At 47.7% G+C, this 63,114-nt stretch overlaps 2 protein-coding genes across 2 annotated transcripts; both read left to right on the top strand.

The window, feature by feature from the left end:
- Positions 1-14,397: 14,397 nt before the first annotated feature.
- Positions 14,398-25,119, top strand: LOC140403797 (protogenin B-like). The gene is made up of 4 exons (XM_072491959.1): positions 14,398-14,498; positions 17,937-17,972; positions 22,572-22,853; positions 24,419-25,119. The coding sequence occupies exons 1-4, from the start codon at positions 14,471-14,473 to the stop codon at positions 24,574-24,576; spliced, it is 504 nt and encodes a 167-aa protein (XP_072348060.1). The 5' UTR covers positions 14,398-14,470; the 3' UTR covers positions 24,577-25,119.
- Positions 25,120-29,381: 4,262 nt separating this feature from the next.
- On the top strand, positions 29,382-62,655 carry wbp11 (WW domain binding protein 11). The gene is made up of 11 exons (XM_072492483.1): positions 29,382-29,583; positions 31,946-31,977; positions 34,101-34,194; positions 34,933-35,129; positions 48,194-48,327; positions 49,412-49,611; positions 49,765-49,971; positions 51,761-51,862; positions 54,085-54,366; positions 55,957-56,139; positions 61,650-62,655. The coding sequence occupies exons 1-11, from the start codon at positions 29,520-29,522 to the stop codon at positions 62,063-62,065; spliced, it is 1,911 nt and encodes a 636-aa protein (XP_072348584.1). The 5' UTR covers positions 29,382-29,519; the 3' UTR covers positions 62,066-62,655.
- The last annotated feature ends 459 nt before the right edge of the window (positions 62,656-63,114 follow it).

Below are 63,114 nucleotides of genomic sequence, written 5' to 3'. Positions count from 1 at the left end.
ACGGGGAGAACGTGCAGACTCCGCACAGACAGTGACACAAGCCGGGAATTGAACTTGAGACCTTGGCGTTGTGAAGCCACAGTGCTAACCAGTGTGTTACCGTGCCGCCCAATGTTTCCAATACTTACTCTTTTTTGTTAGGAAGTTCAGATTTGCATAATTCGCTGTGATTTTACATTGACTGCATCGTGCTCCGGGGAGGAGAATGTCACCAGTGAGTGGATTAAAGTGTGGGTGGGGGATTTTAGGTGAATTGTTGGTATTTGACAGAACTTGAAAACAGGAAAAGGTTTCAGCAGTGGGTCACAGTCAGATCAAGTCAAGGTGAACAATGGTTTCTATGTGGAAGTAAGTGGTTTTGGGGAAAGATCTTGTAATCTAGGTATTAGGAACATGGAAAATTAACAATGACCTTGAAATTAAAACAAAATAACAGACAAGTAACGTGACTAACAGACATCTGGAGGAATAATCCAATGTGATTTGTCCTGTAACAAGAGGCACAAGGAGTCTAGAGACATCGAAGTGCGAATGGCCATATCAGAAACATTTACCAGAGATCAACGGGGCTACACAAATAATAACTTGTAACGGCAATGAATTTGAGAGAGGTAGACAGCAGAATCTACAGAGAGGAATATCAACGAGACTAAACAGTATAACTACTAACACCATCATTGGGAAGTAGGCTAGTTGACAATCCAACAGTCAGACAGTTCCATCACGTCGGATATATTATAATAATCATTATTAATGTCCCAATAGGCTTACATTAACACTGCAATGAGGTTACTGTGAAAATCCCCTAGTCGCCACATTCCGGCGCCTTTCCCAGTACACAGAGGGAGAACTCAGAATGTCCAGTTCACCTAACAGCACGTCTTTCGGGAATTAGAACATAAGAACATAAGAACTAGGAGCAGGAGTAGGCTTTCTGGCCCCTCGAGCCTGCTCCGCCATTCAATGAGATCATGGCTGATCTTTTGTGGACTCCGCTCCACTTTCCGGCCCGAACACCATAACCCTTAATCCCTTTGTTCTTCAAAAAACTATCTATCTTTATCTTAAAAACATTTAATGAATGAGCCTCTATTGCTTCACTGGGCAAGGAATTCCAGAGATTCACAACCCTGTGGGTGAAGAAGTTCCTCCTAAACTCAGTCCTAAATCTACTTCCCCTTATTTTAAGGCTATGCCCCCTAGTTCTGCTTTCACCCGCCAGTGGAAACAACCTGCCCGCATCTATCCTATCTATTCCCTTCATAATCTTATATGTTTCTATAAGATCCCCCCTCATCCTTCTAAATTCCAACGAGTACAGTCCCAGTCTACTCAACCTCTCCTCGTAATCCAACCCCTTCAACTCTGGGATTAACCTAGTGAATCTCCTCTGCACACCCTCCAGTGCCAGTACGTCCTTTCTCAAGTAAGGAGACCAAAACTGAACACAATACTCCAGGTGTGGCCTCACTAACACCTTATACAATTGCAGCAGAACCTCCCTAGTCTTAAACTCCATCCCTCTAGCAATGAAGGACAAAATTCCATTTGCCTTCTTAATCACCTGTTGCACCTGAAAACCAACCTTTTGCGACTCATGCACTAGCACACCCAGGTCTCTCTGCACAACAGCATGTTTTAATATTTTATCATGAAAATAATAATCCCTTTTGCTGTTATTCCTACCAAAATGGATAACCTCACATTTGTCAACGTTGTATTCCATCTGCCAGACCCTAGCCCATTCACTTAGCCTATCCAAATCCCTCTGCAGACTTCCAGTATCCTCTGCACTTTTTGCTTTACCACTTATCTTAGTGTCGTCTGCAAACTTGGACACATTGCCCTTGGTCCCCAACTCCAAATCATCTATGTAAATTGTGAACAGTTGTGGGCCCAACACTGATCCCTGAGGGACACCACTAGCTACTGATTGCCAACCAGAGAAACACCCATTAATCCCACTCTTTGCTTTCTATTAATTAACCAATCCTCTATCCATGCTACTACTTTCCCCTTAATGCCATGCATCTTTATCTTATGCAACAACCTTTTGTGTGGCACCTTGTCAAAGGCTTTCTGGAAATCCAGATATACCACATCCATTGGCTCCCCGTTATCTACCGCACTGTTAATGTCCTCAAAAAATTCCACTAAATTAGTTAGGCACGACCTGCCCTTTATGAACCCATGCTGCGTCTGTCCAATGGGACAATTTCCATCCAGATGCCTCGCTATTTCTTCCTTGATGATAGATTCCAGCATCTTCCCTACTACCGAAGTTAAGCTCACTGGCCTATAATTACCCGCTTTCTGCCTACCTCCTTTTTTAAACAGTGGTGTCACGTTTGCTAATTTCCAATCCGCTGGGACCACCCCGGAGTCTAGTGAATTTTGGTAAATTATCACTAGTGCATTTGCAATTTCCCTAGCCATCTCTTTTAGCACTCTGGGATGCATTCCATCAGGTCCAGGAGACTTGTCTACCTTTAGCCCCATTAGCTTGCCCATCACTACCTCCTTGGTGATAACAATCCTCTCAAGGTCCTCACCTGTCATAGCCTCATTTCCATCAGTCACTGGCATGTTATTTGTGTCTTCCACTGTGAAGACCGACCCAAAAAACCTGTTCAGTTCCTCAGCCATTTCCTCATCTCCCATTACTAAATCTCCCTTCTCATCCTCTAAAGGACCAATATTTACCTTAGCCACTCTTTTTTGTTTTATGTATTTGTAGAAACTTTTACTATCTGTTTTTATATTCTGAGCAAGTTTACTCTCATAATCTATCTTACTCTTCTTTATAGCTTTTTAGTAGCTTTCTGTTGCCCCCTAAAGATTTCCCAGTCCTCTAGTCTCCCACTGATCTTTGCTACTTTGTATGTTTTTTCCTTCAATTTGATACTCTCCCTTATTTCCTTAGATAGCCACGGTCGATTTTCCCTCTTTTTACCACCCTTCCTTTTTGTTGGTATAAACCTTTGCTGAGCACTGTGAAAAATCACTTGGAAGGTTCTCCACTGTTTCTCAACTGTTTCACTATAAAGTCTTTGCTCCCAGTCTACCTTAGCTAGTTCTTCTCTCATCCCATTGTAATCCCCTTTGTTTAAGCACAAAACTCTAGTGCTTGATTTTACCTTCTCACCCTCCATCTGTATTTTAAATTCCACCATATTGTGATCGCTCCTTCCGAGAGGATCCCTAACTATGAGATCCTGAATCAATCCTGTCTCATTACACAGGACCAGATCTAGGACCGCTTGTTCCCTCGTAGGTTCCATTACATACTGTTCTAGGAAACTATCGCGGATACATTCTATAAACTCCTCCTCAAGGCTGCCTTGACCGACCTGGTTAAACCAATCGACATGTAGATTAAAATCCCCCATGATAACTGATGTACCATTTCTACATGCATCTGTTATTTCTTTGTTTATTGCCTGCCCCACCATAATGTTACTATTTGGTGGCCTATAGATTACTCCTATCAGTGACTTTTTTGCCTTACTATTCCTGATTTCCACCCAAATGGATTCAACCTTATCCTCCATAGTACCGATGTCATCCCTTACTGTTGCCCGGATGTCATCCTTAATTAACAGAGCTACACCACCTCCCTTACCATCCACTCTGTCCTTCCGAAAGGTTTGATACCCTTGGATATTTAACTCCCAGTCGTGACCATCCTTTAACCATGTTTCAGTAATGGCCACTAAATCATAGTCATTCACGATGAATTGCGCCATCAACTCATTTACCTTATTCCGAATACTACGAGCATTCAGGTAAAGTACACTTATGTTGGCTTTTTTACCTCTGTTCTGAATCTTAACACCTCGATCAGTAACCTCTCCTAAGTTATATTTCCTCTTAACCTTTCTCCTAATTTTCCTTGTCGTCGAACCCATATCTTCCTGTAACAACCTGCCGCGTCGCTTACCATTAATGTTTTCACTTCCCGTTTTATTTCTTTTAGTATTCCTGGTCCTATTCACTGAACTCCCCTCAGTCACTGTACCTTGTACTGTCGCCCTTTTTGATTTTTGACTATGGCTTCTCTGCCTTACACTTCCCCCCTTACTGCCTTTTAGTTCTGTCCCTGCTTTACTACCTTCCAACTTCCTGCATCGGTTCCCATCCCCCTGCCACATTAGTTTAAACTCTCCCCAACAGCTCTAGCAAACACCCCCCCTAGGACATCGGTTCCAGTCCTGCCCAGGTGCAGACCGTCCAGTTTGTACTGGTCCCACCTCCCCCAGAACCGGTTCCAATGTCCCAGGAATTTGAATCCCTCCCTCTTGCACCATCTCTCGAGCCACGTATTCATCCTCTCTATCCTGACAGTCCTACTCTGACTAGCTCGTGGCACTGGTAGCAATCCTGAGATTACTACCTTTGAGGTCCTACTTTTTAGTTTAACTCCTAGCTCCCTAAATTCAGCTTGTAGGACCTCATCCCGTTTTTTACCTATATCGTTGGTGCCTATGTGCACCATGACAGCTGGCTGTTCACCCTCCCCCCCCCCAGAATGTCCTGCAGCCGCTCCGAGACATCCTTGACCCTTCCAGGGAGGCAACATACCATCCTGGAGTCTTGATTGCGTCCGCCGAACCGCCTGTCTATTCCCCTTACAATTGAGTCCCCTATCACTATAGCCCTGCCATTCTTCTTCCTGCCCAGCTGCGCAGTAGAGCCAGCCACGGTGCCATGAACCTGGCTGCTGCTGCCTTCCCCTGGTGAGCCATCTCCCTCAACAGTATCCAAAGCGGTATATCTGTTTTGCAGGGAGATGACCGCAGAGGACACCTGCACTGCCTTCCTACTCTTGCTCTGTCTTTTGGTCACCCATTTACTATCTCCCTCAGTAACTTTCACCTGCGGTGTGACCAACTCGCTAAACGTGCTATCCACGACGTCCTCAGCATCGCGGACGCTCCAAAGTGAGTCCATCCGCAGCTCCAGAGCCGTCAAGCGGTCTAACAGGAGCTACAACTGGACACACTTCTTGCACGTGAAGGAGCCAGGGACAGTGGACGTGTCCCTTAGCTCCCACATCGCACACGAGGAGCATGACACGGGTCTGAGATCTCCTGCCATGTCTTAAACCTTCGGTTAACTTCAACAATTTCAATTTCCCCCCCCAAAAATTTAAATAAATAAATAAACAATGAAGAAAAAAATCAATAAATATACCAATGAAAAGAAACAGAAAAACAGAAACACTACTTACCAGTCACAAAAAGCACTTCCTCCCCACCCAGCTTCGAATTCCCACCTCGATTCAAATTCCCAAACTCACTCTTAGCTGTGACTCACTCCTGGCTCTGTCTTCTCTCTGGCTCACTGGGAGTGAGTTTACAAGTGGCTCTTTTTAAACTATCCTGAATTGACTCCCCTCCCCCACCTGCTTTTAGATCAAAGTAGAATAAATTGTGGGAGGAAACCGGAGCACCTGGAGGAAACCCACGCAGACAAGGGGAGAACGTGCAGACTCCACACAGACAGTGATCCAAGCCGGGCATCGAGCCTGGGACTCTGGCGCTGTGACACTACAGTGCTAACCACCGTGCTACCATGCCACGGAGGACTGTCCCATTGAGCATTTAGAACACACAGCAGATTGCAGATATTCTCCTCTAAAAAACACAGTTTTGTGCCTTCACTGAACCAGAAATAAATGTTTTCCCCGACTTGGTCACCGAAGCGGTATTGTGTGGTAACTATTAACTGGATTTGACCTATAGAGTTACTAAAATTGGATGTTACTCGGGGAAAAGGGGAAACTCAGAGTTCAGAGAATGTAGGTATATTTTGGGAACAAGAGGTAACTTCAGATAACACAATGTGTTTAGTTATTGTTATACTTAAGTGTCTTAGTGTATAATAGTATTTTGTTATGTGTTTTTCCTTTTCCTTTACTTTAATAAATATTCTTTATTAATTGTTTACACAAAGACTGAACTGGTTCCTCACTGGGTTTACATGGTTCCTCACATTATTCCAAACAAATATACACAACCGTAAGACCATAAGACATAGGAACTGAATTAGGCCACTCGGCCCATCGAGACTGCTCCGCCATTCAATCATGGCTGATATTTTCTCATCCCCATTCTCCTGCCTTCTCCTCATAACCCCTGATCCCCTTATTGATCAAGAACCTATCTATCTCTGTCTTAAAGACACTCAGTGAATTGGCCTCCACAGCCTTCTGCGGCAAAGAGTTCCACAGATTCACCACCCTCTGGCTGAAGAAATTCCTCCTCATCTCTGTTTTAAAGGATCGTCCCTTTAGTCTGAGGCTGTGCCCTCAGGTTCTAGTTTTTCCACTCTATCCCTGGATATCCTGTAAGTTTCAATAAGGTCCCCCCTCATCCTTCTAAACTCCAATGAGTACAGACCCAGAGTCCTCAACCACTCTTCATTTGACAAGCTTTTCATTCCAGGGATCATTCTTGTGAAACTCCTCTGGACCCTTTCCAAGGCCAACACTTCCTTCCTTAGATACAGGGCCCAAAATTGCTCACAATACTCCAAATGGGGTCTGACCAGAACCTTATATAGCCTCAGAAGCACATCCCTGCTCTTGTACTGTAGCCGTCTCAACAGGAGTACGGGCGGAATGGTAACACAGTGGTTAGCATAGTTGCTTCACAGCTCCAGGGTCCCAGGTTCGATTCCCGGCTTGGGTCACTGTCTGTGCGGAGTCTGCACATCCTCCCCGTGTGTGCGTGGGTTTCCCCCGGGTGCTCCAGTTTCCTCCCACAGTCCAAAGATGTGCAGGTTAGCTGGATTGGCCATGATAAATTGCCCTTAGTGTCCAAAAAGGTTAGGTGGGGTTACTGGGTTACAGGGATGGGGTGGAGGCATGGGCTTACGTTGGGTGCTCTTTCCAAGGGCCGGTGCAGACTCGATGGGCCAAATGGTCTCCTTCTGCACTGGAAATTCTATGATTCTATGATGAATGCTAACATTGCATTTGCCTTGTTCACTGCCAACTGGACTTGCAGATTAACCTGAAGAGAATCTTGAACCAGGCCTCCCAAGTCCCTTTGTTCTTCTGATTTCCTCAGTCTTTTCCTATTTAGAAAATAGTCTATGCTAAGAACCACTGAAATCCTTCCGGTTTAGGTACACCCACAGTGCTGTTAAGGAGGGAGTTCCAGGATTTTGACCCAGCGACAGTGAAGGAACGGCCGATATATTTCCAAGTCAGAGCGGTGAGTGACTGGAGGGAACCTCCAGGTGGTGGGGTTCCCAGGTATCTGCTGCTCTTGTCCATCTAGATGGTGGTGGTCGGGATTTGGAAGGTGCTGTCTAAGGAGCCTTGGTGAATTGCTGCTGTGCATCTTGTAGATGTACACACGGCTGCCACTGTGTGTCGGTGGTGGAGGGTTTGAATGTTTGTGGAAGGGGAGCAATCAACAGGCTGCTTTGTCCTGGATGGTGTCGAGCTTCTTGAGTGTTGTTGGAGCTGCGCTCACCCAGGCAAGTGGAGAGTATTCCATCACACTCCTGACTTGTGCCTTGTAGATGGTGAACAGGCTTTGGGGGGTCAGGAGGTGAGTTGCTCGCCATAAGATTCCTAACCTTTAATCTGGTAGCCTCATTATTTTTTTTTAAATTTAGAGTACCCAATTATTTTTTAAGGGGCAATTTAGCGCGGCCAATCTACCTATCCTGCACATCTTTGGGTTGTGGAGGTGAGACCCACGCAGATACAGGGCGAATGTGCAAACTCCACACGGACAGTGACCCGGGGCTGGGATCGAACCCGGGACCTCGGTGTTGTGAGGCAGCAGTGCTAACCACTGCGCCACCGTGCTGCCCAGCACAGTATTAATGTGGCTAGTTCAGTTTCTGATCAATGGTAACCCCCAGGATGTTGATTATGGGGGTTCGGTGATGGGAGTGCCATTGAACGTCAAGGGGCGATGGTTAGATTCTATCTTGTTGGAGTTGGTCATTGCCTGGCACGTGTGTGGTGTGAATGTAACTTGCCACTTGTCAGCCCCGAGCCTGGATATTGTCCGGGTCTTGCTGCATTTGGACACGGACTGCTTCATTATCTGAGGAGTCGTGAATGGTGCTGAACATTGTGCAGTTAATGAGGAAACTTCCTTCTGTGGTTACAAATGGAGAATCGATTCTTAGTCACCCTCCAAGACCAGAAACAGACGCAGCTCTGAGTGAACTTCAGAAGCCTCTCTTGTTCCTTAATCCATTCCGTCATATATTTCCCCTTCCCCTCCGAAAACAAAGAGGGTGGGCTGCTGGAATTTGTGACACTCGTGACAGTGACGTTTGAGTTGAGGGGGAGGATGGAAGGGGTGTACAATTCATGGGCATTGTTTACTCTGCGCTTTCAAGAATTGGATGCCATCGAACATTAGGCGGGGGGAGGGGTATTGTTTACCATGTATGGGATGACTATGGATTCTCTTTTGGTCTTGTTTTATATTTGGAATGTAGGTGGGAGGTTTGGGTGTGTATGTTGAAGGGGATGTTGGTTCCAGGTTCGATCCTGGCCTGGGGTCACTGTCCGTGTGGAGTTTGCACATTCACCCCGTGGGTCTCACCCCCACAACCCAAAGATGTGCAGGGTAGGTGGATTGGCCGCGCTAAATTGCCCCTTAATTGGGAAAAAAATGAATTGGGTACTCTATTTATTTTCAACAGTTAAATACTTGACATTGGGCACAAATCAAGCCACCCTCTCTCCTATCGACAACTGGAAAGGGAAGTGGATGATGCACCCGAATGTATTATTATATATGTATTAGAATATTCATCTTGTCTTTTATTTTGGTGACTCCCCAGATGCTGAATATATCCCCATGTGTCAATCCAGATGTCCCAGAGCACAGAGCCCAGAGCCCAGAGCCCAGTGCTCAGTGCCCAGAGCCCAGAGTCCAGTGCCCAGAGCCCAGAGCCCAGAGCCCAGTGCCCAGAGCCCAGTGCCCAGACCCCAGAGCCCAGTGCCCAGAGCCCAGAGCCCAGTGCTCAGAGCCCAGAGTCCAGAGCCCAGAGCCCAGAGCCCAGTGCCCAGAGCACAGAGCACAGAGCCCAGTGCACAAAGCCCAGTGCCCAGAGCCCAGTGCCCAGAGCCCAGATCCCAGTGCCCAGAGCCCAGAGCCCAGAGCCCAGAGTCCAGTGCCCAGAGCCCAGAGCCCAGAGCCCAGTGCCCAGAGCCCAGTGCCCAGACCCCAGAGCCCAGTGCCCAGAGCCCAGAGCCCAGTGCTCAGAGCCCAGAGTCCAGAGCCCAGAGCCCAGAGCCCAGTGCCCAGAGCACAGAGCACAGAGCCCAGTGCTCAGTGCCCAGAGCCCAGAGTCCAGTGCCCAGAGCCCAGAGCCCAGAGCCCAGTGCCCAGAGCCCAGTGCCCAGACCCCAGAGCCCAGTGCCCAGAGCCCAGAGCCCAGTGCTCAGAGCCCAGAGTCCAGAGCCCAGAGCCCAGAGCCCAGTGCCCAGAGCACAGAGCACAGAGCCCAGTGCACAAAGCCCAGTGCCCAGAGCCCAGTGCCCAGAGCCCAGATCCCAGTGCCCAGAGCCCAGAGCCCAGAGCCCAGTGCCCAGTGCCCAGAGCACAGAGTCCAGTGCCCAGTGCCCAGAGCACAGAGCACAGTGCTCAGTGCCCAGAGCACAGAGCCCAGTGCCCAGAGCCCAGTGCCCAGTGCCCAGAACACAGAGCCCAGTGCCCAGAGCCCAGTGCCCAGTGCCCAGAGCACAGAGCCCAGTGTCCAGTGTCCAGTGCCCAGTGCCCAGTGCCCAGAGCACAGAGCACAGTGCCCAGTGCCCTGAGCCCAGTGCCCAGAGCCAGTGCCCAGAGCACAGAGCCCAGAGCACAGAGGAATTAATCGAGTGAGAATTCCTTGTACTCCTTCTCAGATGCTGTTTGGTGAATTGGACATTTTGAATTCTCCCTCTGTGTATCCGAACAGGCGCCAGAATGTGGCGACTAGGGGATTTTCACAGTAACTTCATTGCAGTGTTAATGTAAGCCTACTTGTGACAATAAAGAGTATTATTATACAAGTAAATCCTTCCTTAGACACAGAAACCAAAACAGTCGACAGAGTTCCAGGTATAATCTCCCCAAAGCTGCAGCCAGACTTATTTCTCTCATAATCTATACTCCCTTGAAATAAAGGTTAACATATCATTTATTTGATTTTCTAATCAATTGCTGTACTTCTATACCAACTGTCTGATTCACATACCAGGATACCGAAATCATTTAGCATACCAACATTAAAAGGAAATTCCAATTAAGGGGCAATTTTAGCGTGGCCAATCCACCTAGCCCGCACATCTTTGGGTTGTGAGGGTGAAATGAAATGAAAAAAATGAAACTCGCTTATTGTCACAAGTAGGCTTCAAATCAAGTTACTGTGAAAAGCCCCTAGTCGCCACATTCCGGCACCTGCTCGGGGAGGCTGGTACGGGAATTGAACTGTGCTGCTGGCCTGCCTTGGTCTGCTTTCAAAGCCAGCGATTTAGCCCAGTGCTAAACAGCCTCTGAGGCTCCACATGGACAGTGACCCAGGGCCGGGATCAAACCCGGGTCCTTGGCGCGGTAAGGCAGCAGTGCTAACCACTGTGCCGCCGTGCTGCTGCTGACGTACGAGCATTTACTATTTTTTTTAAATCTTAAAAACAATGGGCTGGTTCTCTGTTTCGCCGGCAGCACACCCGCGGACTTCCCAATGGCGTGAGGGTGCCCACAATGGGAAACCCCGGCTGCCAGGACAGAGGGGCCTGCTGCCAGCGGGCTGGGATGGGGGGGGGCACCAGGAAACGGAAGTGGATCATTTCCTGCTTCTCCAAACACCCTTAATTTGACACTTCCTCCTCCAATAATCTAGCTCGTCTATAAACCTTTGCAGTGTCATTGCATCTTCCTAACATCTTACTTCACCCGTTAGCTTTCTATTGTCAGTGAACTTGGGTAGTCAGCTCTCTGTCCCCTTATTTAATTCATTGGTGTAGATTGCAAATAGCTGAGGCCCAGGCACTGATCCGTGCCGCACTCCACTTGTTACCTGTTTATTCTTACTCTCTTTCTGTCCATTAACCAACCCTCAGTGACTGGGACATGAGGTCGAGACACTCAGCCATAGTCATCAGAGACTGAGCCATGCCTTGGACACCACACCCGTGACTCGGACATCATGCTCCAGGTTTCCCACTGTGGACACAACCTGAGCCTGGGTGCCCCGCATTGTCGGCACCACCTTCTGTGCCTAAGGCCTTTGGGACTATCGATAACCCTTCTGAATCTCACCCTCTGACCTATCATCTCGAGCAGCTCAGGAAGAGCCTGGTCCAAAGGCTCGGTATCTGGCTAGGGCCCAGCTGAGTCCTGGGATCCAGCCAACCTCCAACTGCCAGAGGTGTGGCCGAGGACAGAGCGGTCACCCACGCGGAGGCTGGCGGATGCCGCAGAGGTGCGGAACCACCAGGCTCCGGCCGGAGGACCTGTCAAACGTGAGTTGTTGTTGCCTTACTGACTGACCCATCCCTCCCACCGACCACAGGTCCATTCTCCCGCCAGTCCTCCAGCCGACGGTGCAGGCCCATCCCGGGCGGCCCCCTCTCCTGACTTCGAGGAGAACACCTCGGAGGAGAGCTCCGAGGATGCCACGATTGATGTGTCACAGCTCTCATCCCCACCCTCCACCAGCGTAGAAACCCAGACCTCGGTGGGAAATGTTAGTGGTCAGGCTTCTGGGGCACAACCTGTTGAGCACCGCGCTGCTGCTGATGTACATCAGGTGGAGGCAGGAACCCCCAGGTGAGACAGCAGTCGGAGGGCTGTTGGATCCCCGGACCCAGCTGGTTCCCAGCTGATGCTGAGCCTCTGGAACAGGGTTACCCGGAGCTGATGGAGGCGGAGCGGCCGGGACATTCAGAGGGAGATGTCAGTGTCACTCCAGCTGATCCATAATAGCTTGGAGGAGTCTTCGAGGCTATGAGTGCAGGAGATGGTGCCAGCAATGAGTGGCACCGAGGCCAACACTACCAGGGTGGCGACCGCAGTGGAGAGCCTGGCGCACGATGTTGGCACCATGAGTGAAGGTGACCAAGGTGTTGCGTAGTCGGTGACAGCCACGCTGAGGGCCTTGCTGGGGGATGTCACCCAGCACCAGGCCAACCTGAGGAGGTTCACAAGAATGATCCCCGGAATGAATAACTTGTTGTCTGAGGAATGGTTGAGGACTCTGGGTCTGTATTTGTTGCAGTTTAGAAGGATGAGGGAGGATCTTATTGAAACTTACAGGACACTGCGAGGCCTGGATAGAGTGGACGTGGAGAGCGTGTTTCCACTTGTAGGAAAAACTAGAACCTGAGGAGACAATCTCAGACCAAAGGGACGATCCTTTAAAACAGAGATGAGGAGGGATTTCTTCAGCCAGAGGGTGGTGAATCTGTGGAACTCTTTGCCGCAGAAGGCTGTGGAGGCCAAATCACTGAGTGTCTTTAAGACAGAGATAGATAGGTTCTTGATCAATAAGGGGATCAGGGGTTATGGGGAGAAGGCAGGAGAATGAGGATGAGAAAAATATCAGCCATGATTGAATGGCGGAGCAGACTCGATGGGCTGAGTGGCCTAATTCTGCTCCTATGTCTTATGGTCCTACAAAGTGGCAGAGCTAGGAGGGTCAGGCACATTAAGGATCTCTGAGGGTACTTGGGTAGGTGGGGGAGGGGGTTGGAGGCGGGAGGGGGTTTGGGGGCTGGGAGAGTGGGGGTGGCAGCATCGGGAGTTGGGTAGGGTGCAGCACATTAAACACCTTTTTGTACAACCATTATGATGCCTCTGCCACTTTCTTCCACAATGCAGGCGGACCCCCGGAGCCCTTGCCCCTCCGTGGTGCTCGCCCACTCTTCGGCCGTGGACATATCCCCGGCGCTGTGTCCCATCTCCTGGGTGCTTGGATGTTGCGCATGTGCTGTTGCCTCCCGCAGTGCTCAAGCACAGTGTCCAGGCATGATGGTCTGATTTGGATGCTAGGCAATAACTCCCACATACTACTGCCCACCCACAGGAATCCACTTGAGTTGTGTCAAGTGCTCACTTAACCATGATTGCCAATTCTGTACTAGCAATAGCCTTCAGCAGCACAGCCAGAGGCCTCAGCAGTCGATGGGGGTTATGGGTGATCGGTGGGGCAGGTGGGCAGGGACTAGGATTGCCCCTGGAATGGATACACATGATCCAGGGGTTGGCATGGTGGTGCCGTGAGTGATTGCCCACCAGTTGCCCCCCCCCAGTGCTTCCCCCCCACCCCACCATGGCGACCCACCCCTGTGGAGGGACCCCATCCCCAACCAAGCTTCCCCCCCTGCCGAGCAGTGGGGCGGCAAGCCCAGCGCCCCCGGGCTCTTTGCCTGTGAGCAAAGATGGCTACTCGCCTCCTTGGCTCTCCACAGAAGGCCTTCCGCCAGATTCACCTTTTCCAAAAGGAGTACTGATCGGCACCAGCGTGAGCACTCGCTGGGGAGGCCGCTGAATGACGGGAGGCTGCAGGATATGGGGTGGCTCCCGTTAATTGTATGGAAATGGAGCTTGAGTGGTGATAATTGATTTCTTGTCATGCTTCAGTGAGATCCCGATTTTGCCGAGGGGAGCGGCCGATTGCATCGCAAACTGTTTGGCGCCTGGCTTGGATCTGATTTTTGGCTTCTCCCGCTATTCAGTGGCCTTGTTACCTTCGCAACGAGGCCGGAGAATTGCACCCTATATTTCTTTTTTAAAATATTTAGAGTGCCCAATTATTTATTTCCAATTAAGGGGCAATTTAGTGTGGCCAATCCACCTACCCTGCACATCTTTGGGTTGTGGGGGTGAGACCCACGTAGACACGGGGAGAATGTGCAAACTCCACATGGACAGTGACCCAGAGCCGGGATCGAACCTGGGTCGTCAGCGCCGTGAGGCAGCAGTGCTAACCACTGCGCCACTCTGCTGCCCCCCCCCCCCTCTATACTGCTAACGATACCTAAGTTATAATTGGATCTTCTTCCATCAACAACCCAAGCCTTCAATGTTGAATTCTCCAATAGAAATAGATATTGGCAGAAAAAAGGGGTCCAAATTGTGAATTTATTGCTGGAAGTGATGTCCTGTTCGGGAATCCCAGTCACTGAAATTGGTGAATCCCATTTCTTCCCATCGCTGAATAGGAAGTGCTGACAGTGAAGTGGGAATGGTATCCTGGAACTCTGGGCGGATTGTGACTAATCCTGAATTATATTTTCAACTTTTCCCCAATGAAATGACTGCCACAGGAGGCTGGAGTCCCTTTGCCATTTCCACCGCTCGGATTCTCTGAAGATTTGTTTCCAGAAAGGGGACGGCCAGACCGCCCTTGATTGGCACCAAGTGGTATTGGTGACAATGTGCTCAGTTCCGTTATTGGCAGAACGCACTCCTTTTCTGAACTTTATGGAAGAAAGTTGCCAGTAAAAATGCCGCTTTTTGTTATTTTCGTGGCTGGTGAGTATTGTATCTTTACCTGGATCTAGCGGCAGGTCATCTTTGAAATGATTTGTGCTGCATTCTCTATCCGGTGACATTGTGATTTATGACATGTTGGTTCTGTGCTTTGCGAAACTGGATTGTCCTCTCCAGGGACACGAATTCCTGGTGATTTGGGATTGTCCTCATCTCTCCCGGGAGGATCCATAGAGTCAGGTCGCTGCCGGCTGATTGGCAGTTGTGTGGAAGATGAAAGTTAGGCATCAGTCCACCTTTTCATCCAATCATCCAACATCCAATTCAGATGTTTGCCTTAGCCAGGGACTCCTCCTTCTACCTTCATCCCTCCCGAGATGTCCTCAAGCAGTGAAGGCCATTTGCCCACAGCTGCGAGTGTGGGTCACCTGGATGTGGGCTTGTGCACCGCCTGCCTGGGATTGGGGGCGAATCTCCTCCAAATCCCTGCTGAACCTTTAGCCGAGGGCTGCCTCCTTGCATGTTCCCACATGGGTGCAGGGCAGAGCCCATGGGGAGCGTGTGAACGGACCAGAAAAGCTGCTAGCCAAGTGATATACTGTGAAAAAGCAGACGCTATTAACGTGTTGCAAAGGGAAAGTGAGGGTTAACAACATGGAAGTAATATATTGTAAGAGCTGAAAATGCATTTGCAAGACCGAATGGGAACTGACCAGAGTGGGAGTTTTCTGACTAAGATGCTGCTTTGTCCATTGTTTTGAAGGTCCTAGCTATAGTGTAAACGTGATGGTAATCACGTTTAATCACTGTATGAATATTGCTTGGGTAACTGTATTAAAGTATCAAATCATGTTAATTTTGGAAGGGTAAATGCAAATGAACTATTATTTGTATAAGAATTATAGGAATGATGTATTGCAGTTGAGTGGGGAACCTGTAAAATAAAAAATAATTGGCACCGTCCCAGATGACCATAGGGTGCTTCTCCCTTTCATAGAATTTACAGTGCAGAAGGAGGCCATTCGGCCCATTGAGTCTTTGGCCCTTGGAAAGAGCACCCCATTTAAGCCCACACTTCCAACCTATCCCCATAACCCCACCTAACCTTTTTTAGACACTAAGGGCAATTTATCGTGGTCAATCCACCTAACCCGCACATCTTTGGACTGTGGGAGGAAACCGGAGCACCCGGAGGAAACCCACGCAGACACGGGGAGGACGTGCAGACTCTGCACAGACAGTGACCCAAGCCGGAATCGAACCTGGGACCCTGGAGCTGTGAGGCAACAGTGCTAACCACTGTGCTACCCTGCTGCCCACATACTTGCACATGCTAACTCTCTTCATCAATACACACGAAGGATCAATGGCTGTTACATCATTAGCAAGGTGAACAGGAGCTGACCAAATGGCCTCAGAGAACTTCTCCGCCAATCAGTTAGACCATGGCTGGACGATTAGGGCACTGAGACAGGAAGCTGCCAGTAAATGGAGCTGTAATTATTATTTGGAACCCAGTCATTGAATTCTGAGGGATGTTTAATTCTAGCAACAAGCAGAGATATCTGACAAATACTCTCCTCCCATCAAGTTATAGTTAATGGTTAATACAGGAGATTTTTTAATCAGTAAATATACCTAGCCGAATATTAAATTGAGATTAAATAAAATCTAATTACTGCGGATGCTGGAAATCTGACATAACACCAATAAATGCTGGGGGAAACTCAGCAGGTCGGGCAGCATCTGTGAAGAGAGAAACCGAGTTAAACTCGTCACTTGGTGGCAGCACTGTTGCCTCATGGCGCCGAGGTCCCATGTTGGAACCCGGCTCTGGGTCACTGAACATAGAACATACAGTGCAGGAGGCCATTCGGCCCATCGAGTCTGCACCGACCCACTTAGGCCCTCACTTCCACCCTATCCACATAACCCAATATCCCCTCCTAACCTTTTTGGTCACTAAGGGCAATTTATCATGGCCAATCCACCTAACCTGCACGTCTTTGGACAGTGGGAGGAAACCGGAGCACCCGGAGGAAACCCACGCAGACACAGGGAGAACGTGCAGACTCCTCACAGACAGTGACCCAGCAGGGAATCGAACCTGGGACCCTGGCGCTGTGAAGCCACAGTGCTATCCACTTGTAATACCATGTTGCCCACTGTCCGTGTAGAGTTTGCACATTCTCCCCGTGTTTGCATGGGTTTCGCCCCCACAACCCAAAGATGTGCAGGGTAGGTGGATTGGCCACGCTAAATTGCCCCTTAATTGGAAAAAATGAATTGGATACTCTAAATATATTTTTTTGAAAACTCGTCACTTGGACTGAGAATGTGAGCTGTGTTTCTCAGTTGGTACATGGCAGCGCCCCAGAGCTTATCCAGCATTTTCTGGTTTTATATGAAAATTGTGACTGATTTTCAATGTGGGTGGTATGGTGGTTAGTGCCAGGGACCTGGGTTTAATTCCAGCCTTGGGTGACTGTCTATGTGAGTTTGCACTCTCTCCCCGTGTCTGCGTGGGTTTCCTCCCGCAGTCCAAAGATGTGCAGCTTAGGTGGATTGGTCATGCTAAATTGCCCCTTAGTGTCCAGGGATGTTCAGGTTAAGTGAGGTTACGGGTATAGGGTGGGAAAGTGGATCTGGGTAGGTTGCCCTATCAGAGGATCGGTGCAGACTTGATGGGCCAAATGGTCTCATTCTACACTGCAGGGAGATATTTTAGTTTATAAAACAGACAAAGTGCATAACAACAGGAAACAGTAAAAAGGTAAAACACAGAACGTCACGAGTATTTCACCCTTACCAGGAAACACAGTGGATTATCATAAGAATATAATAACTAGAAGCAGGAGTAGGCCATCTGGTCCCTCGAGCCTGCTCCGTCATCCAATGAGATCATGGTTGATCTTTTTGTGAACTCAGTTCCACTTACCCGCCCGCTCACCATAACCCTTAATTCCTTTACTGTTCAAAAATCTGTCTACCTTTGTCTTAAAAACATTTAGCGAGGTCACCTCAACTGCTTCACTGGGCAGGGAATTCCACAGATTCACAGTCTTTTGGGTGAAGAAGTTCCTCCTCAATTCAGTCCTAAATCTGCTCCCCCTTATTTTGAGGCTATGCCCCCTAATTCTAGTTTCCACGGTTCTGTGGAGGGAATAATTGGTATAAATCTTCCACAATAACATCACACTATTTGAGAAGAGGAGACGCGGAAAGTTGACGATTCAGTTGAAATTAATTGTGGGCTTCTTGTGGAAGTAACTCACTCCCATTCTGATATATTTATTCTTGATGTAAAGGATGATGATTGTGCAAAATGGACGCAAATAGAAGTGCCCAGCTTGCATCATCACTGAATGTGTGTGCATCTCACTGATACCGCCTGTGCTTGATGACATGTCTGAATGTTGACTCTTTCTCAGCTCCTTCCTTTAGGTTTGAATCGTTGAACTCTGTTATTTTCTGTTACAGTTTTTCTGACCGTCTCTGGGAATGTCGCAATGGCAGGTTGGTGTCTGAAGCTGACAGAGGGGAAGTTAATTGGATGAATCACCCGCAAAAAGCACTTGATCGCTGAGGAACTTCCCACCCTTTCACAGGACAAGTCTCAGCAATAGTCAGCAGTTCCAGCTGCTTTTGTTTCGATTTGATTGGATTGACACTGTCAGTAATTCCCAGTCCTGTCTGGTTTCACCAGATAGTTGAATATTTGATTTCCTGTTTGCAGGAGCAATCGCATTTATTTCATATCTATAAATTAGGCAAAAAAGCAGTCTGGAGATGCAGATCAGACTCAGGGCGAGGGGGGAACGGGGTTCCTGGATCTGTCAGTGTGGGGGGCAGCTGGTGGAGTTAGTGGGAGTGGATTCCAAAGTTTAGAGATTGACAGCAATGGATAGATTTGAAGGAATCGCCTCCCGGGCTGATATTCCCCTGGGTAAGGACACAGGGGCACTGAGAAAAGTTGGCCAAGTTGAGTTCAGGCTCAGCTCGGTGACCGCAGTCCCATCCCGAATCTGCGACATGTTCAATGTTTGTAAAGGATTTCTCGGAATCCAATCATAGAACATAGAACATTACAGCGCAGTACAGGCCCTTCAGCCCTCGATGTTGCGCCGACCTGTGAAACCACTCTAAAGCCCATCTACACTATTCCCTTATCGTCCATATGTCTATCCAATGACCATTTGAATGCCCTTAATGTTGGCGAGTCCACTACTGTTGCAGGCAGGGCATTCCACGCCCTTACTACTCTCTGAGTAAAGAACCTACCTCTGACATCTGTCCTACATCTATCTCCCCTCAATTTAAAGCTATGTCCCCTCGTGCTAGACATCACCATCCGAGGAAAAAGGCTCTCACTGTCCACCCTATCTAATCCTCTGATCATCTTGTATGCCTCAATTAAGTCACCTCTTAACCTTCTTCTCTCTAACGAAAACAGCCTCATGTCCCTCAGCCTTTCCTCATAAGATCTTCCCTCCAAACCAGGCAACATTCTGGTAAATCTCCTCTGCACCCTTTCCAATGCTTCCACATCCTTCCTATAATGCGACGACCAGAATTGCACGCAATACTCCAAATGCGGCCGCACCAGAGTTTTGTACAGCTGCAACATGACCTCATGGCTCCGAAACTCAATCCCTCTACCAATAAAAGCTAACACACCGTACGCCTTCTTAACAACCCTCTCAACCTGGGTGGCAACTTTCAGGGATCTATGTACATGGACACCGAGATCTCTCTGCTCATCCACACTGCCAAGAATCTTACCATTAGCCCAGTACTCTGTCTTCCTGTTATTCCTTCCAAAATGAATCACCTCACACTTTTCTGCATTAAACTCCATTTGCCACCTCTCAGCCCAGCACTGCAGCTTATCTATGTCCCTCTGTAACTTGTAGCATCCTTCCGCACTGCCCACAACTCCACCGACTTTAGTGTCATCCGCACATTTACTCACTCATCCTTCTACGCCCTCCTCCAGGTCATTTATAAAAATGACAAACAGCAGTGGCCCCAAAACAGATCCTTGTGGTACACCACTAGTAACTGGACTCCAGTCTGAACATTTCCCATCAACCACCACCCTTTGTCTTCTTCCAGCTCGCCAATTTCTGATCCAAACTGCTAAATCACCCTGAATCTCATGCCTCCGTATTTTCTGCAATAGCGTACTGTGGGGAACCTTATCAAACGCTTTACTGAAATCCATATACACCACATCAACTGCTTTACCCTGATCCACCTGTTTGGTCACCTTCTCAAAGTACTCAATAAGGTTTGTGAGGCATGACCTACCCTTCACAAACAGTGTTGACTATCTCTAATCAAATTATTCCTTTCCAGATGATTATACATCCTATCTCTTATAAACCTTTCCAAGATTTTGCCCACAACAGAAGTAAGGCTCACTGGTCTATAGTTACCGGGGTTGTCTCTACTCCCCTTCATGAACAAGGGGACAACATTTGCTATCCTCCAGTCTTCTGGCACTATTCCTGTTGACAAAGATGACTTAAAGATCAAAGCCAAAGGCTCAGCAATCTCCTCCCTAGCTTCCCAGAGAATCCTAGGATAAATCCCATCCGGCCCAGGGGACTAATCTATTTTCACACTTTCCAGAATTGCTAACACCTCCTCCCTATGAACCTCAAGCCCTTCTAGTCTAGTAGACTGTATCTCAGTAGTTTCCTCGACAACATTGTCCTTTCCCTGTGTGAATACTGACGAAAAATATTCATTTAGCATCTCTCCTATCTCCTCGGACTCCACACACAACTTCCCACTACTGTCCTTGACTGGCCCTACTCTTACCCTAGTCATTCTTTTATTCCTGACATATCTATAGAAAGCTTTAGAGTTATCCTTGATCCTACCTGCCAAAGACTTCTCATGTCCCCTCCTGGCTCTTCTTAGCTCTCTCTTTAGGTCCTTCCTAGCTAACTTGTAACTATCGAACGCCCTAACTGAAACTTCACGTCTCATCTTTATATAACCCTCCTTCCTCTTGACAAGTGTTTCAACTGCTTTAGTAAACCACGGTTCCCTCGCTCGACCACATCCTCCCTGTCTGACAGGTACATATTTATCAAGGACACGCAGTAGCTGTTCCTTGAACAAGCTCCATATTTCCATTGTACCCATCCCCTGCAGTTTTCCTCTCCATCCAATGCATCCTAAGTCTTGCCTCATCGCATCATAATTGCCTTTCCCCCCCGATATAACTCTAGCCCTGCGGTATATATCTATCCTTTTCCATCACTAAAGTAAACATAATCGAATTGTGGTCACTATCACCAAAGTGCTCACCTACCTCCAAATCTAACACCTGTCCTGGTTCATTACCCAGTACCAAATCCAATACGGCCTCGCCTCTCGTTGGCCTATCTACATACTGTGTCAGGAAACCCCCCTGCACACATTGGACAAAATCGGACCCATCTAAAGTACTCAAACTATAGCGTTTCCAGTCAATATTTGGAAAGTTAAAATCCCCCATATCAACTACCCTGTTACTTTCGCTCCTAGCCAGAATCATCTTTGCAATCCTTTCCTCTACATCTCTGGAACTTTTTGGAGGCCTATAGAAAACCCCTAACAGGGTGACCTCACCTTTCCTGTTTCTAACTTCAGCCCATACTACCTCAGTAGACGAGTCCTCATCAAACGTTCTTTCTGCCACCGTAATACTGTCCTTGACTAACAATGCCACCCCTCCCCCTCTTTTACCACCTTCCCTGAGCTTACTGAAATATCTAAACCCCGGCACCTGCAACAACCATTCCTGTCCCTGCTCTATCCATGTCTCCGAAATGGCCACAACATCAAAGTCCCAGGTACCAACCCATGCCGCACGTTCACCCACCTTATTCCGGATGCTCCTGGCTTTGAAGTAGACACACTTTAAACCACCTTCCTGTCTGCCGGTACACTCCTGCAACTTTGAAACCTTACTCATTATCTCACTACTCTCAACCTCCTGTATACTGGAGCAACAATTCAGGTTCCCAATTCCCTGCTGAACTAGTTTAAACCCTCCCGAAGAGCATTAGCAAATATGCCCCCCAGTATATTGGTACCCCTCTGGTCCAGGTGTAGAACATCCCGTTTGTAGAGGTCCCACCGACCCCAGAATGATCCCCAATTATCCAGGAATCTGAAACCCTCCCTCCTGCACCATCCCTGTAGCCACGTGTTCAACTGCTCTCTCTCCCTATCCCTTATCTCACTAGCATGTGGAACAGGTAATAACCCAGAGATAATAACTCTGTTTGTCCTAGATCTAAGTTTCCACCCTAGCTCCCTGAATTCCTGCCTTACATCCCTATCCCTTTCCTACCTATGTCGTTGGTACCTATGTGGACCACGACTTGGGGCTGCTCCCCCTCCCCTTTAAGGATCCCGAAAGCACAATCCGAGACAGGACTTAGCGACGCTCTTGATAGGCTGGGGAGGGTGAAGGGTACAAGTCAACCCTTTATCAGTGGGATAGTCCCGAAAGATGTGCTTGTTAGATAATTTGGACATTCTGAATTCTCCCTCTGTGTACCCGAACAGGCGCCGGAGTGTGGTGACTAGGGGCTTTTCACAGTAACTTCATTGCAGTGTTAATGTAAGGCTACTTGTGACAATAATAAAGATTATTATTATTATGTTCCGCTGCTGTCTGGTGGGATAGAATAAAGAGGGTTCACAGAAACCGTTTCTGCACTCCAACCTTCAAGAGGGAATGTTGAATGTTGTCACAGTAAGAAGTCTTACAACACCAGGTTAAAGTCCAACAAGTTTATTTGGAATCACGAGCTTTCTTAGGATAGCTCCTTCCTCAGGTGAGTGATGAAGGAGCAGTGCTCCGAAAGTTAGTGATTCCAAACAAACCTGTTGGACTTTAGCCTGCTGTTGTAAGACTTCTTACTGTGCTCACCCCAGTCCAACGCCGGCATCTCCACATCATGAATGTTGTCATGTGTGGGTTGTGGATGAGCTGACATTATCTATGGTGTGTTCCAGGTGAGCTGACATTATCTATGGTGTGTTCCAGGTGAGCTGACATTATCTATGGTGTGTTCCAGGTGAGCTGACATTATCTATGGTGTGTTCCAGGTGAGCTGACATTATCTGTGGAGCCCCAGTCAGGCTCAGTGAGGAGTGGAGATGGTGTGAAATTCACCTGCAAGCTAAATGGACCCGGGCCAGTGGCCACAATGTTCCTGTACAGGGAGCGAGCAGTCTGGAAGCGAATCATAACCATATCGGGAAAGGGCCTCCAGGGTGTCTTCGAGTTCCAGGTGCAGAGATCAGATGAAGGGACTTACTATTGTGTGTATGACAGCGACAGGTTCGCGTCGGTAGCCTACAGTAACCGTGTGACACTAACTGTCAAAGGTGAGATTCCTGTTTGTGTTTCCCATCCTGTTTCTTCCTTGTGGGGAGGGTCTTCCAATAGGAGGGGATATGTGAGGAGGGAAGCAAAGGTAAACATCCCCAGCCAATCAGCAATGGCCATTCCTCCAAGGTAGAGATAGTTTGGGTATAAAACAAGCAAAATTCAAAAAAGAGGAAACAAATTTCATATCATATGAAAGGGACAAGGGTAACTTGGCTAAGGGATAGGAACAGTGCTGATGTGATGTTTTACTAAGTAGAGGGGAGAACTTCAGATGAATTTCCAACCAGGTCCTGGCTGTCACTAAAACCACTTACTCCCAACTCGCGAGCATCAGCCGCTCTTCTGCTGCTGAAACCTCACCCACACCTTTTGCTAACTCCGGCTGACTTTTTATAAACTTGGGGCTATCCATAAATCCTATGTTCCACCCCCACCAGCCCGCCTCTGCTCGCTGACCTTCTCCGTCCCGCTATTAAGCATTGATTTTCAAGTTCCCGTCCACATCTTCAAATGGCTCCATGTTCCATTCCTCTCCCTTAACGGTAATCTCCAATCCTCGCCCTGTGGGATATCCCCAATCTCCTCCACCTGCCCTCTTACACATCCCTGACCTTAATCTCCATTGCCGGTTTACCTCCTAAACTCAGGAATTCCCTCCGTAAACCTCACCTCTCTTTCCTGCGTAAAGACCTGCCACAAGAGTTCCCGATTGGACCAAACTTGTGGTTATTTCTGGACTAATATTTCATCTTGTGGCCCAGTGTTCACCTTCTTTAGTGTTATGCTCCCGCAAAGGCCTGGGGGCTGTTTGATGATGTTAAATATGCTCTAAATTACCCTGCTATTGTTCTTACAGATAAATGATCTGGTCTTTGTTATGGGAAATACAATTTCAAAGTTTGAGGATGACACTAATTTTAAGGAAGCAGTAAATAGTTAGCAGGATAGTAGCAGACTTTGGGAGGGCAGAGACAGACAGCTGTGGGGGGGGGGGGAGGTGGAGCTGTGTGGGGGGAGGTGTGGGGGGAGGTGGAGCTGTGTGGGGGGGGAGGGGGTGCTCTGTGGGGGGGGAGGGGGTGCTCTGTGGGGAGAGCTCTGTGGGTGAGAGAGGGGAGCTCTGTGGGGTAGAAAGGGGAGCTCTGTGGGGGAGAGAGGGGATCTCTGTGGGGGGGTAGGAGGTGTTCTGTGGGGGGAGCTCTGTGGGGCAGAGAGAAGAACTCTGTGGGTGAGAGAGGGGAGCTCTGGGGGTGTTAGAGGTGAGAGGGTTAGAGTTCTGGTAAAACGGTATAGCTGTGGAGGGCTGTTAGAGCAGATGGGGATTTGTGAGGTGAGTTGGAGAGAAAGTGTTTCCTTTGGCAACTAATCAGAAGTCTTAAATTTAAAATAATTGGCAAAAGAACAAGAGATAAAGCGGGAGCGAGGAAAAATCAATGCACAGTCTTTATGATCTGAAATGCATTTTGGTGGAAGTAGATCCACGATAGACATATAACTCGACATAAACTTGACAATTTTCAGAGTTTTGTCTGAAACGTAATCATTTTCTCATCTCCTACAATAGGATCGATTTGGCCAATAGCAATGGGGTGTCGTTTGGGTGTCGTTTTCATCCTACACTTGGTTGTGATCTCCGTGTGGTGCTGGAAACCTGCCAATAAGGAACGCCTGAAGATAGACCTGACAGTGACTGAGCTTACTAAAACAGCGGAATCACTTTGAAATCGGATGTAGCATTAAAATAATCTGTTTCTACAGCTCTTCATTTCTGGCAATTGACTATCTGCCATCAAGTGGAAATCATGTAAACCATTAAACATCGAGGAACAAGTTGCTTTGCAGCGAGCTTTGGTCACAGTCATAAGGTTGACCATTCTAATAAGCAATGGGTCCTGAGTTTAGAGCTGACACTCTGCCCTCAGGGTGTACGGCCCAGATAGAGCTGACAAACTAACTACTAATGGGAAGAGATTATTGTGTTTCTATTTCAGAGGAAGACCCAATTCTAGAAACTTGTCGACAATGAAGCAAAATCTGCCCAAAACTGAGACATTGTAAAACACATGAGGTCCGTTCTGTGTTTGTGGGGTTGGCACTGTTAACTAATTAATTAACTAACTAATTAACATAAGCTCAATTACTTCTCATAAATGCCAAGTTTAACTGTGATAGTGTTATTAGCTGCTCCTCCTTATTTGTTATTATTCAGTCAAATGTTATTAGTTGCTTTGTGGATGTTATCAAATTAAATTGTTCGTAATTGCATTAGTGGATCTTATTTCTTCTGTGACAATTGTCAAATAAGAGGATTATCTTCAATAATTACAGTTCACTCACTTACTATCACTGTGTTACTCAGAGTGGCGGGTTGTCTATGTTTAGTACTATGAGTTGTTTGAGACATCTTCTGGTCATTGGGTAATGAAGAGCAGTTTATATTCTCTTTTAACAAAACAAAAATGAAATGAAATAATAATAATCAGAGGGGGTGACAGCTGCTCATGGGGCATTGTGACTAAATCGAAAGTACTAAAGGAAACTTAACTAACTCAACCAACCCGCCATTCCTGGGGATGGTGATGCAATCCAGCGCCCACCGTGTGCTCCCTCACCAGGGCCACTCAGCCACAAGCACCTTGGAAGAGAGGCAGACAGTTGGAACAGATGGTCCCTTGACTGTCCTCTGCCTGGACCTGTTTTTGGTCACCTTGGCCAGGAGCAGGATTCCAAGAAGGTCGTCCTCTCTCTCCACCCCCCCCCTCCCCCTCCGCACCTGGTTAAGGCAGAATTCTGAACATTTTGTCGAACCCTAAAACGGATTAATTGGAGGACAAGGTCACTTCCACACAAAAACAGGTGGGCAGCATGGTAGCACAGTGGTTAGCACTGTTGCTTCACAGCTCCAGGGTCCCAGGTTTGATTTCCGTCTTGGGTCACTGTCTACGTGGAGTCTGCACGTCCTCCCCGTGTCTGCGTGGGTTTCCTCCGGGTGCTCCGGTTTTCTCCCACAGTCCAAAGATGTGCGGGTTAGGCGGATTGGCCATGATAAATTGTCCTTAGTGTCCAAAAACATTAGGTGGGGTTACTGGGTTACGGGGATAGAGTGGAGGCAAGGGCTTAAGTAGGGTGCTCTTTCCAAGGGCAGGTGCATTCTCGATAGGCCGAATGGCCTCCTTCTGCACTGTAAATTCTATGGTTAAGAACCCATTGGAACATGGTGTTAACTCGACATTATTACAACTACCCACCTCTTGCAGCTTTTGATTGGTTGATGCTCAGTAACGGGAAAGCTGGAAAAAAACTATTTTTGCTAAAAGTATCCATCTCACTATTTCCCAATGTTAACAGATCATTTTAACATTTCCAGGATCCTGATCTAGATCAGCATCTTTACTGAAAATGAAGTAGTTCTTCCTTGGGCCATACTCTGTCTGTGCACCAGGTTAAGTTGAAATCCATCCATTCATTCTTTGAGATATATTTTTCACAGACAAACAGACTAACAGGGATCAAAATATTACCCTGGCTACCTTAAATGGTGGATATAACAAGCAAGGAACATTTGCTAGGGGTTCAGTCACTGCTTCTGAGCAAACTAGGCTCTGTGGGGCAGTTTGTGCCTGAGACGAAATGACTGCACTTTAAAGGCGGTGTGTGGGGGAACTGCTAGATACAGAAGTAGATTTGGACCCAGGGATGTTACACTGACAAACTGTTTAATAAAGGCACGGGGAGTCCACACGGGGTAAAATATGAACAAAGATTTATTTACACAAACTAAATATTCACGTGCCAGAGATCCCTACCGGGTTCCTCTCTGGTTCGTGCCTTACTGGCCAACCTTTTATACACTGGGTAATTTAGATACCCTAACCCTAGCAGGGGAGCTCGTAGTGCGCAACAAGAGAGACAAGCATTCCCACTCCATTGGTCCTGGGCGGGATATTACAAACTGAGCATTTCTGGTGGCAATGCTTTTCTCATAGAAAGAAAAAGATGACATGACTCTGCATAGATTATCCCCAAGTTTAATAACTGACATTTACTCTGAGCTCAGACAGAGCAAATTCATGAGAAAGTATATGTGCCAAGAATCTGTTGATCGGCTTTGATCATAGATCATAGAATTTACAGTGCAGAAGGAGGCCATTCGGCCCATCGAGTCTGCACCGGCTCTTGGAAAGAGCACCCAACCCAAGGTCAACACCTCCACCCTATCCCCATAACCCAGTAACCCCACCCAACACTAAGGGCAATTTTGGACACTAAGGGCAATTTATCATGGCCAATCCACCTAACCCGCACATCTTTGGACTGTGGGAGGAAACCGGAGCACCCGGAGGAAACCCACGCAGACACGGGGAGGATGTGCAGACTCCGCACAGACAGTGACCCAAGCCGGAATCGAACCTGGGACCCTGGAGCTGTGAAGCAATTGTGCTATCCACAATGCTACCATGCTGCCCCAAATCCGAATCCGAATCCGAATCATTCCTGTAACTTGACAAGAAAAGCTTAGGATCTTTATAGGTCATTTCTCAAATCATTTCTGATCCATTATGGCATGACAGAAATACCCAGAAAGAAGAATTTTCCTTCAAGAAGAAGATGCCAACTGTAAATAATAAGTTGGTCTTCATTGCACGAGGCCTTGAGTACAGGAGCAAGGGTGTCTTACTGCAGCTGTACAGGACCTTGGTGAGACCACACCTGGAGTATTGTGTGAAGTTTTGGTCAACCTACCTAAGAAAATATATAATTGCCATAGAGGGAGTGCAGTGAAGGTTCACCAGGCTGATTCCGGGGATGGAAGGATTGTTTCATGAGGAGAGATTGGGCTGACTAGGCCTGTATTGAAAGTTTAGGAGAATGAGAGGGGACCTAATTGAAACATCTAAAATTCGAACAGGACTGGACAGTCCAGATACAGAAATGTTGTTTCCTTTGGCTGGGGGGATCTAGAACAAAGAGTCACGGTCTAATAATAATAATCGCTTATTGTCACAATTAGGCTTCAATGAAGTTACTGTGAAAAGCCCCTAGTCGCCACATTCCGGCACCTGTTCGGGGAGGCCGGGACAGGAATTGAACCCGTGCTGCTGCCTTGTTCTGCATTACAAGCCAGCTATTTAGTCCACTGTGCTAAAGCAGCCCCTATCTCAGGATACCAGAAGGCCATTTAGGACTGAGATGAGGAGAAAATTCTTCACTCAGTGGATGGTGACCCTGTGGAATTCTGTGCCAGATGGCTGTGGAGGCCAAGTCACTGATTGTATTTAAGAAATAAAGAGATAGATTACACCAAAGGTGTCCTGTGCCAGATGGCTGTGGAGGCCAAGTCACTGATTGTATTTAAGAAATAAAGAGATAGATTACACCAAAGGTGTCAAGGGGTTAGGGCAGACAGCGGGATAGAGATAGGGGTTCAGTCACGATCACATTGAATGGTGCAGCACAATGAGCTGAATGACTGACTCCTGCTCCTGTTTTATATGTTTCTATGATGTGGAGATGCCGGCGTTGGACTGGGGTGTAGCACAGTACGAAGTCTTACAACACCAGGTTAAAGTCCAACAGGTTTGTTTCGATGTCACTAGCTTTCGGAGCGCTGCTCCTTCCTCAGGTGAATGAAGAGGGCTGTTCCAGAAACACATATACAGACAAATTCAAAGATGCCAAACAATGCTAGGAATGCGGAGCATTAGCAGGCGATTAAATCTTTACAGATCCAGAGATGGGGTAAACCCCAGGTTAAAGAGGTGTGAATTGTCTCAAGCCAGGACAGTTGGTAGGATTTTGCCAGGCAGATGGTGGGGGATGAATGTAATGTGACATGAATCCCAGGTCCCGGTTGAGGCCGCACTCATGTGTGCGGAACTTGGCTATAAGTTTCTGCTCGGCGATTCTGCGTTGTCGCGGCTCCTGAAGGCCGCCTTGGAGAACGCTACCCGGAGATCAGAGCTGAATGCCCTTGACTGGTGTTGTAAGACTTCGTACTATATGTTTCTAGTTAGCATCCTATCCCAGATCTCAGACTGTCTTAATTTTATAGTTCCAAAAAAAGTCAAAGGCCACAAACCACACCCTGAGGTTTTGTGCAAAAACCGAATACAAAATTGTACCCATTTATATAAATGAATATCCATATTACCCATTAAATAGCATCAATTGGTGGCTTTGCCGTGCTAAATTGCCCTCAGTGTCTCAAAGTTGTGCAAGTTAGGTGGTATTATGGGGATAGGGCAGGGAAGGGGCCTGGGTAGGGAGCTCTTTTCAGTGGGCCAAATGACCTACTGTAGGAATTCTATGATTCTAATTCTATGAACTATTGCTGACACCTTCTACAAAAATGCAACAAAAGTTGGATTACGCTCTTAATTTCTGTTTTATGTTATTTTCCTGTTGATGTGAACAGTTTCAGAGTTTTGTTAGTTTCAGAGTTTTGTAAGTTTCTCAGGGGGTGAATTGGGAGTTTGACCCGGAGCAGAGGGGAAGCGGAAGTGCCGGTGCAGCGGAAGCGGAAGCTGGCGTGCGGGTGAAAGGTCGTTGCTGGGTGATCATGGCGGCCGTTCCGCTCTGAGGCGGGTTTCTCGCTGGGGGCGGAATCACTTCTCTGGGTTGAGCGGAATTTCACGGGAAGGCGGAGGGAGAAACTCGCCGCCAGGATGGGGCGCCGATCAACCAGCTCCACCAAGAGCTGCAAATTCATGAACCCGACAGACCAGGCCCGTGAGTACCGGGGGGGGTGGGTGGGTGAGGGGAGAGTTGGGGGGGGGGGGTGAGGGGAGAGTTGGGGGGGGGGTGAGGGGAGAGTTGGGGGGGGGGGGGGGGTGAGGGGAGAGTTGGGGGGGGGGGGGGGTGAGGGGAGAGTTGGGGGGGGGGGGGTGAGGGGAGAGTTGGGGGGGGGGTGAGGGGAGAGTTGGGGGGGGGGGGGGTGAGGGGAGAGTTGGGGGGGGGGGTGGGTGAGGGGAGAGTGGGGGGGGTGAGGGGAGAGTTGGGGGGGTGAGGGGAGAGGTGGGGGTGGCGAAGGGGAGAGGTGGGGGGGCGACAGGGGGAGAGTGGGGGGCCGAGGGGGAGAGTGGGGGGGCCTGAGGGGGAGAGGTGGGGGGGGCGAGGGGAGTGTGGGGGGGGGCGAGGGGGAGAGTGGGGGGGGGAGAGTGGGGGGGGCGAGGGGGAGAGTGGGGGGGGGAGAGTGGGGGGGGCGAGGGGGAGAGTGGGGGGGGCGCGAGGGGGAGAGTGTGGTGGGGCGCGAGGGGGAGAGTGGGGGGGGCGCGAGGGGGAGGGAGTGGGGGGGGGGCGCGAGGGGGAGAGTGGGGGGGGCGCGAGGGGGAGAGAGGGGGGGCGCGAGGGGGAGAGTGGGGGGGGCGCGAGGGGGAGAGTGGGGGGGGCGCGAGGGGGAGAGTGGGGGGGGCGAGGGGGAGAGTGGGGGGGGCGAGGGGAGAGTGGGGGGGGGCGAGGGGAGAGTTGGACGGTGGGGGGGGATCGGGGAGAGTTGGGGGGGTGGGGGGGCGGGGGGTGAGGGGAGGAGTGGGGGGGGCGAGGGGAGAGTTGGGGGATGGGGTGGGTGAGGGGAGAGTTGAGGGGCGAGGGGGAGATTTGGGCGGGTGAGAGGATTGTTGGGGGGTGGCAGGCGAGGGGATAGTTTGGGGGTTGACGGGCAAGGGGAGAGTTTGGGGGCGCGGGTGAGGGGAGAGTTGGGGTTTGGGGGGGCGAGGGGAGAGTTGGGGGGTGGGGGCGAGGGGAGAGTTGGGGTGCGAGGGGAGAGTTGGGGGCGAGGGGAGAGTTGGGGGGGTGGTGGGCGAGGGGATAGTTTGGGGGTTGGTGGGGCAAGGGGAGAGTTTGGGGGTGGCGGGTGAGGGGAGTGTTTGGGGGTTGGCAGTCAAGAGGGAGAGATGGGGCGGCGGGTGAGGGGAGAGTTGGGGGTGGCGGGTGAGGGGAGTGTTTGGGGGTTGGCGGTCAAGAGGGAGAGATGGGGCGGCGGGTGAGGGGAGAGTTGGGGGTGGATGGGAGGGGGTGTCTATCAGGATGCTGGGAAGTCTGAGGCAGATACAGGCACCAGGGGAATTGAGGAACCCGGATCCACCACCTCAATATCACGGATATAATAGAGGGAGGATTCTAATTCAGAGCAACAAAGATTGGCTGTGCTCTGATTGATGTAAAATTGCAGCAACCTTGGCTTGAGCAATTTTGATTGATTGGCACCTCCTGTCCAACACCTTCTGCTGGTATCTTTATCCTCACTTGGGGATCTCTGTCACACTCGGACCAGCACGTATGAAATTGGAGGGGTGAAGGCCATTCCGACACATGAACCTGCTTTGCCATTTGATAAGATCCTGCTGACCGATTAGCTGCATGAAGGTCGTAGGTTCAAGTCTCACTGCAGAGACTTGAGCACCAAATCTAGGCCTGTGAGGTACTGTGGGGATGCTGGAGGTGCTGGCTTTTCAACGAGGTGTTCACCTGTGGCCTCGACTGCCGTCTTAAATGGATGCAAAATATTGTATGGCACTGTTTAAAGAAAAGCAGACGCCGGTTTGCCAGTATGGGTGGCATGGTAGCACAGTGGTTAGCACTGTTGCTTCACAGCGCCAGGGACCCAGGTTCTATTCCTGCTTGGGTCACTGTCTGTGTGGAGTCTGCACGTTTCCCCCGTGTCTGCGTGGGTTTCCTCCGGGTGCTCCGTTTCCTTCCACAAGTCCCGAAAGACCGTGCTGTTAGGTGAATTGGACATTCTGAATTCTCCCACTGTGTATCCGGACAGGCGCCATAGTGGTGGCGACTAGGGGATTTTCACAGTAACTTCATTGCCGTGTTAATGTAAGCCTACTTGTGACATTAATAAAGATTATTATTATTTATCCGTCAACAATTTCTACATCGTATTGCTGTTTGTGGAATCTTGCTGTGTACTGCAGCTGCATTTCTGACACAACAGCCACTACACGTCAAAGAGTGCATCAATTGCTGTGAAGAGCTTTGGAATGTTCCGAGGTTGCGAAAAAATGTTTATATAAATAGAAGTTTTGGTTTTCCTTTTCTTCCCTTCCCTCCTAATTCCTAATTTGATTCACCTTTTTTTAAACAGGCAAGGAGGCCAGGAAACGGGAACTGAAAAAGGTGAGGACCTGGATTTCATTTAGGATCACTACCTTTGCGTTATCGCCTGGGCGCTTTCAATACAAATCTTTGGATGGTTTGTGAATAACGTTCCCACAACCCGGAAATTCCCGGCACGTTGTGTGCAAGTCGCCTGCTCGCTCCATAAACAAAATGAGAAGAAACATTATTTTTGTTCCAAAAGTATTTTTACATATCGCCTGGGTGTAGTTTACATAGAATTTACAGTGCAGAAGGAGGCCATTCGGCCCATCGAGTCTGCACCGGCTCTTGGAAAGAGCACCCTACCCAAGTCCACACCTCCACCCTATCCCCATAACCCAGTAACCCCACCCAGCACTAAAGGGCAATTTTGGACACTAAGGGCAATTTAGCATAGCCAATCCACCTAAACCACATCTTTGGACTGTGGGAGGAAACCGGAGCACCCGGAGGAAACCCACACAGACACGGGAAGAACGTGCAGACTCCGCACAGACAGTGACCCAAGCTAGGAATCGAACCTGGGGCCCTGGAGCTGTGAAGCAATTGTGCTAACCACCATGCTACCGTGCTGCCCCTGTTGAATGACACATAGGGAGATGGTGGGGAAGTGTTAATGTCACTGGACTAGTAACCCAGAGACCCAAGCTCCTGGAGACATGGGCTCAAAACTGATGGTGTTTGAATTCAATTAATAAATCTGGAATATAAAACTTGAAATGAAATGAAATCGCTTATTGTCACAAGTAGGCTTCAAATGAAGTTACTGTGAAAAGCCCCTAGTCGCCACATTCCGACGCCTGTTCGGGGAGGCTGTACGGGAACTTGTCTAAGTAATGGGGATTGTTGTAAAAACCCATTTGGTTCAGTAATGCCCTTTAGGGAAGGAAATCTGCCGTCCTTACCTGGTCTGACCTACATGTGACTCCAGACCCACAGCAATATAGTTGACTCTTAAATGCCCTCCTCGGAAATGGCCCCGAGCCGAGACACTCGGCTCAAGGACAATTAGGGACGTGTAACAAGCACTGACCCAGCCAGCGTGCCCACTTCCCACGGAAAAATATCTCCAAGTTACAACCGAGGAAAAGGCCATTTGACTCACCAGTCCACGTCAGCATTTTCCTAGCTCGTGGGTAAGGGTTCTTGTCTCATTTACTAACACAAACACCCATATGCCCTCAACCCCTTTCCAACATCACGCTCTCTACTCTAAACTCGAATGTTGACATTGTTTCTGTCTCAACAAATAAACTTGTGTAAAGATGTTTCTTCTGCCCTCTGTATCTCGTATCTGTTCATCTCCCATTGGGTAAAATTCACTGATAGCTTGGAGGGGAAATTACTTAGCTGGCTTGATTGGGAGCCATCCGTAGGAAGAAGATTCAAGGTTTATTCCCATACCTGTGCTGAGTTAGTGGATTTGAGCTTGGGTTGTATTTGAGAACTTTCCTCACCTTGTACTTAGACGTTGAAAATAATGTGTTTTTAAAAATTTAAAGTGCCCAATTTTTTTCCAATTAAGGGGCAATTTAGCGTGGCCAATCCACCTCCCCTGCACATCTTTGGGTTGTGGGGTGTGAGACCCACGCAGACACGGGAAGAATGTGCAAACTCCACACGGACAGTGACCTGGGGCCGGGATCGAAGCTGGGTCCTCGGCGCTGTGAGGCAGCAGTGCTTGCCACTGCGCCACCGTGCCGGTTCTGTTGGGGAAAAAAATGCCAGGGTTCTCACGTCTGATTGTCATCCAGTGATTGCTGCTGGATGAGGGCCAGAATGAGGACGTGAGTGCAATGCCCTGACGTATTGACTTCTCATATGAAGAGAAGATGACTGCAGTCAGCCTCAATTTCCGAATTGTGCAGGGGAAAAGAAGAGCTAATGAGTTGCTGGAGAAGGAATTGAAGGGAAACAATGCCATTCTGGTGTGGAGAATTGAGAAATCTGAAAAATTGCAAAGGAGAGATTGAGTTGGGAGATGAGGGAAGTTTAGGTTTGTTGGGCAATGCAGAATTGACCAGAATGGTGTCCAGATTCTTCAGTTAAGTTGCCACTGATTTTATTTTGTTTTATCAACTTCACATCATGCAATGTCCTTGTGTAAATCTGAATTATTGATGGATCCTTTGTGTTCACAGAACAAGAAACAGCGAATGATGGTGCGAGCTGCTGTGCTCAAGATGAAGGATCCCAAACAGATCATCAAAGACATGGAGAAACTGGATGAAATGGGTAAAGACCAGGAATTAGAACATTCCCGGATGGAACTTTGTTTTTCTTTTAAAGTCAGAACTATATTGAAAAGATAAGTAGAATATGTCCTATTCCTGCTCAGGGGGTTTGCGGTGTGGGTTGACGTCTTGGTACACAAGTCGTTCATGAAGGCCCCCGCCTTCTCAACCTATCCCTCACCTGAGGTGTGGTGACCCTCAGGTTAAATCACCACCAGTCAGCTCCCCCCTCAAAGGGGAAAGCAGCCTATGGTCATCTGGGACTATGCGACTTTACTTTTACATAAGTCAATATTCCAGTCACGGCTCTCCCACTAACTGCTCAATCCTATTTTCCATGTGGTTATGGACAGTTAGTGAACAGTGTTCTCTTCATATATTTGGTGGTTTTAGCACCACGAGTGTTCCTGTTTGCTTGGAATTAAATCATCAAAGTGTTGATTGTTTATATCTGTTTCCGCCCTCTCTCTCTCTCTCTCTCTCTCTCTCTCTCTCTCTCTCTCTCTCTCTCTTCCTCTCTCTCTCCCCTCTCCTTCCCCCCCCCCCCCCCCCCCCCCCCCCCCCCCCCAAAGGACAATTGCGGGAAATGATTTAAAAATGTTGGAGCAGTTTTTACTGTATCTGATGTGCAAGGCGAATGCGAAGTGCTGTTAACCTGTGCTGAAATGATACCTGTTCTGCATGCTGTATTTTTGTTCCCCCCCACCCCTCCCCTCCCCCATTCCCGGTTTTTGTGCAGAATTCAATCCCGTGCAGCAGCCGCAACTTAATGAGAAGGTGCTGAAAGACAAGCGGAAAAAGCTAAGAGAGACGTTTGAACGAATCCTGCGTCTATACGAGAAGGAAAATACTGAATTTTATAAGGAGCTGCGGAAACTTGAGACTGAATATGAACAGAAACGATCGCAGCTCTGCCAGTTCTTCGATGCTGTCAAGGTAAGTGATGAGTTGAATGTACAAACCGATATCTAAACATAGAACATAGAAAAATACAGCACAGAACAGGCCCTTCGGCCCACGATGTTGTGCCGAACCTTTGTCCTAGATTAATCATAGATTAGCATAGAATTTACAGTACAGAAGGAGGCCATTCGGCCCATCGAGTTTGCACTGGCTCTTGGAAAGAGCACCCTACCCAAGGTCAACACCTCCACCCTATCCCCCATAACCCAGTAAACCCCACCCAACACTAAGGGCAATTTTGGACACTAAGGGCAATTTATCATGGCCAAATCCACCTAACCTGCACATCTTTGGACTGTGGGAGGAAACCGGAGCACCCGGAGGAAACCCACGCACACACTGGGAGGATGTACAGACTCCGCACAGACAGTGACCCAAGCCGGAATCGAACCTGGGACCCTGGAGCTGTGAAGCAATTGTGCTATCCACAATGCTACCGTGCTGCCCTTAAGAACAAATTAATCTACACTATATCATTCTACCATAATCCATGTACCTATCCAATAGCTGCTTGAAGGTCCCTAATGTTTCTGACTCAACTAGTTCCACAGGCAGTGCATTCCATGCCCCCACTACTCTCTGGGTAAAGAACCTACCTCTGACATCCCCCCTATATCTTCGACCATTCACCTTAAATTTACATCCCCTTGTAATGGTTTGTTCCACCCGGGAAAAGGTCTCTGACTGTCTACTCTTATCTATTCCCCTGATCATCTTATAAACCTCTATCAAGTCGCCCCTCATCCTTCTCCGTTCGAATGAGAAAAGGCACCCTCAACCTTTCCTCGTAAGACCTACTCTCCATTCCAGGCAACATCCTGGTAAATCTTCTTTGCACCTTTTCCAGAGCTTCCACATCCTTCCTAAAATGAGGCGACCAGAACTGTACACAGTACTCCAAATGTGGCCTTACCAAAGTTTTGTACAGCTGCATCATCACCTCACGGCTCTTAAATTCAATCCCTCTGTTAATGAACGCGAGCACACCATAGGCCTTCTTCACAGCTCTATCCACTTGAGTGGCAACTTTCAAAGATGTATGAACATAGACCCCAAGGTCTCTCTGCTCCTCCACAATGCCAAGAACTCTACCGTTAACCCTGTATTCCGCATTCATATTTGTCCTTCCAAAATGGACAACCTCACACTTTTCAGGGTTAAACTCCATCTGCCACTTCTCAGCCCAGCTCTGCATCCTATCTATGTCTCTTTGCAGCCGACAACAGCCCTCCTTACTATCCACAACTCCACCAATCTTCGTATCGTCTGCAAATTTACTGACCCACCCTTCAACTCCCCCATCCAAGTCATTAATGAAAATCATAAACAGCAGAGGACCCAGAACCGATCCCTGCGGTACGCCACTGGTAACTGGGATCCAGGCTGAATATTTGCCATCCACCACCACTCTCTGACTTCTATCAGTTAGCCAGTTCGTTATCCAACTGGCCAAATTTCCCACTATCCCATGCCTCCTTACTTTCTGCATAAGCCTACCATGGGGAACCTTATCAAATGCCTTACTAAAATCCATGTACACTACATCCACTGCTTTACCTTCATCCACATGCTTGGTCACCTCCTCAAAGAATTCAATAAGACTTGTAAGGCAAGACCTACCCCTCACAAATCCTGCTGACTATCCCGAATCAAGCAGTGTCTTTCCAGATGCTCAGAAATCCTATCCCTCCGTACCCTTTCCATTACTTTGCCTACCACCGAAGTAAGACTAACTGACCTGTAATTCCCAGGGTTATCCCTATTCCCTTTTTTGAACAGGGGGACGACATTCGCCACTCCAATCCCTTGGTACCACCCCTGTTGACAGTGAGGACGAAAAGATCATTGCCAACAGCTCTGCAATTTCATCTCTTGCTTCCCATAGAATCCTTGGATATATCCCGTCAGGCCCGGGGGACTTGTCTATCCTCAAGTTTTTCAAAATGCCCGACACATCTTCCTTCCTAACAAGTATTTCCTCGAGCTTACCAGTCTGTTTCACACTGTCCCTCTCCAACAATATGGTCCCTCTCATTTGTACATACTGAAGGAAAGTACTCGTTCAAGACCTCCCCTATCTCTTCAGACTCAATACACAATCTCCCGCTACTGTCCTTGATCGGACCTACCCTCACGCTAGTCATTCTCACATATGTGTAAAAGGCCTTGGGGTTTTCCTTGATCCTACCCGCCAAAGATTGTTCATGTCCTCTCTTAGCTCTCCTAATCTCTTTCTTCAGTTCCCTCCTGGCTATCTTGTATCCCTCCAGCACCCTGTCTGAACCTTGTTTCCTCAGCCTTACACAAGTCTCCTTCTTCCTCTTAACAAGACATTCAACCTCTCTTGTCAACCATGGTTCCTTCATTCGACCATCTCTTCCCTGCCTGACAGGGACATACATATCAGTGACACGTAGTACCTGTTTCTTGAACAAGTTCCACATTTCACTTGTGTCCTTCCCTGACAGCCTATGTGCCCAACTTATGCAATTCAATTCTTGTCTGACAACATCGTATTTACCCTTCCCCCAATTGTAAACCTTGCCCTGTTGCACGTACCTATCCCTCTCCATTACTAAAGTGAAAGTCACAGAATTGTGGTCACTATCTCCAAAATGCTCCCCCACTAACAAATCTATCACTTGCCCTGGTTCATTACCAAGTACCAAATCCAATATGGCCTCCCCTCTGGTCGGACAATCTACATACTGTGTTAGAAAAGCTTCCTGGACACACCGCACAAAAACCACCCCATCCAAACTATTTGATCTAAAGAGTTTCCACTCAATGTTTGGGAAGTTGAAATCATTCATGACTACTACCCTGTGACTTCTGCACCTTTCCAAAATCTGTTTCCCAATGTGTTCCTCCACATTTCTGCTACTATTGGGGGGCCTATAGAAAACTCCCAACAAGGTGACTGCTCCTTTCCTATTTCTGACTTCAACCCATACTACCTCAGTAGGCTGATACTCCTCGAACTGCCTTTCTGCAGCTGTTATACTATCTCTGATTAACAATGCCAACCCCCCACCTCTTTTACCACCCTTCCTAACATGTGATAAAAGCAAATTACTGTGGATGCTGGAATCTGAAACCAAAGAGAAAATGCTGGAAAATCTCAACAGGTCTGGCAGCATCTGTAGGGAGAGAAAATAGCTATAGTTTCGAGTCCAGGTGACCCTTTGTCAAATGGGGTGATATAAACATATGAATTAGGAACAGGTGACGGCCAGTTGGCCACTTCAACCTGCGCTACTATTTGATAAGATCATGGCTGGTCTCATTGCAATCTCAAATCCACTTCCTTGTATGCCCTTATAATGTGTGACTCCCTTGTCAATCGAGAATTTATCTAACTCAAGGGCAGCACGGCGGCGCAGTGGTTAGCACTGCTGCCTCACGGCGCCAAGGTCCCAGGTTCGATCCCGGCTCTGGGTCACTGTCCGTGTGGAATTGCACATTCTCCGCGTGTTTGCGTGGGTTTCGCCCCTACAATCCAAAAATGTGCAGGGTAGGTGGACTGGCCACGCTAAATTGCCCCTTAATTGGAAAAAAAATGAATTCGGCACTCTAAATTTATTTTTAAAAAGATTTATCTAACTCTAACTCTGAATATTTTGGGGCAACACATTGGTGCAGTTTCTATATTATTTCAGATGTCCAATATCCACAGTATTTTGCTTTTAATTAAAAATTGTATTATTTCTGAAAACACTTTCTCATAGCAGTGGAATGCTGTTAATTATAAGATGGGTGTATGATGTTCCTTTATCACGTTGTTCTGCAGTGGATAAATATGATACGCAGCATGGTATGTTGCCACCTCCATATTTAGTGTCTGATAGCTGAAGGTCTGGTCTTGTGCATCTCTGAAGTGACTTTGATCTCTGAGTATCAGGTCACCAGTGTGTTTGGTGGAGTGCAGCAGTTAAAGAGAAGTTTGGCTTTTGTGTGTTTCAGTCTAGTTTACATGAGATTTGGACCAAATTACTCACTTAAAGATCTCGCCCACAAAACCACAAATCTGTTGCAAAAGGTTCCTACCCTTGTGCAGTGTGACCTCTTTTTTAGGGCTGGAGAAGGGAACAGAAATATACAGTTAACTGTGCTGTGCCTGATCTGGCACACTGCGAAAAAAGTAACTTTTATAGAACAAAGAAAATTACAGCACAGGAACAGGCCCTTCGGCCCTCCCAGCCTGCGCTGATCCAGATCCTTTATCTAAACCTGTCTTCTATTTTCCAAGAATCTACTTCCCTCTCTTCCCCGCCCGTTCATATATCTGTCTAGATGCATCTTAAATGATATCGTGCCCGCCTCTACCACCTCCGCTGGCAAAGCGTTCCAGGCACCCACCACCCTCTGCGTAAAAAACTTTCCATGCACATCTCCCTTAAACTTTCCCCCACTCACCTTGAAATCATGACCCCTTGTAATTGACACCCCCACTCTTGGAAAAAGCTTGTTGCTATCCACCCTGTCCATACCTCTCATAATTTTGTAGACCTCAATCAGGTCCCCCCTCAACCTCCGTCTTTCCAACGAAAACAATCCTAATCTACTCAACCTTTCTTCATAGCTAGCACCCTCCATAGATCTTCCAAAATGCATCACCTCGCATTTGCCTGGATTGAACTCCATCTGCCATTTCTCTGCCCAACTCTCCAATCTATCTATATTTTGCTGTATTCTCTGACAGTCCTCCTCGCTATCTGCAACTCCACCAATCTTAGTATCATCTGCAAACTTGCTAATCAGACCACCTATACCTTTGTCCAGATCATTTATGTATATCACAAACAACAGTGGTCCGAGCACGGATCCCTGTGGAACACCACTAGTCACCTTTCTCCGTTTTGAGACACTCCCTTCCACCACTTCTCTCTGTCTCCTGTTGCCCAGCCAGTTCTTTATCCATCTAGCTAGTACACCCTGAACCCCATACGACTTCACTTTTTCCATCAACCTGCCATGGGAAACTTTATCAAACGCCTTACTGAAATCCATGTATATGACATCTACAGCCCTTCCCTCATCAATTAACTTTGTCACTTCCTCAAAGAATTCTATTAGGTTTGTAAGACATGACCTTCCCTGCACAAAACCATGCTGCCTATCACTGATAAGTCTATTTTCTTCCAAATGTGAATAGATCCTATCTCTCAGTATCTTCTCCAACAGTTTGCCTACCACTGACGTCAAGCTCACAGGTCTATAATTCCCTGGATTATCCCTGCTACCCTTCTTAAACAAAGGGACAACATTAGCAATTCTCCAGTCCTCCGGGACCTCACCCGTGCTCAAGGATGCTGCAAAGATATCTGTTAAGGCCCCAGCTATGTCGTCCCTCGCTTCCCTCAGTAACCTGGGATAGATCCCATCCGGACCTGGAGACTTGTCCACCTTAATGCCTTTTAGAATACCCAAAACTTCCCCCTTCCTTATGCCGACTTGACCTAGAGTATTTAAACATCCATCCATAGCCTCAACATCCGTCATGTCCCTCTCCTTGGTGAATACCGATGCAAAGTACTCATTAAGAATCTCACCCATTTCCTCTGACTCCACGCATAAATTCCCTCGTTTGTCTCTGAGTGGGCCAATCCTTTCTCTCGTTACCCTTTTGTTCCTTATATACGAATAAAAGGCTTTGGGATTTTCCTTAACCCCGTTAGCCAAAGATATTTCATGACCCCTTTTAGCCCTCTTTATTGCGCGTTTGAGATTTGTCCTACTTTCCCAATATTCCTCCAAAGCTTCATCAGTTTTAAGTCACCTAGATCTTGTGTATGCTTCCTTTTTCATCTTAGCTAGGCTCACAATTCCACCCGTCATCCATGGTTCCCTAATCTTGCCATTTCTATCCCTCATTTTCACAGGGACATGTCTGTCCTGCACTCTAATCGACCTTTCCTTAAAAGACTCCCACATTTCAAATGTGGATTTACCCTTAAACAGCTGCTCCCAATCCACATTCCCTGGCTCCTGCCGAATTTTGTTATACTTGGCCTTTCCCCAATTTAGCACGCTTCCTTTAGGACCACTCTCGTCTTTGTCCATGAGTATTCCAAAACTCACAGAATTGTGATCGCTATTCCCAAAGTAATCACTGACTGAAACTTCAACCACCTAGCCGGGATCATTCCCCAATACCAGGTCCAGTATGGCCCCTTCCCAAGTTGGACTATTTACATACTGCTCTAAAAAACTCGCCTGGATGCTCCTTACAAATTCTGCTCCATCTACGCCTCCAACACTACATGAGTCCCATTCAATGTTGGGAAAGTTAAAATCTCCCATCACGACCACCCTATTGCTCCTACATTTTTCTATAAACTGTCTACATATTTGTACCTCTACTTCACGCTCGCTTTTGGGAGGCCTGTAGTAAATTCCCAACAGTGTTACTGCACCCTTCCTATTTCTTAGCTCTACCCATATTGCCTCAGTGCTCGAATCCTTCATCGTGCCCTCCTTAATCACAGCTGTGATATCATCTCTGACCAGTAATGCAACTCCTCCACCCCTTTTACCTCCCTCTCTATCCCTCCTGAAGCATCTATACCCTGGGATATTTAGTTGCCAGTCTTGCCCTTCCCTCAACCAAGTCTCCGTAATACCAATAACATCATATTCCCAGGTACTAATCCAAGCCCTAAGCCATCGTAACAATCAAGTGCTCATCCCTGAAGTGTCCAATTTGTTCACCTGTCTACAATCCGTGTTCATATCATTCTCCAAATTACATATTTTGTAACCCTGATGTTTAAGAACACTTGATGGATATAGCACTTTATATGGCTAATGGTGAAGGTATAATCACATTATTCATAGTATCTGAATTAGTTCATTTTGTTAAAATGTGTTGAACTACGTTGATAAATAACCCATTGTTGGTGTAATCAGTTGGATCGCCTCACCAGCAGCCCCGGGGTGCACCACTGAGCCTAGTCTCTGGATAACGCAGTGCTTTAGTCGGAATTTGCTGCCTTTGCTACATGCAAATGGTTAATGGACCAAACATCACGTATAAAGCAGCTGCAGTGACGGAAAGGGAAGTGCTGAATGAGGCTGTATATCAGGAGACAGCACTTTCATGTTGCGTGTTGCTGTTTGTGGATGGTACTGACCTTCCCGTTGGGGATTGACCAGCTTTCCCACCATCTTCTGCAGTAAGTGATAAATGTTCTGAAAATGGAGATGTGGATTCAAAAGGACTTGCGCTGAACTGTATTAATAAAAGGAGCCGAGCCAATGGTGAAACTACCTGTTACAAATGCTGCCAGATGTCCCATAACACCAGAGGTATTAAATTAAGAGCAGGAAGGCCACAAAGTAAATTCTGCTGGAGTCTTGCCTCCAGCCTGGAGATTGAAGTGCTTTCCTAATCTTTTGTGTTGCCTTTCAGTTCCAGGCAGATATTAACAGACTTAGTATTTTAAAGAAGGAACCGTAATGGAATTGGTGGGATGAATGCGGCTCTCAGCTTTCTGTAGAATGGCGCTGGCGAAAGCAGTTGATGGCTGAGGTAGAAATGAGAACAAAGTCATATTAAAACAGTCAAAGGAAACATTTTGTGCAATCTCCTATGAGCTGACATGAAATGGGAGCTTTTAAAATGATGGTGGGATAAAGGGGCAGTAACGTGGTGTTTTTTTAAGTTGAGTAAAGGATTTCAGCTAACATTAAACCAGAACTGAAATGCCCTTTCTATGTGAGGATTAGGTGAGTTTTTTCAAATCAAATTCCCTTGTGCTTAGAGAGTCTTAATGTTCTCCTGGTTTGGAGAGAGCTTTCTAATAGGCTCCTGGACCAATATCTTCTGCTTCACTCACAATGTCCTCTGATGAGAAAAGATTGCAGCTTCTGGGTGCGGCTATGCAGAGCTAGGTCGCATACTCAGCAGCTCCTGCTTGGAACGGACTTTTGGGTTCTTACAGGGCCCCCACGGCATTTGTTTGACATTTCCAGGTGTGGGAAGAAGGCTGCAGCATTCCCTTGACCGTGTCCCCCAGGAGTGTTGTGTCTTTTGGCTACCAGACCCGGCAGAAACAGTGAAAGATTTGGCTTGAGCTGCAGCAGTAGACGAGGGCCTCGTCCAGCATGCAGGCGGGGGAAGGGCAAGCTTAAAGCTGCAATCTGGCTTGACTCTATCAAAGGTGAATTCTAGCAGCAGAGGGAACAACTGAAAAGATCTACCAGGGCCATTGAAGAAGCAGGGACGAGGCATCTGGTGGCGGCCATGGAGGAGTAGGTTGCGCATTCGGCAGCTCCCGTCTGGAGTCGACTCTCAGACCTTGTTCAGGAGTTTCCATAGACTTTTTGGGGCAGACTGGTGAAGCAAACACTGCCAACTTCTATGAAACGGACCAGAAGTGTAACGGCCAAAGGAGCGGCACTGGAGCAACGGGAGAAGCGAGGGAAAGAAAACAAAATGGCGGCAGCCAGGGACAAAAGGGAGCTGCAGGAGTTCATCAAGCGCTGCTTCGAGGAGCAGCGCGAGGAGATGCGCAAAGAGATGTTGGCGCCTATGCTTTCGGCAATTGAAGGACTCGGGATCACGCAGCAGGCCCACAAAGCTAAGATCCAGGAGGTACAGAAAAGAGTCAGTCAGAACGAGGACGAGCTCGTGGGCCTGGCGGTGAGAGTGGAGCAGAACGAGGCGCTACACAAGAGGTGGGTGGGAAGACTCGAAGACCTGGAGAACAGATCGAGGAGAAAGAATCTGCGAATCCTGGGTCTCCCTGAGGGAGTGGAGGGGGCTGATGCCGGGGCATACGCGAGCATGATGCTCGAGGCGATGATGGGCACGAAGGCCCCTTTGAGGCCGCTGGTGTTGGACGGGGCACATCGGGTGCTGGGGACGAAGCCCCAGGCAAATGAGCCGCCAAGGGCGATGGTGGTGAGGTTCCACCGGTTCACGGACAGAGAGTGGGTCCTGAGATGGGCCAAGAACGAGCGGAGCAGTAAGTGGGACAATGCAGAGATCCGAATATACCCGGACTGGAGCACGGAGGTTGCAAAGCGGAGAGCGGGTTTCAACCAGGCCAAAGCGGCGTTGGACCGGAAAGAAGTGAAATTCGGAATGCTGCAGCCAGCGCGACTGTGGGTCACATACAAGGGCCAACACTATTACTTCGAAACGCCTGAAGAGGCGTGGACCTTTGTACAAGCCGAAAAGTTGGACTCTAACTGAGGGTTTGTGAGGATGGGGGGATGTTTTGGGGTTTGATGTGTGATGGTTGTTGTATATAGGGGGTCAATCACGCGCAGGAAATGTTACATGGGCTGGGGGAGAGAGACAAGGCCGCGACAGGAGCTGCGCCAGAGGGGGCGGAGCGGGCTTTGGAAAGCGCGGGGTTTTTTCCCGTGCGCGGGACGAAAGGCGGGAAGGGGAACGAAGGAATGCATATGGATTGGGAGACTCCCACGCGGGGAGGTCAATGGGACGGCGGGGGAAGCCGGGGTCAGCTGACTTACGGGAGTGACATGGGGAGAGCAAAAAAGCTAGACAGGGGTCTAGCGGGGGGGAAGGGGGGGGAAAAGGGTTGCTGCTGCACTGGCCGAAAGGGAATGGGACACAGAAGAGGTGGTCGGGAGGGGGGTCCCCCCTCTGGGGGACTGGAGGGTGAGGGAGGCGTGGACACGGGACTGGCCCAGAAAAGGAGATGGCTAGTCGGCGGGTCGTGGGGGGGGGGTGAGAGCCCCTCCAATCCGGCTGATAACGTGGAATGTGAGGGGCCTGAATGGGCCGGTGAAGAAGGCTCGAGTGTTCGCGCACTTAAAGGGACTGAAGGCGGACGTGGCCATGCTCCAAGAGACACACCTGAAGGTGGCGGACCAGGACAGGCTAAGAAAGGGATGGGTAGGACAGGTATTCCACTCGGGACTGGACGCAAAGAATAGAGGGGTGGCAATATTGGTGGGAAAGCGGGTGTCATTTGAGGCCAAGACTATTGTAGCGGACAATGGAGGGCGATATGTAATGGTGAGCGATAGGCTGCAAGGGACGTGGGTGGTGTTGGTAAACGTATACGCCCCGAACTGGGATGATGCAGGATTCATGAAGCGCATGTTGGGGCGCATTCCGGACCTGGAGATAGGAGGCCTGATAATGGGAGGGGACTTCAATACAGTGTTGGATCCAGCACTGGACCGCTCCAAATCAAGGACTGGAAAGAGGCCGTCAGCGGCCAAGGTACTTAGGGGGTTTATGGATCAGATGGGGGGAGTGGACCCATGGCGGTTTGCAAGGCCGCAGGCCAGGGAATTTTCTTTCTTCTCCCATGTACACAAAGCCTACTCCCGGATAGATTTCTTTGTTCTGGGTAGGGCGCTCATCCCGAGGGTGGAGGGGACGGAGTATTCGGCGATAGCCGTTTCAGACCATGCCCCGCACTGGGTGGAACTGGAGCTGGGAGAGGAGAGGGACCAACGCCCGTTGTGGCGGCTGGATGTGGGACTGCTGGCGGACGAGGTGGTGTGTGGGAAGGTGAGTGGGTGTATCGAAAGGATCTTGGAGGCCACCGACAATGGGGAGGTGCGGGTGGGGGTGGTATGGAAGGCGGTGATCAGGGGAGAGCTAATTTCCATTCGGGCTCATAGGGAGAAGACAGAGGGTATGGAAAGGGAGAGGTTAGTGGGGGAGATTTTGAGAGTGGACAGGAGATGCGCAGAGGCCCCGGAGGAAAGATTACTTGGGGAAAGACAACGGCTCCAGACGGAGTTTGACCTGTTGACCACAGGGAAGGCGGAGGCACAGTGGAGGAAAGCGCAGGGGGCAACCTACGAGTATGGGGAAAAGGCTAGTCGGATGCTGGCACACCAGCTCCGTAAGAGGATGGCAGCGAGGGAAATAGGGGGAGTCAAAGATGGAAGGGGAGCCACGGTTCGGAGTGCAACGAAAATAAACGAGGTATTCAAGGCCTTTTATGAAGAGCTGTACAGATCCCAGCCCCCAGCGGGGGAAGAGGGGATGAGCCGATTCCTAGATCAGCTGAGATTCCCGAGGGTGGAGGAGCAAGAGGTGGCTGGTTTGGGGGCACCAATTGGGTTGGAGGAGCTGAGCAAGGGTTTGGGGAGCATGCAGGCGGGGAAGACCCCGGGACCGGACGGATTCCCGGTGGAGTTCTACAGGAAGTACGCAGACCTGTTGGCCCCGCTACTGGTGAGGACCTTTAATGAGGCAAGAGAGGAGGGGGACCCTGCCCCCGACAATGTCGGAAGCGACAATTTCTTTGATCCTAAAGCGGGACAAGGACCCACTGCAATGTGGATCGTCCAGGCCGATCTCGCTCCTCGATGTGGATGCAAAGTTGCTGGCAAAAGTGCTGGCCACGAGGATCGAGGACTGTGTCCCGGGGGCAATCCACGAGGACCAGACGGGATTTGTAAAGGGCAGGCAACTAAACACCAATGTGCGGCGGCTCTTAAACGTGATAATGATGCCATCGGAGGAGGGAGAGGCGGAGATAGTGGCAGCTATGGACGCGGAGAAGGCCTTTGACTGAGTAGAGTGGGAGTACCTCTGGGAGGTGCTGCGTAGGTTTGGGTTCGGGGTAGGGTTTATCAATTGGGTTAAGCTCCTTTACAGAGCCCCGATGGCGAGTGTAGTGACGAACCGGCGGAGGTCGGAGTACTTTCGACTGTACCGAGGGACGAGGCAGGGGTGCCCCCTGTTGTTCGCATTGGCAATCGAAACATTGGCCATGTCATTGAGGGAGTCTAATAAATGGAGGGGGGTGGTCCGAGGGGGAGAAGAGCATCGGGTGTCGCTATATGCGGATGACCTGTTGCTGTACGTGGCGGATCCAATGGAGGGGATGGTGGAGGTCATGCAGACTCTAAGGGAGTTTGGGGAGTTTTCGGGCTATAAGCTCAATGTAGGGAAGAGTGAGCTCTTTGTATTACAGGCGGGGGACCAAGAAAGAGGGATAGGGGACCTACCGCTGAGGAGGACGGAGGGGAGCTTTCGGTATCTGGGGATCCAGATAGCCAGGAGTTGGGGGACCCTACATAAACTGAATCTGACTAGGTTGGTGGAGCAAATGGAGGAGGATTTCAAAAGATGGGACATGTTACCGCTCTCGCTGGCGTGTAGAGTGCAGTCGGTCAAAATGGTGGTCCTTCCGAGGTTTCTGTTTGTGTTTCAGTGCATTCCCATCGTGATCACTAAGGCCTTTTTTAAGAGAGTAGGCAGGAGTATTATGGGGTTTGTGTGGGCGAATAAGACCCCGAGAGTAAGGAGAGGGTTCCTGGAATGCAGTAGGGACCGAGGAGGGTTGGCGCTGCCAAACCTGGGGAGCTACTACTGGGCAGCAAATGTGGCGATGATCCGCAAGTGGGTTATGGAGGGAGAGGGTGCAGCATGGAAGAGGATGGAGATGGCGTCCTGTAAAGGAACGAGCATGGGGGCGTTGGTGACGGCACCGCTGCCACTCTCGCCGACAAAGTTAACCACGAGCCCGGCGGTGGCGGCAACGCTAAGGATCTGGGGCCAGTGGAGACGGCACCGGGGTGCAATGGGAGCATCGGTGTGGTCCCCGATCAGGGGTAACCACCGGTTTGTCCCGGGGAAGATGGAAGGGGGGTTCCAGAGCTGGCATCGGGCGGGGATTGGAAGAATGGGGGACCTGTTCATCGCCGGGACGTTTGCGAGCCTAGGGGCACTGGAGGAGAAGTTCGAGTTACCCCCGGGAAATGCCTTTAGATATATGCAGGTGAGGGCTTTTGTAAAAAAGAAGAAAAGAAAAGATTGCAATGCAACTGACAACACACGACTTGCCAAAACTGATCTTCACTGCCATTAGATATTTATAATTCCAAATGCAGTTGCTGGCAGGGGTTGTTCATGCCCACCTTTGTCTCCCTTGCACTAATGTATCAACTAAAGACATCAACTCTGATGTGAAGAACTTATTGAGCAGGAAGCCAAGGACCATATTTACCAGTGCTGCTATCAAATGACATGTTTGAAAATCCATTTTGTCCATTGCTGCATTGTAAGCATGTGGCCATTTCCCTTCTTTATACAGAATGCTCAACATGTGGAGGTGGAGAGTATTCCACTGCCAGACATGCCTCATGCACCGTCAAACATTATGATTCAGGATATCCCTCTCCCTGGAGCTCAGCCACCATCTATATTGAAAAAAACATCAGCTTACGGGTGAGCAGCAATTTATTTGTTCCTGAAGCCTCTTGGATATGCTTATCAACTGAATATTTAGAAAAACGATTTTTGGGGTAGGCATCACTCGGGGCATTTTACTAAATGTATCCTTTGTGGTGTTGTGGTTAACCAGGACTGAAAGAAATTGGCTTGTTGGTGAGTGAGGGTCATTGATTCAGATAAGCAGCATGTAACATTTTCCAGCTTATCAGTTGGAATTCGGGAAAACATAGTCGTGAACATAAACTTTAAAAACAATTTTAAAAATATATTTAGAGTGCCCAATTATTTTTTTCCAATGAAGGAGCAATTTAGCGTGGCCAATCCACCTACCCTGCACATCTTTGTGTTGTGGGGGTGAGACCCACGCAGACACGGGGAGAATGTGCAAACTCCACACGGACAGTGAGCCAGAGCCGGGATTGAACCCGGGTCCTCAGCGCCGTGAGGCTGCAGTGCTAACTGCTGTGCTACAGTGCTGCCCTGAACATGAACTTTCACACAGTCGGACAGTAGCCGTTTCTTCCTCACTAGATTTTATTAAATGCACAGTGGAACAGTTAGGATTTGTCTATATTTTGCTAGTCAATCTCCAATCACATTAGTCACGGAACGAAGACAAGTGAAGCAGCATTCGAGGCTGAGGAATAATTGGACCAGAGCAAACAGCTATAATTCAGGCACTAAAATAAAGACACATTCCGTCTTTATTTTGGGGTTTGCAGTAAAATTCCATGTTGGTGTTGATACTTTGATGTGTCCACTTGTGGGAGGGTGAAAATATAGCAGGATAAGCTTACATGGGCAGTTTCCATTCTAAATATAGACAGCAATTTGTAATGGGGATCATTAATGTAAAAGTGTGTCGGAAAGATTTTTAATCCTACTTCAACAATGCTACCGGACACTTGGATTGAGTTTTTTCTTTCTAAATTAAGAGTGTACCTCAGTTATATGTACCACGCTGGGTTAAGTACTGGGGAGTATTTCTGTGCACTAAGTGTTGGGGCAATTTGAGGTGATACTTTTAAATGGGCCTTTTTTCTGAAAAGAAACCCACAATATTTGTTCTTCCCTGCAGGCCACCCTCTAAACCTGTTACACTAATGCCCCCTCCTTCGCATGGAGTTCCTCGATTGCCACCGGGTAAGAAGCCCCCTGGGCCGCCCCCGGGGCCACCTCCACCTCAGGTATTAGCACTTTATGCAAGAAGGATGGGCCCCCCTCCAGGCTTACCTCTGAAGGGAAAAGACGAAGATAACGTTTATGATCCTGAAACTGGTAAGGCATCCGTTTACAGGTGTTGCTGCGTAGTTACAGTATTTTTTATTTTTCGTGTAGTGCTCTGTGTGTTGGTCTAACGCTGTGAATATAGTTTCACCGTGAATGTGGAGTGTCATAGACACTATCCTGACACTTAGTTTGCCTTTTTAGCAATTCAGGATATGCAAGAGGAGGATGAGGAGGACAGTGGGGATGATGATTACCTTGATGGCATGGAGCAGGATCTAGATGGTAATCGAGAAGACCAGGATGAAGACAGTGATGACTCCAAGGATCAAGACAGTGATGACGACGATGATGATTTTCGGCATCGAGATGAAGATGATGAAAATTTAAGACTAGATGATGATAAACCAGGTATGTTGTCCTTTTATTCGGTTGCTGCCTGATGTGACTCGCCTTTCCATGTGATTTTTATTCTGTCACATCACGCTGGGCTAGTGTGCGGTCAATTCCAGCCCCACTTGACCCAGAGTCATCGCAGAGATAAAATAAGATTTTATTTAAACTACCCAAGGTCCTTGGCTGAACCCAATGAACTACAGTCACCAAATTTGTAACTTTGACACAAATAACCTTTTAATATGTGCAGTATTATAATTAAACAATGTGTAACTATCTAATATCCTCCTCCCAAACATCCCCCCCTTTCCTAACTGCCCCCCTCCCCATGCGCGCACACTCACACTCCTCTCTCTTATCTATCTATCTTTATTATATACATGCGCATGCGCGCTCACACGCACAGGAAAGGGTGGTGGAAAAGGAAAGCAATTATTATTTATTTATTTATATTTTAATTTAGAGTGCCAAATTCATTTTTCACAATCAAGGGGCAATTTAGCGTGGCCTAGGGCAGCACGGTGGTGCAGTGGGTTAGCCCTGCTGCCTCACGGCGCCGAGGTCCCAGGTTCAATCCCGGCCCTGGGCCACTGTCCGTGTGGAGTTTGCACATTCTCCCCGTGTCCGCGTGGGTTTCACCCCCACAACCCAAAGATGTGCAGGGTAGGTGGATTGGCCACGCAAAAAAATGCCCTTAATTGGAAAAAAATTGTGTACTCTAAATTTCAAACAAAAAAAAATTAGCGTGGCCAATCCACCTCCCAGCGCATCTTTGTGTTGTGGGGGTGAAACCCAAGCAAACCCGGGGAGAATGTGCAAACTCCACATGGAGTGACCCAGAGCCTGGCATCTGGGCGCCGTGAGGCAGCAGTGCTAACCGTTGCACCACCGTGGTGCCGCTGAAAGCAATTATTAATAAAATAAAAGGATAAGAACCTTTGATGCACTGGGATGACTTCCAGTTAATGTCTTTCTGGTGTTCAGACTTTCGTTTTGATACTTCTTCCTTCTAGGCTTGAGCTGGATTTCTCCGCCATGATTATCTACTTTCTCTGCAGACTCAGTATCATTTCAGGTTCACAGCAAAGGATGTGCCAGGGACTCACTGCTTTCAGAACAATAGAGCAGTTCTTTCACTACAGAAAGCAGCAGAGAGAGAGAGCGTTCCTTCTTCTTCCAACTTCTAAACACTTCTGCCCAGTTCTCTCGGAGAGAATCAGGCAGCAACCAATCGCTGACCATTGTCAGGCAGACCATTGTCCCTGGCCAACCCCCTGGTTGCCAGTTAACCAATGGATCCAACTTCTTCCAAACCTGGTTCCTAAGATCCACTCAGTGCTGACTTCACCTTTCCAAAACCAAAACCTGTGAACAAGGCAGCACGGTGGCGCAGCGGTTAGCACTGCTGCGTCACGGCGCTGAGGTCCCAGGTTCGACCCCGGCCCGAGGTCACTGTCCATGTGGCGTTTGCACATTCTCCCCGTGTCTGCGTGGGTCTCACTCCCGCAATCCAAAGATGCATAATGTCACGTCCCAGGGACTCCTCATTCTCCTTGGCCCCTTGGATCTCTACATCTGGGATATTTCCTATATTTCCTCTGCTCACCTTAAAGGTACGTCTCCATTAAAGATCCATGAACTAAAAACATTAACGATAAAATAAATAGGAAATAAGAGAATCAACTGGTAGGCCATTACACGCGAGAGATTGGCGGCTTGTGGAAAGGTAGCTATGCTTTTCCTTGCATTGTCGTTTACTGGGACATTGAAATGTTTTGATTGAGTGTACCTTGTCTTCCCATAGGCCGCATTGTGCGGTTTGCAGACGTACAGGATAAACACAAGAAAAAGAAGAAAAACCTGAAGGAGCTGACTCCTCTGCAAGCGATGATGCTTCGAATGGCAGGTGAGTAATAGGAGAGGCTCTCGAATTCCATTGGAGGCAGCTGATTCACACAGACAGTAAACGGTCTGTAAGTGATGAGCATGGCAACGTGAAGATAGTCTTGGGTCTAAGTCTTCCAGAAGCTTAGAAAAACATTCCACTGCTGGTACTCCATATGTAGTCCTTTAATCCTGGCTTCCTGAGCTTCCCAAACTCCTCCATTGGCAGTAAAGGCCCTAAACTCTGGAATTCCCATCGTAAACCTCTTCACGCCATTAACTATCTTTCCTCCTTGAAGGTATTCCTTAAAGCCTACCTGTTTGATTAAGCTTTTGATCACCTGCTTCAATATCTTATTGGGTATCTTGGGGTCAAATTTTGTTTGATAACATTCCTGTAAGTGCTTTGTGTAGCACAGTGGGCTAAACAGCTGGCTTGTAATGCAGAACAAGGCCAGCAGCGCGGGTTCAATTCCCGTACCAGCCTCCCCGAACAGGCGCCGGAATGTGGCGACTAGGGGCTTTTCACAATAATTTCATCAACGCCTACTTGTGACAATGTGATTATTATTATAAGATGCTTTAGTCTGTTAAAGGTGCCATATATATATATATATATATATATATATATATATGTTGTTGCTGAGCCATATAGCCCAGTAGGGTCCCAAGTTTAATCCACAGCGTCTGCTGTGTTTGTTGGCAGTGCTGTTAGACAATATTAATCTGGAAAATGGTAAAGGAAGCATTTGCAAATAGCAAGTAAAACGTATTAACGGTAGACAATGTAGATGGAGCAAGACCTTTCCAACTGTCGAGTTGTGTGTCCATATCCAGAGGCTAGAGATTCAAAAACACTGGCCAAAAATCTAGAAGAGAGGATGAGGAAAATTCTTTCTGGGAGATGTCAGGACCTGGAACACTTTGCCTGAAAAGGTGGTGGAAGCTGATTCTATAAATCATTTTAAAGGCTGGTTGGACAGGGACTTGAAAAACTGAACAGGATTGCGGACAAGAAAGGGAAGGTGTGGGACTGAGCGGGACTGCCCTTTCTAAGAGCCAGCTCGGGTGCAACAAGCAAAATAGTCTCCTCCTGTGCTGTAGGGTTGTAACATTCTATGAAATTAAAATCTGTAATGATTTAAATGGGAACTAATCAATTTCGTTAGAAATGGCTTTAGATCCCCAGATTATGGAAGAGTAAAATCAGCTACTGTTCATATCCAGCGCCTCTTGCTGAAAATTGCATCTGTGTGAACGTCGCTTAAAGCGATATTCAGGCTGGGTGATGCAATGGCCACCTGTACCAGATGCCAAAGCATTTCCAGCAATTGTGTAATGGTATAGCAGTGATAATTAGTATCTTTAGGTGGAAATTGGGTGGGAGGGGGCTAAGGACATGTGGTGAAAGGAAATAAGTCTGAGACAGCAAATCATCCTGAGCTAGATGTGCAGAGATCATGTCCTGGTTGTTAAACACCTAACTCTACGATAAAAACTAGGAAGAAAATCTTGACTTCTTCGACTCCCAAGTTTATTGTTTTGACCAATCACTTCTCCAATAGTGCCACTTGTATCTTCTTTATATATTGGTACAAACCTATTAAACTATAAGTGCAATCTATTAAATAATTAAAGCCCCAATCCTAACTTAAGTATGTGGGAACATTAACTCTTTCCTAACACTGGTGCCGGAGATATTAATATGGTGCTAATTATAGGATCCGTGGGCCCTGAAATTCCAGATGTTCTCCCTGAGATATTGCTGGAGACCAGCTGAGACCCAATAAATTGTTTTTAAAGAGTCGCGTATACTGCTTCCTTGGATTCTTTTGGTCTTTTTCCAAAGTTATAATGGGACTGGAGGCTCTCGTGCAGAATTTCAGGGTTATGGCGTGTTACACCAGCAGAAAGGCCTCTGACAGTGAATACCAGAATAATACATCTGATAACTGCCTCGTCAGCAATATTCAATCAGGGTGATCGTTTTCGGTTGTTTTTTTTTTTAAAAAGTACCCTTGTGTAGACTGGCATACTGAGTTTTATTTTTCTTTCCTGGGTTGCTGTGCTGATGAATGACGTGGGGACAGCCACATTATTACACTAAGAGGAATCAGTGGTTGACCTGGATTAGGGCCAATGCAGACTCTGGTAGCAACTTCACGATTTTTTTATTTGTTCAGTGTTTATATGGAGCTCTGTGTGCTGAATGTGAAATTAAATTAAAACCGTTCCTCCTAATAGGTCAGGATTTCCCCGAGGATGAAGAGGAGGAGGAGGAGGAAGCCCAGATGGAGGGAGGTGTGGAAGAGGAAAAGATGGATACAGAAGAGCAGAGTCGGGAAAAGCGACAGCGGGAGGAGGCGCGGCCAGAGGGACCACAGATCCCACCACCAACTCCGATGCCCCCTCGGGCGCCAATGCAAGCCCCACCAATGACGGGGCCTCCACCTCTTGGACCTCCTCCGGCACCTCCACTGAGACCCCCAGGACCACCGTCTGGCCTGCCACCTGGACCGCCTCCAGGTGAGAAATAGAACTGCGATAATCCTCCAACGCTAATGGGCGTGACTATGGAAATAATGTTATTTATAAAGCAAACTGTGCACTTGAAGAGAGGACACCCCATTTAAAATAACACAAAAAACTGTGATCACTTTGTACCTCGGTACTGGGAGATTTTGTTTGGAGTTGCTGAGCTTGGCTGTTTCGAGCTGTTGGAATTGGTGTTGAAGCAGGGAAGACTTTGATGTAGATTTTTAAATTGACACAAAGTCCCCTCTTTAAGCATCGTGAAATTGAGTCTTTAATCTGTAACCAGTTGACTTTCATGGCGGGTAGGGATGGGCAGTCCATGCTGGGTGAGCCAGCATCATCAACACCCTGTGAATGAATATTTTTTTAAATTAGTGACACAATTTGTGTAGTAAATTAATACTTTTTTAACCAATTATTGTCAAGAGCATAGTCTCCCCAAAGTTCAAGGAGGACTTGGCTTTTGATATAAATTATTTGTCACAGATATGTCCTGGTCAGTCTGCAGAGTAGTCCCCTGATTAGTTGAAGGAAAACTGCTTTTGGAGCAACTTCTTTGTGTTTTTACGCAGAGGGTGGTGAGTGCCTGGAATGCGTTGCCAGGGGAAGTTGTGGGAAGCAGATACATTAACGGCGTTCAAAAGGCATCTTGACAAATACATGGATAGGATGGGTATAGAGGGATACGGCATAAGGAAATGCCGAGGATTTTGGCAAAGGTTGGTATCATGACTGGTACAGGCTTGGAGGGCCGAAGGGCCTGTTCCTGTACTGTATTGATCTTTGTTCTTATTGCTTCCAAGGGGCGGGCTGAGATAGGATTAGAAAAAGACTTAACTTGGAAATGCAACTTGTAATTGGTTTTCCAATTTGTTCTCGTGAAATGTCCCGTGGAAAGGTTCCCGAGGAGGTTCAAAGAATGATCCCTGGAATGAAGAGCTTGTTGTATGAGGAACAGTTGAGGACTCTGGGTCTGTACTGTTGGGAGTTTAGAAGGATGAGGGGGGATCTTATTGAAACTTGCAGGATACTGCGAGGCCTGGATAGAGTGGACGTGGAGAGGATGTTTCCACTAGTAGGAAAAACTAGAAGCAGAGGACACAATCTCAGACTAAAGGGACGATCCTTTAAAACAGAGATGAGGAGGAATTTCTTCAACCAAAGGGTGGTGAATCTGTGGAACTCTTTGCCGCAGAAGGCTGTGGAGGCCAAATCACTGAGTGTCTTTAAGACAGAGCTAGGTTCGTGATTAATAAGGGGATCAGGGGTTATGGGGAGAAGGCAGGAGAATGGGGATGAGAAACTATCAGCCATGATTGAATGGCGGAGCAGACTCGATGGGCCGAGTGGCCTAATTCTGTTCCTATGTCTTATGGTCCTCGGAATTTGCAAGTCGAGTGTGTTGGCACAGTTAGGATGGCAGTGTTGGGGTTCTTACGGGATATTGTAACTTTTTTTAACGGTATGACAGTAGTTTGTTTGGTCAAAAGAGATCCAGAATACCTCCATCACAGAGGATTTATTATTTATCAGGTGATTAGTTATTTCTGTCTGATTATAATCATGTGCTGTTAACTACAGGTGCACCCCCATTCATACGACCACCAGGGTTACCTGGCATCAGAGGGCCGATTCCACGACTGCTTCCTCCGGGACCACCACCTGGGAGACCTCCCGGCCCACCGCCAGGACTGCCACCTGGCCTTCCTCCAGGCCCGCCACCGCGGGGACCCCCTCCCAGATTACCACCGCCAGCACCCCCAGGTAGGATGCAATCTGTTTCATGATATCTATTCTGTTTGCATAAACAGTCGTCACAACACTCTAATGATGTACCTGTAGGTGGGGCTGTAAGTATACATGTAGCACCCATTTAACACGGCGAGACTACCCTAAACATTATGTAACATACTGCTGCATTCTTTAAATAGTTCCCCAATCAGCTTCAACATAGTCAAACTGACCAGAAAGGAGAATATTCATGCCTCCAAAGACAATATTTCTGTGGAGACCAGAAAGGACCAATGCGATGAGCAGTCAGCCGTTTGCCTGCATTTAAATCTCTATGAAGTCAGAAGTATAAGTACATCACTGAAATTGTGAATTACACGTTTATAAAAGCACTGTAAACTTTAAAACTCTTCATTCGTTCAAGGAATGTGGGCTTTGCTGGCTAGGTCAGTGTTTATTACCCATGAGAAATTGATGGTGAGCTGCTTTTTCCAATTGCTGCGGACCATGTGGTGTAGATACGCCCACAGTGTTCAGCCTCAGTGGCTCACTGAGGGCATTTTGGAGTCAACCATATTGCTGGGGACCTGGAGTGCGCATTTCCTTAGTGCTGCACTGAAATATCAGCCTTGGTTTTTGTACCCCAGCCCCGGTGTAGACATGATCAGAAACTTGTCAGTCGGAGACGTGAATGCGACCAACTGAGCAATGGCTTGCCTGCGTGAAACTTGTGCTGAATGTTACGAATTTCCAAAATGTATGGAAACACAAAGTACTTGTGTTATTAGGGGCTGGTTTAGCACAGGGCTAAATAGCTGGCTTTTAAAGCAGACCCAGGCAGGCCAGCAGCGCGGGTTCAATTCCCGTACCAGCCTCCCTGAACAGGCGCCGGAATGTGGCGACTAGGGGCTTTTCACAGTAACTTCATTGAAACCTACTTTGACTAAGCAATTTTCATTTTTTAATTTAATATGGCGGGTGCTCTAATGAATTGGGAATTATACTGTCTTCCAAAGGCCATACCTCATTTCATTTGATACACACCTTGCCTCATGACAAACCCTACAATGTATCCGATGCAAATAACGCCCTAACTGATAATTAACTGTTATTAAAAACCGGAACTAGGCATTTGTAAAATGCCCTGTGGGCAGAATAATGCCTGGTGAATCAAACAAAAGGAAGGGTTTTACACATATAAAGGATCCAGTTAGTACATAAGAACATAAGAACTAGGAACAGGAGTAGGTCATCTGGCCCCTCGAGCCTGCTCCGCCATTTAATGAGATCATGGCTGATCTTTGTGGACTCAGCTCCACTCTACGGCCCGTACACCATATCCCCGAATCCCTTTATTCTTTAGAAAGGCATCTATCTTTTTCTTAAAAACGTTTAAAGGAGCCTCAACTGCTTCACTGGGCAAGGAATTCCAGAGATTCACAACCCTTTGGGTGAAGAAGTTCCTCCTACACTCCGTCCTAAATCTACCTCCTTATTTTGAGGCTATGACCCCTAGTTCTGCTTTCCCCGACCAGTGGAAACAACCTGCCCGCATCTATCCTATCTATTCCCTTCATAATGTTATATGTCTCAATAAGATCCCCCCGCATCCTTCTAAACTCCAATGAGGACAGTCCCAGTCTACTCAACCTCTCGTCATAATCTAATCCCCTCAACTCTGGGATCAACCTAGTGAATCTCCTCTGCACTCCCTCCAGTGCCAATATGTCCTTTCTCAGGTAAGGAGACCAAAACTGAACACAATACTCCAGATGCGGCCTCACCAACACCCTATACAATTGCAGCATAACCTCACTAGTCTTGAACTCCATCCCTCTAGCAATGAAAGACAAAACTTGATTAGCCTTCTTAATCACCTGTTGCACCTGCACACCAACTTTTTGCGACTCGTGCACCAGCACACCCAGGTCCCTCTGCACAGCAGCATGTTTTAACTTCTTACCTTTTAAATAATAATCCATTCTGCTGTTATTCCTCCCAAAATGGATAGCCTCACACTTGGCAACATTGAATTCCATCTGCCAGACCCTAGCCCATTCACCTAACCTATCCAAATCCTTCTGCAGACTTCCGGTATCCTCTGCCCTTTTTGCTTTACCACTCATCTTAGTGTCGTCTGCAAACTTTGACACATTGCACTTGGTCCCCAACTCCAAATCGTCTATGTAAATTGTGAACAACTGCGGGCCCAACACTGATCCTTGAGGGACCCCACTAGTTACAGGTTGCCAACCAGAGAAACACCCATTTATCCCCACTCTCTGCTTTCTGTTAGTTAACCAATCCTCTACCCATGCTACCACTTTACCCTCAATGCCATGCATCTTTAGTTTTTGCAGCAACCTTTTGTGTGGCACCTTGTCAAAAGCTTTCTGGAAATCCAGATATACCACATCCATTGGCTCCCCGTTATCTACTGCACTGGTAACGTCCTCAAAAAATTCTACCAAATTAGTCAGACACGACCTACCCTTTGTGAACCCATGCTGCGTCTGCCCAATGGGGCAATTTCCCTCCAGGTGCCCCGCTATTTCCTCCTTAATGATAGATTCCAGCACTTTCCCTCCAAACGAAGTTAAGCTTACCGGCCTATAATTACCCGCTTTCTGCCGACCTTTTTTAAACAGTGGTGTCACGTTTGCTACTTTCCAATCCTCTGGGACCACCCCAGAGTCTAGTGAATTTTGATAAATTATCACTAGTGCGTTTACAATTTCCCTAGCCATCTCTTTTAACACTCTGGGATGCATTCCATCAGGGCCAGGAGACTTGTCTACCTTTAGCCCCATTAGCTTGCCCAAGACTGCCTCCTTAGTGATTACAATCATCTCAAGGTCCTCACCTATCATATCCTTATTTCTATCAGTCACTGGCATGTTATTTGTGTCCTCCACTGTGAAGACTGACCCAAAAAACCTGTTCAGCTCCTCAGCCATTTCCCCGTCTCCTATTATTAAATCTCCCTTCTCATCTTCCAAAGGACCAATATTTACCTTAGCCACTCTTTTTTGTCTTTTATATTTGTAGAAGCTTTTACTATCTGCTTTTATGTTCTGAGCCAGTTTACTTTCATAGTCTACCTTACTCTTCTTTATGGCTTTTTTAGTAGCTTTCTGTTGTCCTCTAAAGACTTCCCAGTCTTGTAGTCTCCCATTAATTTTTGCCACTTTGTATGTTTTTTCCTTCAATTTGATACTCTCCCTCACCTCCTTAGATATCCACGGTCGATTTTTCCCCTTTCTACCGTCTTTCTTTTTTGTCGGTATGAACCTTTTCTGAACACTGTGAAAGATCGCTCGGAAGGTTCTCCTCTGTTCCTCAACTGCTTCACCGTGAAGTCTTTGCTCCCAGTCTACCTTAGCTAGTTCTTCTCTCATCCCATTGTAATCGCCTTTGTTTAAGCACAAAACACTAGTGTTTGATTTTACCTTGTCATCCTCCAACTGTATTTTAAATTCCACCATATTGTGGTCGCTCCTTCCAAGAGGATCCCGAACTATGAGATCATTAATCAATCCTGCCTCATTACACAGGACCAGATCTAAGACCGCTTGTTCCCTTGTAGGTTCCATTACATACTGTTCCAGGAAATTATCCCGGGCACATTCTATAAACTCCTCCTCAAGGCTGCCTTTACCAACCTGGTTAAACCAATCGATATGCAGATTAAAATCTCCCATGATAATCACTGTACCATTTCTACATGCATCTGTTATTTCTTTGCTTATTGCCTGCCCTACCATCCTGTTACTATTTGGTGGCCTATAGACTACTCCTATCAGTGACCTTTTCGCCTTACTATTCCTGATTTCCACCCAAATTGATTCAACTTTGTCCTCCATAGCACCAATATCATCCCTTACTATTGCCCGGATGCCATCCTTAAACAACAAACCGCCCTTACCGTCCATTCTATCCTTTCGTATAGTCTGATACGCTTGGATATTTAACTCCCAGTCGTGACCATCTTTTAACCATGTTTCAGTAATGGCCACTAAATCATAGTCATTCACGATGATTTGCGCCATCAACTCATTTACCTTATTTTGTATACTACGAGCATTCAGGTAAAGTACACTTATGCTGTTTTTTATGTCTTTGTTATGAATCCTAACACCTTGATCAGTAACATTTCGCAATTTATTTTTCCTCCTACCCTTTCTCCTAATTTTCCTTGTCTTTGAACCCATATCTCTACATAATAACCTGTCACGTAACCTGCTGCCTTGACCTCCATTAACCATTATACTGTCCATAGCTTTACACTTCCCTTCCCCCCAACTTGCTAGTTTAAAGTCCTTGTGACCAACCTATTTATCCTATTCGCTAGAACACTGGTCCCAGAGTGGTTCAGGTGAAGGCCGTCCCAACGGTACAGGTCCCTCCTGCCCCAGTACTGATGCCAACGCCCCATGAAATGGAATCCCTCTTTCCCGCACCACTCCTTTAGCCACGTGTTAACTTCTCTCATTTTCTCAACCCTATGCCAATTGGCTCGTGGCTCGGGTAGTAATCCAGAGATTATAACCCTGGAGGACCTGCTCTTTAATTTAGTCCCTAGTGTTTGATAATCCCCAAACAGGTCCTCTTTCCTAGTTTTACCTATGTTGTTAGTCCCAACGTGGACCACAACAACTGGATCCTCCCCCTCCCTCTCCAAAATCCTTTCAAGCCGATCAGAGATGTCCCTCACCCTGGCACCGGGCAGGCAACATACCATGCGGGACTCTCGATCTGGTTTACAAAGGATGCCATCAATTCCCCCTAATTATAGAATCCCCTACAACTACCACTTGTCTTTTTGCTCCCCACTCTTGAATGGCTTCCTGTACCACGGTGCAGTGGTCAGTCAACGCATCCTCCCTACAGCCCTCTTCCTCATCCACACAGGGAGCAAGGACCTCATACCTGTTGGACAAGGTCAAGGGCTGAGGCTCCTCAACTCCTAAACTCAGGATCCCCCTACCTGCCTCCCTTGCAGTCACACCACTCTGTCCCTGACCACTGTCCGAATTAACAGTACTTATTCTACCGGGTGTGACTGCCTCCTGAAACAAAGTGTCCAGGTAATGTTCCCCCTCCCTGATGTGCCGCAATGTGTGCAGCTCGGTCTCCAGCTCATCAATTCTGAGCCAAAGTTCCTCGAGCAGCCAACACTTGCTGCAGATGTAGTCACTGACGGTCTCAATGGGATCCACCAGTTCCATCATCATGCAGCAACAGCACATCACCTGTCCAGCCATATTCAACTAGTTAATTAATTTAAATATTTAAAAAAAAAAAAAAAATTCTTTATACACTTTTAGTGTATTTTATTTTTAGTTCATAATTTTATTTTGACTTTAAGTTCCACGAATGAACCTTGTGCATAGTTTGCTTATAGAAATGATATTAATTAAAGGTGAAAGAATCAGAAATATTTGTTCTGTATAGCATGCCATATGTTTTCTGAAGGAAAGTGATTATGCAGTAATTCTCGGAAACCTTGTTCTCCAAACCTAACAAATTGGTTTTCTCCCTAGGTATCCCACCACCGCGGCCCGGCATGATCCGTCCACCAATGGCTCCTCCGCTGGGGCCTGCACCACCAGGGTTGTTCCCTCCAGCTCCAGTGCCAAATCCTGGCGTCCTCAGCGCTCCTCCAAGTCTCATTCAGCGCCCGAAAATGGACGAGAATGTGACTACTATCGAGAAGAAAGCCATCGCCACTATCAGCGCAAAGCCCCAAATCACCAACCCCAAGGCAGAGATTACCCGCTTTGTACCCACTGCACTGAGGGTCAAGCGAGAAAGCAAGAATCAGACGCCAATAAGGAAGGGAGAGGAAGAGATTGTTGCTCCAATTAAACCAATACCAAAAGCCACGCCTGCTGTCTCTATCCAAACAAAGGACGATATCTATGAATCTTTCATGAAAGAAATGGAAGGACTTTTATAACTAACCCAAACTTATGCTCTCTCTCCTTGTCCTTGACCGCCACCCAACTGCTTGGCATTTGTTTGAGATTTGTGTATAGTCATTTCCAAGTCTGCTCTGTAGTTTTTAAAAAACATTTGTGAAATCTGAATGCTTGTAAGATGTACTGACATTAGACATGCGGTAAAGCTCAACCTGGTAACCTATTATGGTTGAAGTTTACTAGCTGAGAATAGACCCTCACTCGTGAATTTATAAATACTGCACTGGAAGGTAAGACTTCATACCTACTTACAGTTTCTAATTAGGGAGGAAAAGGGGTTTATTGAATGTCAACATACATACAGAAATGTTTGTTTTGATCTCAAAATGCTCCTCCAGACACAGCCTTGTTTAAGTGGACATTGTGCAAGTATTTAATGCATTTTCCTTTTACATAGTATGAAAAGTCTGGTGACAACATAAGTTAATCTAATATTTCATGGACCTGAATAGTAAGGCAGTGCAAATCTAAATGTGTTCATTGTAGTGAATTATTGTTACACTGTTTGAGCCCTTTGGTTTTGTTTGAATATTATACATGATGAAGTAAACGGAATTGGTCCATTGTTGGTAACTCTCACTTTTATTTGCACCTGAAATAATCAGTTTGCTCACAAGTGAAGTAGCCTCCCATTTCTTTGTTATCTCAGTGAATTAGCCCTTTCCTGTTGAAGTAGCACTGTACAAATGTAACATTTATAACTTCTCAAATGTTTTAACTGCACCTCAATCTTTGAACAGCTAGAGTATTCTTGATTGATAATAATGTAGATCATGATATTTGCATACTTGAAAAGTTTATTTTCAACAAAGGCAGCATTGCAGTAAAATAGAATATCATCAAAAGACTTGCATTTATATCGCACCTTTCACAAGCTCCTGATGTCCCATAGTCCTTTACAATAAATTACATACTTTTGAAGTTGCAATATCCAAAATGCAGCAACCAATTTGCACACCGGAAGCGCCTACCAACACGAATGAGTCAATGATGTTGATTAAGGGATAAATATGGGTGGCACAGTGAT

This window comes from Scyliorhinus torazame, chromosome 29 (assembly GCF_047496885.1).
Source record: "Scyliorhinus torazame isolate Kashiwa2021f chromosome 29, sScyTor2.1, whole genome shotgun sequence".
Lineage (NCBI taxonomy): Eukaryota > Metazoa > Chordata > Chondrichthyes > Carcharhiniformes > Scyliorhinidae > Scyliorhinus > Scyliorhinus torazame.
This window is presented reverse-complemented; position numbering and strand designations above follow the sequence as displayed.

Bases quoted from the DNA above. Each gene is read 5' to 3' on its own strand.
- LOC140403797 (XM_072491959.1), top strand. From the start codon at position 14,471: ATGCCGCTTTTTGTTATTTTCGTGGCTG. The intron at 14,499-17,936 runs GTGAGTATTGTA...TTTCTGTTACAG, and splicing joins TTTTGTTATTTTCGTGGCTG to TTTTTCTGACCGTCTCTGGG. The intron at 17,973-22,571 runs GTTGGTGTCTGA...GGTGTGTTCCAG, and splicing joins TGGGAATGTCGCAATGGCAG to GTGAGCTGACATTATCTGTG.
- wbp11 (XM_072492483.1), top strand. From the start codon at position 29,520: ATGGGGCGCCGATCAACCAGCTCCACCAAGAGCTGCAAATTCATGAAC. The intron at 31,978-34,100 runs GTGAGGACCTGG...TTGTGTTCACAG, and splicing joins GGAAACGGGAACTGAAAAAG to AACAAGAAACAGCGAATGAT. The intron at 48,328-49,411 runs GTGAGCAGCAAT...TCTTCCCTGCAG, and splicing joins AAAAAAACATCAGCTTACGG to GCCACCCTCTAAACCTGTTA.